At 42.1% G+C, this 72089-nt stretch overlaps 2 protein-coding genes across 2 annotated transcripts; one reads left to right on the top strand and one right to left on the bottom strand.

Annotated features, from left to right (window-relative positions):
- Positions 1-24416: 24416 nt before the first annotated feature.
- Positions 24417-26958, bottom strand: LOC311282773 (PWWP domain-containing DNA repair factor 3A-like; the record flags this gene model as incomplete). The annotated part of the gene is made up of 9 exons (XM_084396781.1): positions 26781-26958; positions 26572-26622; positions 26434-26478; positions 26236-26300; positions 25908-26112; positions 25276-25464; positions 25064-25152; positions 24883-24948; positions 24417-24426 (listed from the first exon to the last, which is right to left on the bottom strand). The coding sequence occupies exons 2-9, from the start codon at positions 26572-26574 to the stop codon at positions 24417-24419; spliced, it is 672 nt and encodes a 223-aa protein (XP_084252907.1). The 5' UTR covers positions 26575-26622; positions 26781-26958.
- A 38346-nt stretch (positions 26959-65304) lies between these two features.
- Positions 65305-67140, top strand: LOC311282772 (general transcription factor II-I repeat domain-containing protein 2-like; the record flags this gene model as incomplete). The annotated part of the gene is made up of 1 exon (XM_084396780.1): positions 65305-67140. The coding sequence occupies one exon, from the start codon at positions 65305-65307 to the stop codon at positions 67138-67140; it is 1836 nt and encodes a 611-aa protein (XP_084252906.1).
- Positions 67141-72089: the final 4949 nt, after the last annotated feature.

The following is a 72089-nucleotide window of genomic DNA, read 5'->3' as shown; positions in this document are numbered from 1 at the left end:
ATAGCGCAGCTATTGAGAAAGGGTGTTATCCGGGAGAGTTCAAGCGCCTATGCATCTCCAGTGGTGCTGGTGAGAAAAACCGACGGTAGTATTAGGTTGTGCGTGGACTACCGCAAGCTAAATCTGAAAACCAAACGGGACGCTTTTCCACTGCCACGAGTGGATGAGAGTTTCGATGTGTTACGAGGTGCCCAGTTTTTCACAAGCATCGACCTAGCCAGTGGTTATCACCAGGTGGCTGTTGCAGAAAAGGATCGGCCTAAGACAGCCTTTACCACACCATTTGGGCTGTACGAACATCTGAGAATGCCGATGGGGGTGTGCAATGGTCCCGCCACTTTCCAAAGGTTAATGCAAACCACCATGAGTGATCTCATTTTTCAGATTATGCTCGTATATTTGGATGACATCTTGGTGTTCTCAAAAACGTTTCCCGAGCATTTGGAGAGGTTGCGGACTGTGTTGTTAAGGCTGCAGGAGACCGGACTTAAAGTCAAAGTAGGGAAATGTCACTTCCTACAGTCTACAGTGACGTTTTTGGGACATCAGATATCTGCTGAGGGTATAGCCACCGACCCTAACAAGATCTCTGCTGTGAAGCAGTGGGCGGTACCCACTACTCTGAAAGCTCTGAGGTCATTCCTCTGTGTTTGTGGGTACTATAGGAGATTTGTCTCTGGCTTCTCAAAAATCGCAGGGCCGCTGCATGATTTAGTCAACCAGTGTCTGCACGAGGGACCTCCTGCTAAAGTTAACCAAAAGGTCGTCAATGGTTGGAGTCCTGAGTGTCAGGCATCCTTTGATGCTTTGAAGGAGAAATTAACTACTGCGCCCGTGCTCGGATTTGCTGATTTCTCTGCCCCATTTATCCTTGAGACTGACGCAAGCAATCAGGGGTTAGGAGCCGTTCTTCTACAGCAGCAAGAAGGAAAGAAGAGAGTGATCTCTTATGCGAGCCGAAGATTGCGGAATGCTGAAAGGAATGACAAAAATTATAGCAGCATGAAGTTGGAGCTGCTGAGCCTCAAGTGGGCAGTAACTGATAATTTCAGGGGCTACTTGCTGGGTTCCAAATTTACCGTAATCACGGATAATAATCCACTGTGTCACCTAAACACTGCCAAATTAGGAGCCCTGGAACAGAGATGGGTAGCACATTTAGCGGCATTTGATTTTGATGTCCAGTACCGACCTGGTCGATGTAATCAAGCCGCGGATGCATTGTCTAGGCAGCCCTTGGCAGGGGAGCCCGTGATAGACAAGGAAGATGCAGAGTATGATGACTGTGTGACTATTTGTAGCCTGGCACAACGTGGGACTGCTCTTGATGTTGAATTGATTCAAGCTGGAATAGAGAGGTGCGAGGTCCGTCAAATGCGCGCCATGGAAACTCGTGGGCTGGCGAGCACTGAGGCTCAAGGAAGTACTGCTATTTGGCCTGGTTATTCTAAGGAGCAGTTGGCCACGTTTCAGACTCAAGATCCAGTGCTGAAGGAGTTCAAGATCTTTTGGGACCAGAAACGTAAACCTGCAGGCTTGGAAGTAAAAGCCCTGTCGAAATCCGTACGAGCGTTGCTGAAGCAGTGGAGCCGTCTAAGGGAAAATGAGGGATTGTTGTACCGTGTTGTGGAGGATGTGCGTCATGGAGAGTGCTTCCAACTGTTAGTCCCCACCTGCTTGAAAACCCAGGTGCTTGAGGCCGTGCATGCTGGTATGGGGCATCAGGGAATTGAAAGGACACTGCAACTGCTGAAGCCAAGATGTTACTGGGTGGGAATGTATGGGGATGTTGAGCAGTGGATAAAGAACTGTCAGCGCTGTGTTCTCACTAAAATGCCTCAGCCTAAAGTACATCCGCCCATGAAGTCATTCCTTGCTACCCGGCCTTTAGAGGTGGTGGCTGTAGATTTCACTTTACTGGAGCCAGCCACTGATGGAAGGGAGAACGTTTTAGTTGTCACTGATGTGTTCACCAAGTTCACGCAAGCTTTTGCAACGCGGGACCAGAAAGCTGACACCACTGCTAAAGTTCTCCTGAGGGAGTGGTTCATGAAATTCGGAGTCCCAGAACGGCTACATGCAGACCAGGGGCGCAATTTTGAAAGTGAGGTAATCGCAGAATTGTGCAAGCTGTATGGGGTTAAGAAAAGCCGTACCACGCCTTATCATCCGATTGGAAACGCCCAGTGCGAGCGTTTCAATCGCACTCTACATGAGCTGCTACGAACACTTCCTCCCGAGACCAAAAGACGGTGGCCTGAACATCTTGCCGAGCTGGTCTATGCGTACAACGTTACCCCGCATTCCACAACAGGGTATTCTCCTTTCTATCTGTTGTTCGGCGTGGACCCTCATTTGCCTGTGGATGCACTGTTGGGACGAGAATCGGGAGCTAAGCCGACTCATGACTGGTTAGTGGTGCATCAGAGACGGCTGAAGGAGGCTCATGAACGTGCCAAGGTCTACGCTGAGAAAAAAGCAGCAGAGCGAATTGCATATTCTCAGGATAAAGTGTATTGTCCATCCATTGAGGTTGGCCAGATCGTATACTTGAGGAATCGACCACTGGGAAGGAATAAAATCCAGGACGCTTGGTATTCGACCCAATACCGGGTGATAGAGATTCAAGGGACCACTCATACGGTGGAGCCTGTGGAAGGAGGGCCCATCAAAAGAGTGAATCGGGTGGATCTCAGACCCTGTGTGCATGTACCTACTCCAGTGGCCCGCAAGGGGAATGTTGAGTCTAATGTGGAAGTGGATGAGGCTTCAACAGTGGATGTGGATGATGAGAGTTTGGAGGAGGGCGTAGTGCTCGTGGAATGTACTGGCCCAAGTGTGGTTGAAAGTCTTGTACGGACTGAAACTGAAGCTGAAAACAAGATGGAAGCTCCCGAGGTGTCTCCTTGTGATCCCGAGGTTCCGGCTGGAATAGAACTTGGGGGAGGGTTTCAGGAGGAAGGGGGGGTTTCTAGTTTGCCCACACTTCGAAGGAGTACCAGATCTAATGTGGGTCAACATTCAAATCCACACCATGAGCCTAGATCAGCCCTAAATCATAATGCTGTTTCTCAAATGATAGCTAATTTGGGTACCGTATTCTTCCGAGAAGCAGTTAAAGAGCTGAGAAATTCTTACGCTGTCACCGAGGGCGTTGACATGTCAGCAGGGGAGAATGTAGCCGGGTGGTATCTGAATTTATAAGCTAGAGAGTACTTCCCCTTTAAGGAAAGCGAGCCCTTATGATGACGTCATCATAGCGCGATACAGAGAAAGACGGCTAAAGCAGTGCATGAGAGACGCATTCAGTCGTGTGCAAAGATGATTATCATCCTTGGTTTAATCGAGGTTCTATGTAAGTAAATGTAATAATCATCATTTAATCTGGTGTAATAGGCTATGCTCGTTTCATTCTGTGTATGTATACTGTGTATTTTGGTGGTTAGAGTTCGAGATGGCTGGAGATGTTTGATTGATGCACGTGACCAGCATTACGAAGTCTTTATAAAAGAGTTTGGTAAGTTCTTAATGTAATGTGTATGTGCTAAACAAATGTGAATGAAGTGCATAATGTCTTGTGTATGTTATATTTGATTTTTTTTGTGAAATAGTGCTTTAATGCACATGATGAAAATGCTGACAGTGGTTTTGTGTTTTTGTAGGGTGCCACTACCGTGTTTGTTTGCTTTCAAAGTGTATTGTTTCACCCCGAAAGTGTGCCCTAACATTTGTAATAATTTGTACTTCAAGAAATTGACACTTTATAAGGCTTTACTGGTATTTCTGTAAAGATATTGTTTTGATAACTATACATTTTGAGTTTCTACACTTGAATAGTGTAATCTAGTATTTGAGGTTGAGTGATTCCAAACAATCACCTGTTATTTGTTGAACCATTCAGTTCAGAGCATTGAAAAGCTTAAAGGAAATTTAAACAAGTGATTCAATAAATAGAGAATAATAAAGCCAATCTAAAACGTGATTCAGTGTCAATTAATTTATTTTGTTAACTGGCAACATGTGTATATATATACACTCACCTAAAGGATTATTAGGAACACCATACTAATACTGTGTTTGACCCCCTTTCGCCTTCAGAACTGCCTTAATTCTACGTGGCATTGATTCAACAAGGTGCTGAAAGCATTCTTTAGAAATGTTGGCCCATATTGATAGGATAGCATCTTGCAGTTGATGGAGATTTGTGGGATGCACATCCAGGGCACGAAGCTCCCATTCCACCACATCCCAAAGATGCTCTTTTGGGTTGAGATCTGGTGACGGTGGGGGCCATTTTAGTACAGTGAACTCATTGTCATGTTCAAGAAACCAATTTGAAATGATTCGGGCTTTGTGACATGGTGCATTATCCTGCTGGAAGTAGCCATCAGAGGATGGGTACACGGTGGTCATAAAGGGATGGACATGGTCAGAAACAATGCTCAGGTAGGCCGTGGCATTTAAACAATGCCCAATTGGCACTAAGGGGCCTAAAGTGTGCCAAGAAAACATCCCCCACACCATTACACCACCACCACCAGCCTGCACAGTGGTAACAAGGCATGATGGATCCATGTTCTCATTCTGTTTACGCCAAATTCTGACTCTACCATCTGAATGTCTCAACAGAAATCGAGACTCATCAGACCAGGCAACATTTTTCCAGTCTTCAACTGTCCAATTTTGGTGAGCTCGTGCAAATTGTAGCCTCTTTTTCCTATTTGTAGTGGAGATGAGTGGTACCCGGTGGGGTCTTCTGCTGTTGTAGCCCATCCGCCTCAAGGTTGTGTGTGTTGTGGCTTCACAAATGCTTTGCTGCATACCTCGGTTGTAACGAGTGGTTATTTCAGTCAAAGTTGCTCTTCTATCAGCTTGAATCAGTCGGCCCATTCTCCTCTGACCTCTAGCATCAACAAGGCATTTTCGCCCACAGGACTGCCGCATACTGGATGTTTTTCCCTTTTCACACCATTCTTTGTAAACCCTAGAAATGGTTGTGCGTGAAAATCCCAGTAACTGAGCAGATTGTGAAATACTCAGACCGGCCCGTCTGGCACCAACAACCATGCCACGCTCAAAATTGCTTAAATCACCTTTCTTTCCCATTCTGACATTCAGTTTGGAGTTCAGGAGATTGTCTTGACCAGGACCACACCCCTAAATGTATTGAAGCAACTGCCATGTGATTGGTTGATTAGATAATTGCATTAATGAGAAATTGAACAGGTGTTCCTAATAATCCTTTAGGTGAGTGTATATATATATATGAGAAAAATATAATGGTTCCTTCAGCAAATTCACAAAGTATTGAAAAAAAAAAGTATAAACAGATTTTAATTTAAATTTTTTTTATTTAAAAATAGCGTTGGGGTCCGGGTGGTGCGGGGGGCCGGGAGCAGCTGCTGCTGCTGCTGGGGGTCCGGGAGCAGCTGCTGCTGCTGCTGCTGCTGCTGGGGGTCCGGGAGCCGCTGCTGCTGGGGGTCCGGGAGCCGCCGCTGCTGCTGCTGCTGCTGCTGCTGCTTCTGCTGCTGCTGCTGCTGCTGGGGGTCCGGGAGCCGCCGCTGCTGCTGCTGGGGGTCCGGGAGCCGCCGCTGCTGCTGCTGGGGGTCCGGGAGCCGCCGCTGCTGCTGCTGGGGGTCCGGGAGCCGCCGCTGCTGCTGCTGCTGCTGCTGCTGCTGCTGCTGCTGCTGCTGCTGCTGCTGCTGCTGCTGGGGGTCCGGGAGCCGCCGCTGCTGCTGCTGCTGCTGCGGGTCCGGGAGCCGCTGCTGCTGGGGAGCCGCTGCTGGGGGGCCGGGAGCCGCTGCTGGGGGGCCGGGAGCCGCTGCTGGGGGGCCGGGAGCCGCTGCTGGGGGGCCGGGAGCCGCTGCTGGGGGGCCGGGAGCTGCGGACATCATAGATTTCAGATTATAACCTAGATGTGCTGTGTTTGACAGAAACCTGGCTAAAACCAAACGATTACATTACTGTAAATGAGTCCACCCCACAAGATTACTGTAAATGAGTCCACCCCACAAGATTACTGTAAATGAGTCCACCCCACAAGATTACTGTAAATGAGTCCACCCCACAAGATTACTGTTTGACTACTTGTAAACATGAACCTCATCTGAAACGCAAAGGAGGTGTTGCTGTAATTTATAGTAATATTTTCAAAACCACTAAGAAATCTAGTTTTAAATACAATTCTTTTGAATTTTTCTGCGGCTGCGGAAAAATCGTGCTCCCCTCCCGAGTATTCTACTGGCGAACGTCCAGTCATTAGACAACAAGCTGGACGAGTTAAGGTCCAGGTTAACTTTCCAGAGGGACATCAAGAACTGTAACGTCCTGGTTTTCATTGAGACCTGGCTGGAACCCTCAATTCCGGATGCGGCTATTGCCCCGGGCGGGTTATCTGTCCATCGGCAGGATCGAACAGCAGAGTCCGGTAAGAGCAGGGGGGGTGGTGTTTGCTTTATGGTAAACAACCTCTGGTGTTCGGATGTGGACTGTATTTCTAAAGGATGTTCTCCTAATCTGGAGTATATTACGATCAAATGTCGTCCTTACTATTTACCCCGCGAGTTTACATCCGTGATCTTGACAGCTGTGTACATTCCCCCGCGAGCTGATGACAGGTCTGCGCTTGATGAACTTTTTCATGTTATCGATAGGCTTGAATGTTTACATACGGATGCTGCCTTTATTATTGCGGGTGACTTTAACGGTGTGAATCCGAAGAAAGTACTACCTAAGTTCAAAAAGCATGTTAACTTTCCGACGCGAGGTGATAATATACTGGACAATGTTTACTCTCCTTTTACGCATGGATACAAGGCCCTCCCCCGTCCCGCTTTCGGCAAATCAGATCATGTGTCGATACTGTTGCTTCCTGCATATATACAGAAGCTTAAACAACAACAGCCTGTGACGAGGTCCACTCAGCGCTGGACGGCTGAATCAGAAGCTGAACTTCGTCATTGTTTCCTCACCACGGACTGGAATATGTTCAGGGAATCATCTAGGGGAAACATTGACGAATACACAGAAACTGTGACCAGTTTTATTGGCAAATGCATTGAAGATATTGTACCACGTACAACCTCAAGATCATTTCCCAATCAAAAACCTTGGGTCAATAGGGAAATACGTACTATGCTAAAGGAACGGTCTACAGCATTTAATTCAGGCAACATGGATAAGTACAGGGAATCACAACGCAATTTAAGGAAGGCCATTAAGAGTGCAAAAAAACAATACAGAACAAAAATAGAATCTTTCTATCAGGGCTCAAACACCAGAAATATGTGGAGTGGTCTGAGAGCCATTACGGACTATAAAGGGAACTCAGATAGTGCGGTGGAGGTGTCATCCTCTCTCCCAGAGGAACTTAACACCTTTTTCTCACGGTTTGAAACCAACATTGATGGCACGGTCACTGAATGGGAACAGGGTGGGTGCCCCCTCCAAGTAAACAGGGCAGATGTATGTAAACAACTTAAAAGGATTAACATTCGTAAAGCTGCTGGACCGGACAATATTCCTGGCCGCGCTCTCAAAGTATGTGCTGACCAACTGGCTGATGTATTTACTGACATATTCAATCTTTCACTACTCCAGTCAGTGGTCCCCATCTGCTTTAAAAAAATCTATCATTGTCCCTGTTCCTAAAAAGTCCAAGGTACTTGGCTTGAATGATTACCGCCCTGTAGCACTAACGTCGACCATCGTGAAGTGCTTCGAGCAGTTAATCAAAGCTTACATTATTGACTCTATGCCTGCGACTCTGGACCCGTACCAGTTTGCTTATAGACCTAATAGATCTACAGAGGATGCCATCTCTCTGTCACTTCACTCTGCTCTCTCTCATCTAGATAAAAAGAACACGTATGTGAGAATGCTGTTTATTGATTACAGTGCAGCATTTAATACCATTGTGCCTCTTAAGCTTGCGGTGAAGCTCCGGGAACTGGGTCTTGACACCGCCCTGTGTGGATGGATCTTAGACTTTATGACGGGCAGACCTCAGGTGGTACGGATGGGCAACATAACCTCTACCTCACTTACCCTCAGCACTGGCTCCCCCCAGGGCTGCGTGCTGAGTCCCCTCCTGTACTCTCTTTTTACCCATGACTGTGTAGCTACACACTCCTCCAACACCATCGTTAAGTATGCAGATGACACCACTGTGATAGGCCTGATCTCTGATGACGACGAGTCGGCCTACAGAGATGAGATACATTCACTGTCTCTTTGGTGTCAAGAGAATAATCTACAACTCAACGTCAGTAAGACAAAGGAGATAATTGTGGACTTCAGGAGGAAGCGGCGAGGAGAACATGCTCCCATTTTCATCAATGAGTCTGTAGTGGAGAGAGTCAACAACATAAAGTTCCTTGGGGTTAACATTAGCGATGACCTGACCTGGTCCATCCACTCTAATAAGGTGGTTAAGGAGGCCAGGAAACGGCTCTTTTTCCTCCGACGGTTGAGGAGATTCGGCATGGACGCAAGAATACTGACCAATTTTTACAGATGTACTATTGAGAGTATCCTCACCGGATGTGTCACAGCATGGCACGGCAGCTGTACCTCTCATGACCGTAAGGCACTACAGAGGGTTATTAAAACAGCAGAGCGCATAACAGGGACTGACCTGCCATCCATGCAGGATCTTCATAACAAGAGGTGCAGGAGGAGAACAAAAAGGATAATTTCTGATCCTAGTCACCCGGGCCATCGATTGTTCAGCAAGCTGCCATCGGGCAGGAGGCTCAGAAGCATCCAGACCAAGACCAACAGGTTCAGGGATAGCTTCTTCCCCCTGGCCGTTAGGCTATATAACTCGTAATACACTGCAACTGATATAGACTGTCTTTTATATAATTTATTATTATTGTATTTACTGTTAGTATATTTATTTATTTATTCATGTGGATGTGATAGGATGTTTTTATTCTAGATAGGTTTTTCAAATTTTATTATTGTATGACAATGTTGGGTGGGGGTGGGATCTAAGCATTTCGTTACATAACTTGTTATTGTAATGACAAATAAACTACCTTGTACCTTGTACGAACCGATTGCCCTAAACTCAGTGTTTCCTCATAGCACGTTGATTATGCGGTGATGCGCTATAAAATTATCGCGTCACAAATTAATTATAATAGCCTATTAATTTAATAATAAAAGTAGCCTAGGCCTTCCCTAATAATAATAATAATAATAATAATAATAAATAATAATTAAAGCTGCAAGCAGCATTTATCGGGGTTCAAGCAGTTAAGACCTTTAAAGCACAAAAGCATCAAAAGACATCAAGTTTTATTTAGCAAGCATGTAACCACTGACATCAGATGGAAAATACCATGTTTTAGCATGATTTATCATGATATACCACATTCTAGCATGATTTACTATGGTTTACCATGATTTACCCTGTTCTAGCATAGTTGACCATGAATTTATCTTAGTTTACCTTGATATACCATGTTCTAGCATGATTTACCATGGTTTATCATGATTTACCATGGTTTACCATGATTTACCCTGTTCTAGCATAGTTGACCATGAATTTATCTTAGTTTACCTTGATATACCATGTTCTAGCATGATTTACCATGGTTTATCATGATTTACCATGGTTTACCATGATTTACCCTGTTCTAGCATAGTTTACCACTATTTACCATGTTCAACCATGATGTACCATGATATACCACGTTCTAGAATGATGTACCAGGATTCTAGCATGATTTACCTTGATACACCACATTCTAGTATTATTTACTATGATTTACCATGTTTTTAGCGTGATTTACCATGATTTACGACATTGCTAGCAATTATGTGAAGTATCAGTACAAATGAAGTGACAAACTCTGACAAAATATGATTGTGCTACAATAGTAATTGTTATATAAGTGATTTTTTAGTGTCTAATGAATGCAAAAACACATGTGAGAAGACTTTATTATTAAGTAGAATGGCCAGCAGAGGGCAGTAGAAGACCACTTATTGCCTCACTTTCACTTTAAACCTCTTGATTTTCACCAGTTTTCTGCACTAAAGAAAACCAGTTTTTCCATGTTAACTCAATAATGCATGCTTACACACACACACACAGACAAATGTTGTTTTTTCAATGCTATTGGGATATGTCATTATGAAAATATATTTGAATGGTCTATAAATATTTCACAAAGTCTTTGTAAACTATTAATCAGATTATTCAGAATTTATTCAGAAACCTAAAACTACATACACACACATTCTGTTGTAGATGCAGACATTTGAACTATATGATGTGATCAAACTGTTTACTGCAAGTCTCCTTCAGGATTCACATTTCTAAATGTGACAATTGTCAGTAGTAATACTTCAATAGATGAATTCTGACTACATGTGATTGTAAATGTTAAAAGAGTGATCTTATAAAGTCTAAATATGAATTATAGAACAATATGACAAATTACTATTTTTAAACAGCAGGGGGCAGTAAAATACCACTTATTGGCTTAATATGCCATTACATTCATATCATTTTCACCTTTTTAACTGTTATAGAGGCAAATTTTGTCCGATCTGTCTGAAATTGTTCTTGCTTGTTCAGAGTGATATTTCACATGTTCTGACTTGTTTTTAAGAATATCTGAGTATCGTAAAAGATATAAGCTTTCGGGGACACTTGGTCAAGGCCACATTTTGAAGTGACCCTATTATAGCCATCCAAATGAAGTAGTTAAACTTTTTCTGATAATTACTGATCTAGAGAGTCCAGAGAATTGTAGCCTACTGCACTAATTTTGAACATTATTATATTAAAATTATTATGATAGATGGAAAAGACAATTTACAGCCAATTTACCATAGGAAACATGGTTTTAAAGCTTTTTACAGTTATAGCGCCACCTATCATCTGATCTCCATAAAATTTGTCATGCTTGTTAATGATGTTATTTCACATATGTTCACCAATTGTTGTGAAGTTCTGAGTTTTTATTTATGATTTATAGGCTTTTTAATGTGTTTTGCCCCGCCCATTTTATAAATGACCCTATAACAGTCATCCAAATGCCAAAGTTCAACTTTTGTTTGATAATTTTTGATCTAGAGTCCAGAGAATTGTCCTAGACTGGTTTGGTTCCGATCGGGCGGAAAACCAGGGACTAGTTCGCAAAAGTAGGTTTTGGACAAAATTCGACATAGCAGAAAATTTTCCCTGCCTACATCCAAATCGGAGATAGCCATTTTGTCCGCCTTGAGCCAAGGATTCCAACGATATAAGACACTTGATCCTGGGACAAACTGTCTGAGAGTTATGAGCTATCTTTTGGTTGCTGTAGCGCCACCTATGGGCCAATCGGGGTCATACTCTGATAGGTTGTCCCCAAATTGAGGCCTACCATCTGGCCAGGTTTCACGTCTCTAGGCCTTACGGTTTGTCCTGCACGATGCCCTTTACGAATCCTTACAATTACAATAGGGTTTCAGCATTTCATGCTTGAACCCCTAATAAGAATGAAGGCTTTTTGCCAGTTATAGCGCCACCTATGGTCCGATCTCCATGAAACTCTGCATGCTTCCTCACCATGTTCTGACACATATGCTCATCAATTTTGGTGAAGTTCTGAGTTTTCCTTTGGGATTTATTTTGAGTGACTCACTCCCTCACTGACTCACTCATTTTTTATTTCCCGCTTTTGAGTGTATTTTGCCACGCCCCTTTTCTAAATGACCCTGTTACAGCCACCCAAATGCAAAAGTTCAACTTGTTTTTGATAATTATTGATCCAGAGAATTGTCCTAGTCTGGTTTGGTTCCGATCGGGCGAAAAACCAGGGACTAGTTCGCAAAAGTAGGTTTTGGACAAAATTTGACATAGCAGAAAATTTAGCCAGGAGATAGCCATTTTGTCCAGCTTGAGCCAAGGATTCCAACGATATAAGACACTTGATCCTGGGACAAAGGGTCTAAGAGTTATGAGCAATTTAGAATTTTTGGTTGCTGTAGCGCCACCTATGGGCCAATCGGGGTCATTTGGTTGTCCCCAAATTGAGGCCTACCATCTGGCCAGGTTTCAAGTCTCTAGGCCTTACGGTTTGTCCTGCACGATGCGATTTACGAATCCTTACAATTAAAATAGGGTTTCAGCACTTCATGCTTGAACCCCTAATAATAAAAATCAGTACAATTACAATAGGGTTTCAGCATTTCATGCTTGAACCCCTAATAAATAAAATACATGAATTGGAAATGCTAAATCATCTTGATATTGATAGCTGATGCTGGTGTTGACAATATATCTTTTCTTTCTCAATTGTTTACAGCACATATCGGCTGTGTTTACGAGGATTCTCTCTGGGACGGGCATTTTGCATACACGTGTCTGTTAAAGCTCAAGAGAAAGAGAACTGAATATGGCGTTCACATGCTCTCAGCACACAGAAAACAGCGCACGAGTCTTCTTGCTCTTTATGCCTGACTCAACTTAAAAACTTGTGCAAATTTTAAACCACATGTGTTCTGAACGGGAGCAGCTGGCCTGAACGGATCAACTACGATCCCTATTCTGGACATCGCACACGGCGATATCAATGCTAAAACGATACTGTGTGTCTGTCTGTCTGTCTCTGTCTGTCTGTCTCTGTCTGTCTGTGTGTGTGTGTGTGTACCTGAGCGCCTATCCTCTCCCGCTCAGCCTCGAACAGGAGGACGGCCACGGCTGCCTGGGCCGCCGCCTCTCTGGCCTGTCTCCTCGTGGAGCCGCTCACAGGGGGGAAGGAGCGGCCCTCCAATATGACCCAGGAGAGGAATCTGAGAGACCGTGAGAAGACTGGATGACATGACGGTGAGGACACAATGAGATGAATTCCAGATGTGAGAGAGTTAAGTTCTCCTTTCTTTATATAGCACTTTTTACAATACAGAGTGTTTCAAAGCAGCTTTACAGAGATAACAGGAAAATAATGCAACAAAGTTTGTTTCCAGAGGAAAAAAGCGTCACAGACCAGCTTAAGTAAGCTCAGTGATGGTAAAAAAAATATTCATTCATATATATATATATATATATATATATATATATATATATATATATATATATATATATATATATAAAACAGTGATGTCATCGTCCAGCTCAGTTCAGTTCTTGTATGATACTTGAATATTAAATTAAATGTTCCCAACTAACCAAGACAAAATTGCGTGTGAGTGAGTATGAGTGAGGGAGAGAGTGAGTCAGTGAGGGAGGGAGTGAGAGAGTCAGTGAGGGAGAGAGTGAGAGAGTCAGCAGTGAGGGAGAGAGGGAGAGAGTCAGTGAGGGAGAGAGTCAGTGAGGGAGAGAGTCAGTGAGGGAGAGAGTCAGTGAGGGAGAGAGTCAGTGAGGGAGAGAGTCAGTGAGGGAGAGAGTCAGTGAGGGAGAGAGTCAGTGAGGGAGAGAGTCAGTGAGGGAGAGAGTCAGTGAGGGAGAGAGTCAGTGAGGGAGAGAGTCAGTGAGGGAGAGAGTCAGGCAGGGAGAGAGTCAGGCAGGGAGAGAGTCAGGCAGGGAGAGAGTCAGGCAGGGAGAGAGTCAGGCAGGGAGAGAGTCAGGCAGGGAGACAGTGAGTCAGGCAGGGAGAGAGTGAGTCAGGCAGGGAGAGAGTCAGGCAGGGAGAGAGTGAGTCAGGCAGGCAGGGAGTGAGAGAGTGAGTCAGTGAGGGAGAGAGTGAGTCAGGCAGGCAGGGAGTGAGAGTGAGTCAGGCAGGCAGGGAGTGAGAGTGAGTCAGGCAGGCAGGGAGTGAGAGAGTGAGTCAGTGAGTCAGGGAGTGAGAGAGTGAGTCAGGGAGTGAGAGAGTGAGTGAGTGAGTGAGTCAGGCAGGCAGGGAGTGAGAGTGAGTCAGGCAGGCAGGGAGTGAGAGAGTGAGTCAGTGAGTCAGGGAGTGAGAGAGTGAGTCAGGGAGGGAGAGAGTGAGTCAGTGAGGGAGAGAGTGAGTCAGTGAGGGAGAGAGTGAGTCAGTGAGGGAGAGAGTGAGTCAGTGAGGGAGAGAGTGAGTCAGTGAGTGAGGGAGAGAGTCAGTGAGGGAGAGAGTCAGTGAGGGAGAGAGTCAGTGAGGGAGAGAGTCAGGCAGGGAGAGAGTCAGGCAGGGAGAGAGTCAGGCAGGGAGAGAGTCAGGCAGGGAGAGAGTGAGTCAGGCAGGGAGAGAGTGAGTCAGGCAGGGAGAGAGTCAGGCAGGGAGAGAGTGAGTCAGGCAGGCAGGGAGTGAGAGAGTGAGTCAGTGAGGGAGAGAGTGAGTCAGTGAGGGAGAGAGTGAGTCAGTGAGGGAGAGAGTGAGTCAGGCAGGCAGGGAGTGAGAGTGAGTCAGGCAGGGAGAGAGTGAGTCAGGCAGGCAGGGAGTGAGTCAGTGAGGGAGAGAGTGAGTCAGGCAGGCAGGGAGTGAGAGTGAGTCAGGCAGGCAGGGAGTGAGAGAGTGAGTCAGTGAGGGAGAGAGTGAGTCAGTGAGGGAGAGAGTGAGTCAGTGAGGGAGAGAGTGAGTCAGTGAGGGAGAGAGTGAGTCAGTGAGGGAGAGAGTGAGTCAGTGAGGGAGAGAGTGAGAGAGTGAGTCAGTGAGGGAGAGAGTGAGTCAGGCAGGCAGGGAGTGAGAGAGTGAGCCAGGCAGGCAGGGAGTGAGAGAGTGAGTCAGGCAGGCAGGGAGTGAGAGAGTGAGTCAGACAGGCAGGGAGTGAGAGAGTGAGTCAGGCAGGCAGGGAGTGAGAGAGTGAGTCAGACAGGCAGGGAGTGAGAGAGTGAGTCAGGCAGGCAGGGAGTGAGTCAGGCAGGCAGGGAGTGAGAGAGTGAGTCAGGCAGGCAGGGAGTGAGAGAGTGAGTCAGGCAGGCAGGGAGTGAGAGAGTGAGCCAGGCAGGCAGGGAGTGAGAGAGTGAGTCAGGCAGGCAGGGAGTGAGAGAGTGAGTCAGACAGGCAGGGAGTGAGAGAGTGAGTCAGACAGGCAGGGAGTGAGAGAGTGAGTCAGGCAGGCAGAGAGTGAGTCAGGCAGGCAGGGAGTGAGAGAGAGAGTCAGGCAGGCAGGGAGTGAGAGAGTGAGCCAGGCAGGCAGGGAGTGAGAGAGTGAGCCAGGCAGGCAGGGAGTGAGAGAGTGAGTCAGGCAGGCAGGGAGGGAGTGAGAGAGTGAGTCAGGGAGTCAGGGAGTGAGATAGTGAGTCAGGGAGTCAGGGAGTGAGTCAGGCAGTCAGGGAGTGAGAGAGTGAGTCAGGCAGGCAGGGAGTGAGAGAGTGAGCCAGGCAGGCAGGGAGTGAGAGAGTGAGCCAGGCAGGCAGGGAGTGAGAGAGTGAGCCAGGCAGGCAGGGAGTGAGAGAGTGAGCCAGGCAGTTAGGTTAGATTAGATCTAATCTAATCTAATCTAATCTAATCTAATCTAGGGAGTGAGAGAGTGAGTGAGTCAGGCAGGCAGGGAGGGAGTGAGAGAGTGAGTCAGGGAGTCAGGGAGTGAGATAGTGAGTCAGGGAGTCAGGGAGTGAGATAGTGAGTCAGGGAGTCAGGGAGTGAGTCAGGCAGTCAGGGAGTGAGAGAGTGAGTCAGGCAGTCAGGGAGTGAGAGAGTGAGTCAGGCAGTCAGAGAGTGAGTCAGGCAGTCAGGGAGTGAGAGAGTGAGTCAGGGAGTGTGAGAGAGAGAGAGAGAGAGAGAGAGAGAGAGAGAGAGAGAGAGTCAGGGAGTGAGAGAGAGAGAGAGTCAGGGAGTGAGAGAGAGAGAGAGAGAGAGTCAGGGAGTGAGAGAGAGAGAGAGAGAGAGAGAGTCAGGGAGTGAGAGAGAGAGTCAGAGAGAGAGAGAGAGAGAGATTTACAAAACCTTTATTTTAAAACAGCACTAAATTTTCAACAATTCACATTATATGAAAACAGATTAAAATAAATAAAAAATTGAAAATTACATTTTCAAAACCAGATGTCCATCAGAAACAACACACAAAACATCATTAACACACCACAGATCATTGAAACCCATCTCATTTTTTACAAGATTATAGTATGCAAATTCTATCCTTAATCTGCCAGCTACTAACTTCATAAACATCATTTCAACATTTATACTATTAAGCTGTAAACCCTGATTTTTCCTGGTTTTCCATATTGCCAATTTCGCAGTTCCAATTAGATAATTTAACAGACACATCTTCCTTCTTTTTGAAAAGTTATATTTCACACCCCCTATAAAAACTTGATCTGAGAAATCTTCACCAAAACTTTGAAACAACCTACTAAGAGCAACAAAAAGACCTTCCAATCTATGACATTTTAAAAACAGATGCTCTAAATTCTCTTCTTCCCCACAGAACCTACATCCCACCCCTACTGCTGGGTTCAGGTGCGCCACATGTTTGTCTGTAGCTATTGCACCATGAATTATTCTCCATTGAAGATCCGCTGTTCTTTTCTTGACTGGAGGTTTATACAGAGTTCTCCATCTATCTCTTACAAGAAAATCTGGCTTTAGCAAAACTGGCCACCTCGAGATCTTTTGTCCTCTGAGTAAAACTTGATGCAAAACTTTTACTACAGTGTTGTATATGGCTTTCTTTGATGTCATTTCAAACAAGTTCAGCTGTGGAGTTTTAAAAGACAAAATTGAGACTACAGATTCATCCTCCTGTCCTTCACCGACGACAGCAACAACTCTGATTTTTGGAAAGTCGGGTTCATTGCTTGAGTCTGACGGAAATCCTTGTCCGATGTTTTTCCTATAGCCACTTGGTAATGCATTGACTATTTCTTCTACCAGCTTCTCCGCCAAGCGCAAAGACTTTAGTCCTGTCACTTCTCTCAGGGTTTCTATGGATTCCCATCGATCATTATTTAAAAGTTGCCCCAACTTTACAATACCATGTCTTTGTAAACATTCTCGCACGCTTACAACTGACAAAAGTCTTGTCTGAATCAATGGGTTAAAAAACAAGCATTCCTCTCGTATCCAACTCCCGGATTCCTCAACATCTCTTTCTACTTTAAAAACAGTTCTCCAAGAGTGCAACATTGACCGATAAAAGGGTGTAATCTCAGACAGATTCACTTGATGCAGTTCCATCAGAAACAGATGTCTGTCTAATTTAAGACCACCAGCTTTTTGTAGAATCATTTTTGCAGTCTCAGTCCAGGTTAAGTCCTTACAATACAGGAACCTCTGCGCCGCTTGTATTCTGAAAGCACAGATCCTGCTCCGCACATCTACCAGACCCTGACCTCCCTCGCACACGGGAAGGTAGAGTGCTGCCGCTCGAATCCAATGCTCCCCACTCCAGAAAAACTCCACAAATGTCCTCTGTATCTTGCAAATCAAATCCTCAGGTGGTTCCATTACAATGAGTCTATGCCACAAAATTGAGGCAGCCAGATTGTTCACAACCAGAACTCTTCCTCTGTATGACATCAATGGTGATAGCGATTTCCATTTAAACAATCGGGCAGACACCTTTTCCAGCATTCCCTCCCAATTCCTATTCTGAAACTGCTTATTTCCCAAAAAGCAACCCAACATTTTCAGCCCATCTCTTTCCCACAACAATCCACCAGGTAGCTTTGGAGGTCCTTGCCCACCCTTCCACTGACCAATAATAAGTCCCTCACTCTTTCCCCAATTTACCCTTGCTGAAGATGCCTTTCCATAATTTCTCATTGTTTCAATTAAAATATTAACATCATTTTGATTTGAAATAAAAACAGTAACATCATCAGCATAAGCTGATATGGAGATTCCATGCATTACATTGATTCCACTGAGGTCCCTTCTTAGCCTGCACAGCAATGGTTCAATAACAAGGCTATATATCTGTCCAGACAGTGGACAGCCTTGCCTAATCCCTTTTAGCACAGGTATTGGCGCACTCAATCCTCCACCAGCTTTTACAATCACAAAAACATCAGAATATAGCAGTTGAATATATGATATAAAATTCTTCCCAAACCCAAAACTTTTCAAAACCTCAAAAAGATATACATGATTGACTCTGTCGAAAGCCTTCTCTTGGTCTAACGACAACACACCCAGGTCAACATTATTGAATTGATTAAGATCAATGACATCTCTTAACAAAAAAAGGTTGTCCATAATTGACCTATTAGGAATACAGTATGTTTGATCCCTGTGAACTAATACCTCCAAAACATGTTTCAATCTATTTGCTAAGCATTTTGAAAGAATTTTATAGTCCATACACAGTAAAGAAACAGGTCTCCAGTTCTTTAAAAGGCACAAATCCCCCTTTTTAGGGAGCAAGGAAAGGACTGCTCTTCGACAGCTTATAGGAAGTAGCTTGTTCCTTATACTTTCCAATAAAACTTCATATAAGTCACTTCCAAGTACACTCCAAAATGCCTGAAAAAACTCTGCCGGCAAACCATCAATTCCTGGCGAACGGCCATTTGACAACTGACTCATTGCCTCAGTGATCTCCTGGAAAGTAATCTGTCCATCCAAGGATTCCTTCTGTTCATTAGTCAATTTCGGTAGATCACTCAGCAAATCAGACACACATTCAAGATCACACGTCTCAACATCATATAAATCTGTATAGAACTTAACTGCCAGTTTCCTTATTTCCAATGGATCAGAGGTTATGACCCCGTCAGGCCGCCGAAGATGATACATTAGCTTTTGCTTAACAGTTCTCTTTTCAAGATTAAAAAAATATGAGGAAGGAGCATCCATGTCCTTAATAGCACAAATTCTTGCTCTTATTAATGCTCCCTTCACTTGTTCTTGTAATACTGAACCAAGTTCTTTCTTTTTGTTTAAATGTTCATTTTTTATTTGTCCATCATCATTATTTATCATAAGAATATTCTCCAAAGCCTGTATATCCCTTTGAAGTCTCTGTATCACTGCGTTCACCATGGAAGTAGAATGTGAACTATAATTTTGACAAAAAGTTCTTATGTTTGCTTTGCCAACCTCCCACCACATAAGCACATTTTCAAAAGAAACCTTTTTCAACTTCCAGTCATTCCAAAAGAAAATAAAATTCTCACAAAATAAAGCATCTTGCAAAAGTTTAGTATTGAAATGCCAAAAGTAGTTTGGTTTTGCAGTTCTTTTCATATTCAAAGCAAACAATATCAAGTGGTGATCTGAGAAACCAACTGGTAAGATAGAAACATCCGTTATTTTATTGTTCCATTCTTTACCTATATAAAATCTATCTAATCTAGCTCCGCTAACCCTATTATTAGATACTTTGAGCCAAGTATACTGTTTAATTGCTATATTCCTTCTTCTCCAAATATCTATTAATTCAAACTCTTTTAAAAATTTTAATAATACAACACTTGATTCATGATGGGGTTCCTCTCCATTTCTATCAAGAATAAAATCAATGGTGCAATTCCAATCACCTCCAATGATAGTACAAACATTGTCATAAATTTTTTGAAAAGCACTCCTTAACTGTAAAAAATACCTCACACGCTCAGGTCCATTATTAGGTGCATAAACATTTATCAGTATAAACACAGATCCTTCATATTCTATTTTTAACAGCAATATTCTTCCTTTTACAATTTCTTCAACAGACAAAATATTAACTTTCATTCCTTTAGAAAACAAAATAGCGATACCAGCACATGTATTTGTCCCATGACTTAAAACACTTTCTCCTTCCCACCATCTACTCCATTCAGATTCATTATCTAGACTAGTGTGTGTTTCTTGTAAGAAAGCTACATTTATTTTTTTCATACTAAATAACTCTGATACCATCGCTAATTTGTTCCCATCTCTACCCCCATTTATATTTAAAGAGGCAACTCTCAACAGCTCCATAGAAGAAAGAAGATATAAAGAGGATAGAAAAAGAAAAAAACAAAAGGAAATGTTCACCCCATGTAAATTAAACATTTGATTTGTTTTGAGAAGCATTCATTTTGTCCTTTCTTAGCTTTGTTAACATCTTCTTCAACCTGAACCTTTTTTGTTTGCTTAGTGCATCAAAGCTTACATTTCTCTGCAACAATTTAACTGTATGAATGAATTTATTCTCATCAGAAAAAAACTCCTTAACTTCAACAGTTCTGCCAAAGGTCCCATCCAGGAAGTTATTTATATCTTGCAATGTGTACACATCGTCCACACTTCCACACTGTGATCCAATATCAGACATATCAGAGAGAGCATCATCATCTCTCATCCCCGTATCAGCGACACCCATTTCGCCAGAATTAGACATTTCAGAAATTTCATTAGAAACACTTTCAGTTTCAACACTAACCGTAGCTACATCATTTAATGCACTAGCGTCCTCCAGTTCAGAAATACCATGACTTCTTCTACCAGAATCAACCATTTCATGAACGTTTTCATTCTGACTTTCACCTATTCCATTACTGTCGATGTTCACCTGTAATCCAGTTTGAGGCTGCACATCCTCAGGAGCTGACTTACTGCTCTCACCACCAGCAGCAGAAGTACTAGGCCTAACTTCCACTTCACTAACCTGGGCTTTGTGCGGACATGTGTGCCTTTTATGCCCGATGTCCCCACACTCAAAACATTTCATATTACCAGTGCTTGCATAAATAAAATACGCTTTCCCTTCATGCATAACTCTGAACGAAATATCCAACTCTGGCTCATTTAAGAACATAAATACCTGCCGCCTGAAGGACATAACGTGCTTTAGAGCAGCGTTTTTACACCCCAACGGGATCATCCTAATCTCACTAGCTTTTTTCCCATATCGCGTCAAAGCTTTCTCGATTTCCTCATTTCGAATAAAAGGCGGCACATTGGATATCGTAACTCTAGTTGTCGGAGCAACAAGCGGTGAGATAATAAGAAAATCGCCACTTACCACGATTCCGTCACTTATCAACTGATTTATTATGTCTTGCTTCTCGAAAAAAACCACCACTGCTTTATTCATCCTGGATGCTGTAGTAATGTTTTCATACCCAACTTTTTCTCCGATTGCCAGCAACACGTCTTCGACAGTGACGCCCTGAGCCGGTACGCACCTGATTCCATGGCGGAGCGACACCTGTGACACTGTCCCCGCAGGGATAGACGCCATCCCGGTGCCGCCTCAAAAAACTCACAAACACTCACAAAACAAACCAAATGTTATTCTTAGAAAGAAAATAAACAAACATTCATAAACTTAGAAACATAAAAAAACAAAAACAAAAATAGCAAAAAAAAAGGCGGAAAAAAACCGAAATCAATCGTTCTCTCCTCATGAACACCCTCACACCACACGCACCCCAACACTCCCAGCATGCACCGAGAGAGAGAGAGAGAGAGACTATTTCACTAGATTCCAACAACTAGAACCAAATTTTATGGCACTATCAAATTCAGAAAAATTAAAGCATATTCTGGGAGAGAACTCCAGCTCAATCACAACAGCAGCAAAATATGTGACAGCCTGCCACAAACTACGAGAGTCAGCCAGTGGACAAAACTAAAGTCAGAATCATCCTCATCTTGTCTGAATGTTGGTACAAATGTACATAGGTGTTTTTTTTTTTTTTTTTTTTTTTTATATAAATGTATTCATGCATTTGTTTACTGATTGATTGATTTATTGAATTTGATTATTTGTGTATGTAATGTCCATTTATGTAATGGCCAATGCTTTGGCAATACTTTACAAGTCATGCCAATAAAGCTCATTTGAATTTGAATTTGAATTTGAGAGAGAGAGAGAGAGAGAGAGAGAGAGAGAGAGAGAGAGAGAGTCAGTGAGGGAGAGAGAGAGAGAGAGAGTCAGAGAGAGAGAGAGAGAGAGAGAGAGAGAGAGAGAGAGAGAGAGAGAGAGAGAGAGTCAGTGAGGGAGAGAGAGACCTTCAAAAACTTTTATTCTAAAAACATTATATTAAAAAACACATTTTCCTTTTCTTTCCTTCAATTTGTTTTTAAAGAAACAAACAACAATTTCAAAACAAACAAAATAAAAAGTAAATAAATACCTTACCAATGAAAAAACAAACTACCAGATTCATGAACAGTAACAATTGCTTCTTTAACACCCCATATCATTTCAAATAAAATGACATTTTTTGTTTGCTGATAATATGTGTACTCAGTTACTACTCGAGATTTCACCAACGATTTAAACAACATCACCAAGTCAACATTTTGGTTTTCATTCTTGCACTGATGGGATTTCAAAATAGCAAGTTTAGCTTGTCCCAACAAAAAATTGGCAAGCTTACACTCCCTTTGCCAAGAACGTCTATACCTACTCCCAAAAATAAACAATGTCTTGTTGAATAAAAACCCAAGTTTAGACATCATTCCATCAAGCAAAATGAGCAAAGGCACTAAACGAAAACAATCACAAAATAAATGAAAAACATCATCAATATTATTACAAAAGGGACATGTTGATGAAACCAACGCATTAAACCTGGAAACAAACTTATTAGTGGCCACTATACCATGGATGATCCTCCACTGAAGATCCCCACTTCTCTTTGGTATTGGAGGCTTATATAAAAGCCTCCAAGAAGGAGTAACTTCCTCAGGGACAGAAAGATAAATCCTCCATTTGCTATCTACTCTTTCCCTTAATTGTTTACAATTAGCATCTTTTACACACATCTGATACAAAGTCTTTTTTCCAAGGGATTGAAAATCCAAACCTTCATAACCCTTCAACAAGAGAACCTGACCACTTACATTCATTTCCAATTTTTTAGGTTTAATTTTTAAAACCGGAAACGTCTGAGGCACTGCATCATTAGAAATAGACTCATTTAAAAAGGACAGGAATCCAGAAGGAAAAGAGGCTTTAAGACTGTTTACAAAGCCATCCATAGTCCTTACTGATCTCAGACCAACTTGGTCAGCAAGAGTCTGTACACTTTTCCATTGACCATTGTGCAAATCAAGCAAATCAATAATTCTTACTAAAACATTGCAAATAATGAATTCAAAACACTTGATTGCATTTTAAACAATGGATTAAAAAACAAAGGTTCAAGAATACCATAATGTTCATTGTTATCTCTTGCCATCTCAAACAGTCCCCATACTCTCAGCACTGATGCATAAAAATCAACATAAGACAACCGAATTTCTGGATCATAGGACTTTTCAATTAAAAACAACTGTCTCTCCAGCTTTACATTGGTCATATTTTGAAGCAAAATGAGACTTAATGGTATCCAAGACCCTCTATCTGTCGAATAAAGTATCTTTCTCAGATACTAAAGTATCTTTATCAGACACTGATGGCTACTAGTCGGAGTAGTTTTAGCACTATTAGTGCATTTCTCTGTTTCTGAACGAGTCTCTGCTGTGAACTAAACCCTCATGCTCTTCACTAGCTGTCAGTGTCAATCATCTTTCACAGAGACTAGATTACAATCACTGGTGACGGTTCACAGATTAATAGAATATCATCTGAAGGGGACCGTTGGCGTAATTATCAGCCCTAATAGACCCTGTTTCATCCCTAATATTAGAGACTACTTTCTCCTCTTGTTCCTGTTCCTCTCTCGGTCATCACACTCTTTCTGTGTTTCAGTGGTTCTCTCACCCTCTCCAGCAGCGGCCCTCTCCTCTCCAGGTGGCGGTGGTGGTGATGATGATGATGATGATGATGATGATGATGATGGTGGTGGTGGTGGTGATGATGATGATGATGATGATGATGTGGCGGCGGTCTTCCTCCATGATACATTTTGAAGTTCGTCCGCGTTTCTTCTTCTTTTATGCGATTACTGATGATTAGCAAACAAACAAAGGTTGTAGGTTCATAGCGCCACCTACTGTGCTGGGGTTGAATTTTTTTATTAATCCCAATATTATCTGACTGCAGAGCCGGAGGCTGCATTTTCAGGACCCCACTTCTAGGACCGCATTTCTAGGACCCTAGGTTTTTAGTGACAGCGCCACCTACCGACTCGGTGAACCATAGTTTTTTTGTAACAGCGCCACCTACCGACTCGGAGAACCCTAGTTTTTTTTTTGTGACAGCGCCACCTACCGACTCGGAGAACCGCAGTCTCAGGAACGCATTTCCAGGACCCTAGTTGTGCCAGGCAGTATTTCCACCCACCCAGTTTTAAGTACATTAGAGTTTTACAGCTTTATTACACCCAAATACTACTTTATTTATTGCAATTAAACCTGGTTCCTAGGAATGTTGAGAAATTATTGGGTCTAAGTAGCATAATATAATAACTCAAGTAAAATAAACAAGGAATCAAGTTATAGTCTTTTCAGTCACTAGATCGACCACATTTTCAAGTATAGAGGGAAGACAAGGATGACTCTGGGGGTAGATTGTGTATATTTTACAAAATAATATATCACACCTCAACTTGAACACACAAAATATTTTACAAAATAATATATATCAACTGAACTTGCACACACAAAATATTTTACAAAATAATAACTGAACTTGAACACACAAAAACAAATTTGTTCATGATGTGGACCACAAACAGCACTTAATGGACAACATCATCACTGACTCCTAAGAGAGAGAGAGAAAGAGAAGTAAATTAAATAAGGAACATTTAGTTGAACATGTTCTACTCTCTAATTTTTTTATTTTTTCTTAGTTACCAAACAGTGCACACATATCAATTAATGTTCATAATACTATTATTGCATACTGTTCAAAGATTTGAAAAAAAAAAGAAAAGTTTTTGATGTTGTGGGAACAAAGGTTCTAGAAACACTCATGTCAATAAAGCCCATCTCAACTGAGAAAAAAAAATAATAGAGAGATGCAAGAAATCTGAATAGAAATATCATTGACACAACTTTTTTTCTGACCACACACACACACACACACACACACACACACACACACACATATATTATATATATATATATATATATATATATATATGCACACACACACACATTTACATATGTATATAATATTTAAAGCACACATTGTGATGTATGCAGCAGCACTACCTACCACCTGGATCCTTTCCCCTCTTTTCGCAATTGTTTTTCTATCAGCCTATTAAATTCTTCAACTTCACTGAAATAGTAAATGGAGAACATAATCACTGTTAGGTTAACAGAAATACTGTTAATGCTTAAAAAAGAATACATTGGACATTGTATAAAAAAACAATTCCATTTTCTACTCTTACCTGTGATGATAATCAGGACCAGAGAGGAAGGCCTGCTCAGCATCCTGCAGAGACACATTCTGAAGCCCAGCCAGGCCATATATGATGGCCTATCAAAAGAAAATTGTTAATTGAAATATACAAAGGTCTGTACATAAGTAGCATAAGGTGTTATACACAGTAGGGTTTGAAAGGGCAGAAAAATGCACAATATATTATATTGTTATGCATACCTCTGGAAAAAGAACACCACAGATTAACTGCACTTCATCCGTGAAGCTCAGTTGCGTTGGTGTTTTATACAGTACAGACTTCAGAAAAGCAAAAAGGTTGTCCTGTTGCTCTTCACTCTCAAGGTAGACAGGCACCTGGCGAAAGGACTTCGGAGGGTACCACTTTGATGTCTTCCCGTTGAGTACGTCCTACAGGCAAATTATTTTTCCACAATTATTTTGTGGTAATAGGATTTTGAAGTGTTTTGTGTGATAGTGATGGCACAACTGACTTTAAAGCTAGAATATCCAGAATTGGATAAACGAACAAGACAAAGGTAGATTTTAATAGCAATCAACTGAAAATATTTAGGGCATTTAGGGCTTGTTTTAAAGCCAAACTTCCAAAACAAATCGACATACACTGCCTAATTACTGCTGGAGTGCTCCGCTGACAATCAGTGAGTGCATGGGCAGATTGTGTGCAGGTAGACAGGTATGTATTTAGAGAGGCAGGTAGGCGACCAGTCACAGACAGGATTTTTATTGGCCTGTCATTGCCAATAAATGGGCCGCATAGTTGACAATATTTTTAACAAAGCCCTGGTTGATTTATTTACTGTGAGTCTGTAATGATGAATATGTCTAAGTACCACCAAATGCTGTTCAGCTCCCGATGACTGTACGATGAAGTCTACCAGTCTCTTTTCCTCTGCGGTGCGGTCAAAGACAGCCTGCATGTGGGCTGGAATTTCCTCAGTGATGGCACGCTTCCTTGGCACTCTGAATACTGGTTGAAGGGTTCCCTGTAACAAGCTTCTGGCCTCATCAGTCCAAAAGGCAAACCTCTGACCATACCTTTCAAAAATTAACAACAAAATGAATCTAAAGTATTGCATAAAAATGATTGGGGTCTACTTATAACATTAAGTTAATGTAGTCAACAGGTGAATATACACATATTGTTTAGGGCTGTCATACCCATCAATTTTAAAACGCTCCATTAGAAGAAGACACCACCACTTCCGAATCAAAGGCATGTCCATCTGAAAGAAATGTAACAATGATAAGGAGAGTCTTTAGTTTTTAATGTGTCTCTTTACTTCAAGATAAACAAGTATATAAGAAACATTTAAAGAATCAATTTCATCCTTATAATAATTATTTGAATCAACTCACCTCTTGGAATGGAAACCCTGTGCTTGTCACAATGGAAAGTGTATACTGAAACAGAGAAGGAGGAAAACATTTTATTTACTATGTTGACAGAAACATGCAAATGGTTTTTCACACACGCACACACAAATTACACTTTACCATAAGAATAAAAATCCCACAGTCATTTCCACAGATCTGACGTGGCAAGCCCTATAATCAACAAAAAAATGAGGTATGATTAGTGATATATGAAACATGACTGATAAACCCAAGCTGCTGTCTTCTCTGTCACATGTCTTGTATATGAAATACAGATTACGGGCAATCATATTTCATTGGAATATCTAATTATGCAATATATTATTCACCACAATATCGTGCCCAGTCTTCTCGGTCCAGTTCCCAGGATCAATTTTCTGAGCCAGATCTCTATACAATAAAAAAATACAAAAATTTTAAACAGATAGATGTGACAACCACTGAGACATTAGGCTATAGGAACATAGCCGAAACATATCAGTACAGGCTATAGGAACGTAGCCGAAACATATCAGTACAGGCTATAGGAACGTAGCCGAAACATATCAGTGCAGGCTATAGGAACGTAGCCGAAACATATCAGTGCAGGCTATAGGAACGTAGCCGAAACATATCAGTACAGGCTATAGGAACGTAGCCGAAACATATCAGTACAGGCTATAGGAACGTAGCCGAAACATATCAGTACAGGCTATAGGAACGTAGCCGAAACATATCAGTACAGGCTATAGGAACGTAGCCGAAACACATCAGTACAGGCTATAGGAACGTAGCCGAAACATATCAGTACAGGCTATAGGAACGTAGCCGAAACACATCAGTACAGGCTATAAGAACGTAGCCGAAACACATCAGTACAGGCTATAGGAACGTAGCTGAAACATATCAGTACAGGCTATAGGAACGTAGCCGAAACACATCAGTACAGGCTATAGGAACGTAGCCGAAACACATCAGTACAGGCTATAGGAACGTAGCCGAAACACATCAGTACAGGCTATAAGAACGTAGCCGAAACACATCAGTACAGGCTATAGGAACGTAGCTGAAACATATCAGTACAGGCTATAGGAACGTAGCCGAAACATATCAGTACAGGCTATAGGAACGTAGCCGAAACATATCAGTACAGGCTATAGGAACGTAGCCGAAACATATCAGTACAGGCTATAGGAACGTAGCCGAAACATATCAGTACAGGCTATAGGAACGTAGCTGAAACATATCAGTACAGGCTATAGGAACGTAGCCGAAACATATCAGTACAGGCTATAGGAACGTAGCCGAAACATATCAGTACAGGCTATAGGAACGTAGCCGAAACATATCAGTACAGGCTATAGGAACGTAGCCGAAACATATCAGTACAGGCTATAGGAACGTAGCCGAAACATATCAGTACAGGCTATAGGAACGTAGCCGAAACATATCAGTACAGGCTATAGGAACGTAGCCGAAACATATCAGTACAGGCTATAGGAACGTAGCTGAAACATATCAGTACAGGCTATAGGAACGTAGCTGAAACATATCAGTACAGGCTATAGGAACGTAGCCGAAACATATCAGTACAGGCTATTGGAACGTAGCCCGAAACATATCAGTACAGGCTATAGGAACGTAGCTGAAACATATCAGTACAGGCTATAGGAACGTAGCTGAAACATATCAGTACAGGCTATTGGAACGTAGCCGAAACATATCAGTACAGGCTATAGGAACGTAGCCGAAACACATCAGTACAGGCTATAGGAACGTAGCTGAAACATATCAGTACAGGCTATAGGAACGTAGCTGAAACATATCAGTACAGGCTATAGGAACGTAGCCGAAACATATCAGTACAGGCTATTGGAACGTAGCCCGAAACATATCAGTACAGGCTATAGGAACGTAGCTGAAACATATCAGTACAGGCTATAGGAACGTAGCTGAAACATATCAGTACAGGCTATAGGAACGTAGCCGAAACATATCAGTACAGGCTATTGGAACGTAGCCCGAAACATATCAGTACAGGCTATTGGAACGTAGCCCGAAACATATCAGTACAGGCTATAGGAACGTAGCCGAAACATATCAGTACAGGCTATTGGAACGTAGCCCGAAACATATCAGTACAGGCTATTGGAACGTAGCCCGAAACACATCAGTACAGGCTATAGGAACGTAGCTGAAACACATCAGTACAGGCTATTGGAACGTAGCCCGAAACATATCAGTACAGGCTATAGGAACGTAGCTGAAACATATCAGTACAGGCTATAGGAACGTAGCTGAAACATATCAGTACAGGCTATAGGAACGTAGCCGAAACATATCAGTACAGGCTATTGGAACGTAGCCCGAAACATATCAGTACAGGCTATAGGAACGTAGCCGAAACACATCAGTACAGGCTATAGGAACGTAGCCGAAACATATCAGTACAGGCTATAGGAACGTAGCCGAAACACATCAGTACAGGCTATAGGAACGTAGCCGAAACACATCAGTACAGGCTATAGGAACGTAGCCGAAACACATCAGTACAGGCTATAGGAACGTAGCCGAAACATATCAGTACAGGCTATAGGAACGTAGCCCGAAACATATCAGTACAGGCTATAGGAACGTAGCCGAAACACATCAGTACAGGCTATAGGAACGTAGCCGAAACACATCAGTACAGGCTATAGGAACGTAGCCGAAACATATCAGTACAGCCGAAACATATCAGTACAGGCTATAGGAACGTAGCCGAAACATATCAGTACAGGCTATAGGAACGTAGCCGAAACATATCAGTACAGGCTATAGGAACGTAGCCGAAACATATCAGTACAGGCTATAGGAACGTAGCCGAAACATATCAGTACAGGCTATAGGAACGTAGCCGAAACACATCAGTACAGGCTATAGGAACGTAGCCCGAAACATATCAGTACAGGCTATTGGAACGTAGCCCGAAACACATCAGTACAGGCTATAGGAACGTAGCTGAAACACATCAGTACAGGCTATTGGAACGTAGCCCGAAACATATCAGTACAGGCTATAGGAACGTAGCTGAAACATATCAGTACAGGCTATAGGAACGTAGCTGAAACATATCAGTACAGGCTATAGGAACGTAGCCGAAACACATCAGTACAGGCTATAGGAACGTAGCCGAAACACATCAGTACAGGCTATAGGAACGTAGCCGAAACATATCAGTACAGGCTATAGGAACGTAGCCCGAAACATATCAGTACAGGCTATAGGAACGTAGCCGAAACACATCAGTACAGGCTATAGGAACGTAGCCGAAACACATCAGTACAGGCTATAGGAACGTAGCCGAAACATATCAGTACAGCCGAAACATATCAGTACAGGCTATAGGAACGTAGCCGAAACATATCAGTACAGGCTATAGGAACGTAGCCGAAACATATCAGTACAGGCTATAGGAACGTAGCCGAAACATATCAGTACAGGCTATAGGAACGTAGCCGAAACATATCAGTACAGGCTATAGGAACGTAGCCGAAACACATCAGTACAGGCTATAAGAACGTAGATGAAATGTAAATTGCTATATGAACATGGCAAACAGTATGCCTCAAATGTGGACCTAAAAATGGCTCTGTACTCAGCATCACCAAACCCAGACTCATGCAGTGTGTACTGTGAGTCTAAAAAGAGGATCTCTCTCAGGAGTGGCTTCATGATCTATAATGTGATAATGGTTAAAGATATGCACATGAGTTTAAAAGTCATTAGGACAAAGAATAGAGCTGCAGTTCACTTTTTTGGAATACACATGAGCAAACCAAATTAATTACCACTACATGTACTATATAGTATCTAGTAACAGTAACATTCCCTTACACAGAGAACGAAGTGTCCTGGCCCGTTTGCCTCGGTCCAACCTGGAAAGACTAAGAAGTCTTTCATGTCGACATCCTCCTAACATTAATGAAAAAAATTGTCATTATGCAGTACTACATTTTTGTGACACCATACATATTTTATATTCTCTCACTGGAAAGTTGGCAGTGATGTTGCTTTGTGTATCCTTCCATGTAGGAACAACGAACATGTCCTCTATATAAATGTCTTTGCCCTATGAGGGAACAGCAACCCAAAACAGCAACTTACAATACAACAGAATACATTAACAGCACAGATTTAAGCTTTAGTCTCAAATAAAAGTTACATACATGTTGCTGAGCTGCTTCATGAATTAATTTAAAGCAGGCATTCCCAATCTGCAAGAAACAATCAAAACTCATCAGTGAACAAGCGAATAAAAATGCTGTTCCTTCCTTGTGTTTATTAACTTCCCGGTACTCACATGAGAATCCAGGTCTCTTAGCAACCCCAGGCTCCAGAATTCTTCACGTATAATACATAAGGGCCCTTCTTTCACAATAATTTCCGCTGCAGGCCGTCCTGTGTCCAGCACATAATTGAGCTGCAAATAATAGATATTATTATTATAAGTGTGTGACATGAAAAACAATAACTATTTTAACTAATTAACTTACCAATTTGTCCTGTATAGGATTCCATTCTTTTACAAAGGGCATAAATGTCAAAGAGTAGTCAATAGCCGCTGCCGGGGTCGTGCCGAGGGCCGCTGTCTGGGGCGTGCCGAGGGCCGCTGTCGGGGGCGTGCCGAGGGCCGCTGTCGGGGGCGTGCCGAGGGCCGCTGTCGGGGGCGTGCCGAGGGCCGCTGTCGGGGGCGTGCCGAGGGCCGCTGTCTGGGGCGTGCCGAGGGCCGCTGTCTGGGGCGTGCCGAGGGCCGCTGTCTGGGGCGTGCCGAGGGCCGCTGTCGGGGACGTGCCGAGGGCCGCTGTCTGGGGCGTGCCGAGGGCCGCTGTCTGGGGCGTGCCGAGGGCCGCTGTCTGGGGCGTGCCGAGGGCCGCTGTCGGGGGCGTGCCGAGGGCCGCTGTCGGGGTCGTGTCGAGGGACGCTGTCGGGGTCGTGCCGAGGGCCGCTGTCTGGGGCGTGCCGAGGGCCGCTGTCGGGGTCGTGCCGAGGGCCGCTGTCGGGGTCGTGCCGAGGGCCGCTGTCGGGGTCGTGCCGAGGGCCGCTGTCTGGGGCGTGCCGAGGGCCGCTGTCTGGGGCGTGCCGAGGGCCGCTGTCGGGGTCGTGCCGAGGGACGCTGTCGGGGTCGTGCCGAGGGCCGCTGTCTGGGGCGTGCCGAGGGCCGCTGTCTGGGGCGTGCCGAGGGCCGCTGTCGGGGTCGTGCCGAGGGCCGCTGTCGGGGTCGTGCCGAGGGCCGCTGTCTGGGGCGTGCCGAGGGCCGCTGTCTGGGGCGTGCCGAGGGCCGCTGTCTGGGGCGTGCCGAGGGCCGCTGTCTGGGGCGTGCCGAGGGCCGCTGTCTGGGGCGTGCCGAGGGCCGCTGTCTGGGGCGTGCCGAGGGCCGCTGTCGGGGTCGTGCCGAGGGCCGCTGTCTGGGGCGTGCCGAGGGCCGCTGTCTGGGGCGTGCCGAGGGCCGCTGTCTGGGGCGTGCCGAGGGCCGCTGTTGGGGGCACGGCTTCTGCTGAATCAAAAGTAGAAAATCGCAATATATTAATTCATTAATAGTCATGTGATAGTGCAAGTCTAAGAATGTCCAATGTACCAGGTTAAGCAGTGGAAGGAGTCTTAATAAATACTGGAATATTAAAAAATATAAATATACATGTTTCAACTATACAAAATAACCCCATAATGGTCAGATATGCTGTATTTGTGATAGATTTTTTGCATATCAAATTTGAAAAGTTACCCAACACTGCCTGGCTGTGGATATTCATAGCTATCTTCGTATCCAAAGCCTTTTTTATGTCGCCCAATCGTTGTTTGTTTTTGTGACAATTGTAGTGGTGAATGATATTCCTCATGAGAAACAGATGAGTTGACGGTAAAGCCATGTTTAAGAAGTAATTGTTTTTTTTCATTTTTGCAAACAGCTGTTCTGCTACTTGGCTGTTGACTATTCCAGCAAGTTGTGGGACCAGGCCAAGCTTCCGCAAAGCATCACGGGCATCCTTTGTGTTATCTTCATGGAAGCGATCATACAGAGCATAATGCTCTGCTGAACCAGTTATGGGATGGCCATCACAGTCTGGGACCACTTTCTTGCAATTCAACCAAGGAAGTGGCACCTTTAGTTTCCCATCTTTGGCAAGTGCTATGTTTTCTGCAGTTGGAGCCTTTAATCGTCCTTCAAATGGTTTGAAGGGCAACCTTTGTGGTTCTCTCAGATTCATGTGTGTTGCTAGTCCACGTGCGAAGTCATATATTACAATATTTGGCATGTATTTCCAAGAAAGGAGCATGTCTGTGAAGTCACGTGGGCTTTCAGCTCTAATGTTGCACTTTATACTGTATACAATGCCACACGGGCACATAATCACAGCCCAACCGCCTAAAAATGAAAATAGGCACAAATTAACATACTGTAAAAAGACAACCTTTGTTTATCCAACTAAAACGTTTTTCTTCCTCACTGATAGGTGTATGTAAAATCACTTTTCAGATATTCAAAGAGTAACACAATTTGAAGTTATTCCACCCAGTGAAAAACCTTAACAAAAATAGTATCTTACACATACAGTACACTGTGACATTTTGCTTACCTGATGCAGCCCAAATCTTTTGAAAGACTTTGTCATATGTGTGCCTTGACTTCAATTCATTGGACAGTCTCAGGAGGAGGTCAGTTCGCGATCCAGAGGAATCCAACCCACACTCTCTGCATAATTTCCTAACCACTTGAACCTGTCAAATAAAATAAAATATGTGAGGATCTGCATATTTTCAGGTATAAAAGGACATATAATTAACTGTATTTTTACCTTCTGCTTGTACAGCTCCTCTGTCAGGCGGTCTTCAGAGACTGTAATTTCACAGACCTCAGCTGGTTTTGCTGGACGGACTTTTTCAAATTCCGTATTGAGAACACTGTTTGACCGGCGTGTATTTCTGCCTATCCACGGCGCCCAAAAGTGGAAAGTTGGAGGAACTTTAAATGGATTGTGCTGGTCACCTTTCGGAATATCAAAACACAAAAAATATAGTAAAACATCTTGATCTTGACACCTTGATAAATATAAACAAAATGTTTTAGTTTGTGAATTAGTTTGTCACACAATTCTTCAGTCATTGAAAAAAGGTTTTACATGTTGACAAATTAATATTGGCTTGCATTACTTGTTACAAATCCTCGACTGATCCTTTCCATTGAAAGTGCTTCCCAAAAATGCTCCATGTCAACCTCTCCATTAAAGTCCTCTGGAGGTTGTGCAAGGTCACTTACTAAAGAAATTATGTGAAAAAACAATACACAAATAAATTCAGAGAGTAACCTGTTGTGTGTGTTTCCTGAAAGCATTGTTAGAGAACTATGGTCGTAAGTCCCATTGAGCTCAATTGGTAATGACAGAACTTGTGACCGTAGGTCTGTAATTGACATCTAAATCAGTCCATTCCATGAAAAAATGTACCTGACAAATTGAAGGCTCCCTTTTTATGGAGGTCCATGATGACCACTGGTGGATGATCACCACAATTTACACAGGAATACTGATAGTCATGATCAGTGAGTGCTTCAAAATGAAGATACCCATGTAGAACTGTATTAGCTGAGGGAAACTTTACCCCTGAAGTCAATTCTAAATATTCTACCACTCTGCTCACTGCAGTATGCACCTAAGGGAGAAACATTATAGTTAAAATACAGAAAATGTTCTGTTTAAATTTCATATATTTACCCTTTAAAAAAAAGATTAATTCACAGGTTATACTTAAATTAAATATAAAATAAAAAATACCTGCAGCATGTTCCTTATGGTTAAGCATAAAGAGAGATCAAGCATTATCCGGTCATTAAAATTGTGTAGGCCATCTTGCCACTCTTGGTAACGGTAGAAGTTTCCGCATTGATGGCAAGATTTACAGTATGTAGAGATGTCTAGAAATCAGAAGATTCAACAATATTTTCAGTACGGTTTACAACACATTCAATGATTAATGAAAGCACAGCAAATCTACCATAGTGGATTGTCATAAGATATAGTTTCATTGACCTACCTTCAACAATACGCGAGTTGGTGAGTATTTTGGCCTTATTTGTAATGAGGAATGGGTCACTCAGAGGTACATTGCCAGGGCACTGCTGGCACATCATCTCCAGTGGAATGAGGTGCCTTGGATATTCTTTTTCCAATAATGGATGCCGTAAATGTTCTGGCAGAGCAGCAGGTAATTTTTTGAACTTCAAAATATACTCAACCATGGCTTTGAACTTTTGGTCATCTTTTGGAGGATATGGAATGTTACCCAGCTCAACCTCATCATGACGGCCTCCATCCTCTGTTGGTGTTTGAAATTCCACCTCCTCAGTGCACCAGACTTTCCTGAACAGCTCACGGTGCGTCTGAAATAAGTGCCATTTTGCAATGTACTTGTGTTGGCATGATCTCTTCGTCCTTGCACAAGGACAGTGCCACGAATTCTTTTTTGTGTCATATGACACCATGACTCTTCCTAAACGACTGTAATATGAAACAGTCGGCTCATAAACGGATATGTATTTTTTGGACTGAGGGATTCCAATTTGGGAGTATACAGACAGAGGTATATGGTTTGCATTTGCAAGGTTTTGCAGATCAAGGCAGACCTTCTTTTTATCTTCGCCAAACCACCGGCAGTTCACCATCTCATTAAGTGTTTCCTCACTAAGTACAGGAGAGGAGACATAGGATGTGCAGTAAGTTAAGGATTTAAAGTGTACACATTGATGTGCTTTTAACCCACTTCTCCATGCCAACTCCATGTTCACCTGGCACTCAGCAGATTCACAGAAAACACGTTGATTTTCCCCCCAGACTTTATTTTGAACGTGCAGAGGTGTAGTGGCCCCGTGAAAAGATTTGTGAACAGTATAAACTCCATTCTCTGGATCTATGCATTCACTTGGAAGGTGTGAACATGCTGTAATGTCCTTATGTTTTCCTGTGTGTTTCCTTTCAATGTGCCTTTTTAAATTGTTTCTGTTTATGCTAAGTTGGCATATGGGACAATTTTTACGCAGTACTTGCTTCACACGGACCCTTTGTATTTGCGTACTCTGGGTGGCTGGCACATTGAAGGTTGTTGGAGCTGAGATGGTAGAAGTGCTTGGAGCTGAGGAGATGGTTGGAGCTGAGATGGTTGGAGCTGAGATGGTTGGAGCTGAGATGGTTGGAGCTGAGATGGTTGGAGCTGAGATGGTAGAAGTGCTTGGAGCTGAGATGCTTGGAGCTGAGATGGTTGGAGCTGAGATGGTTGGAGCTGAGATGGTAGAAGTGCTTGGAGCTGAGATGCTTGGAGCTGAGATGGTTGGAGCTGAGATGGTTGGAGCTGAGATGGTAGAAGTGCTTGGAGCTGAGATGGTTGGAGCTGAGATGGTAGAAGTGCTTGGAGCTGAGATGGTTGGAGCTGAGATGCTTGGAGCTGAGATGGTAGAAGTGCTTGGAGCTGAGATGGTTGGAGCTGAGATGGTAGAAGTGCTTGGAGCTGAGATGCTTGGAGCTGAGATGGTGGTGGTGGTGGCAGGGTGCTTACCCTTGCAAAAAGACAGATGCTTAATGAAGTCCGGTTTGCGTAGAAGCATGGAATTACAGTGGATGCAGTGATAATGCAACTTTGGGCGGCAATCTAATCCACATCTGTGAATGGTATACCCTACAATATAAGAACAATAAACTGTAGTATTATTATGATGGTCATCAGTGTAAATTATGAAACAAAAAATCTGAATCAGGTTAACAAAAACAAAACATAAATGCAGTTGTTTGGATTCATTGCTCAAATTAAATTAATCTTAATATTGCATTTCCCAGAAGAATGTTTGCAAATGTTACCTTCATGGAGAACTGCACGTTTAAAATGGGTTTCCAAATGGTATTTCACTTTGCTCAACTTTGTTGGTTGAAACAAAGCAGAACTGCAGAACGGACAGTGAAACTCCTTGCAGCATGTAGTACATCTCTTTAGTTCAGGAAAGGATCTCCCTTCTTGGATTGTTATGTGTTTCTTGAAAAACATTTTAAATAAATAGACATAAATTAGGCCTAAGCCTAGTACTTAACCAATTTATTTATTTTTCTTTTGTCATACTTGCCTACCCTGAGCTGTGTCCTTGAAAGCACTTCATATAGCATACAGTACACAGTAAATTACACAATCTAACACGTGGTATTTTAACAGTCAATTATTATAATGGCCTCTCTGGTATGTCTGACTATTAAAATGTCATATGTCTCAACCAACATTATAAAACCATGTCAAAATGAAGAGACGGCTACACATAACATGTATTGTGTGGGTAACGTTAAACAGGCTGACTGTGAGCACGTGACAGTGAAAACATTAAGATTATTTTAACTGAATTAAAATGGAAAAACAATGAGTAATTAACAAGCTTTCAGAACGAACATGCTACAGTTTTATTGTGCTGTCAATAAGTCAACACAGGCTTAGCATGCAACAGTTCCGTTAAATGAACGTGCTAACAATTCATTTTACAGCATTAGAGGCTAAATACTTTGGCTATGCATTCAAGACTATTTATTTAGCAAATCACCATCACGTTTGCTACGTTAACTTTCCAATTAAATGCATCGCAATTGTAAAAATTGATTCGCATTTGATACTCACACTCTGGTTGTCGTCCATCGTCGCTGCTTCACTGGTCCTCTAATTCGGTAGGTGGCGCTGTCACTAAAAACCTAGGGTCCTAGAAATGCGGTCCTAGAAGTGGGGTCCTGAAAATGCAGCCTCCGGCTCTGCAGGCAGACCCTACTCATTAATCCTCGAATAACAATAACATTAGAACATTGGGAAAGGATTGGCAATACATACAAATACACACACAAAATAAAACCATAAATGATTTCTACCTAATTGACACATCTTACCAAATTAAGAATAGTTATAAATTACACTGTAACAAAGTTCTGTAGTTTTCACAGCATTATTACTGTAAAATGAGCAAATCCTTACTGTAGAACCTGTATACAGCATGTTACTGTAGATCTGCAAAGCATCATGGTCAATTTTCAATGGCGGGTAAATTCTACAGTAAAAATATTTTTTCTGTGAATCACAATACAGCAATTTCTTTGCCATGTAAGCTGAAAAGCTACGAGATTCCACACTTTTATCAGAATTTTAACTTCAGAAAGGTAACTTTGCTGATTTATTTCCACAGTTTACTCTTGTAAAGTTACCTATTTGTTCAACTTTAAGAGTGCACCAAGTAAACGAGCGGCACACTTCCTAGTAAACTCATGGCTTGTGTGCATTTTATAAAAAATAAATATATCTATATATTTGCACATAATTTCGATAGATTTTCTAATCTGGCAACATTCGATAACGTCATAATGAATAAAAATTTAATTGGAATTGTGTATATGTGTATGGAATGTATTTGTTGGTGCGCTCATGCGCTAGCCTGAAATTTGATCCCCAAACTTGGATTTTTCTCTTGCCTGCTAACGTCAACTGTCTGTCACTCGACAGAAAACGCAGCTAGAGGTAAGACTTAACACATTTTTCATAGGATCATGATTTTTCTGAACTTATTTGCAGGTCAAACTGCAGAAACGAGATTGTTGATAGCCTAATTTGATGTGCCATTCCTTCAAATGTCCTTCACATGTGGGAGCATAGGCCTATGCTATACTGTATTAAGATTTGTCTTATCTGGCAACATTAACTTACATTTTTATAACATCTTCGATTTGATTAAAGGGTAACGTGTAGCATTGTTGAATAAACTGAATTTGTAATTGTGTATTTGATGTATGTGTTGGCGCGGTAGCCGTTTGAATAATCTCACTCGGTTTTTTTTTCAGGCTTGCTAATGCTAACGTTGCCGCCTGAAGAGACATTTAAGCGGGCCGATTCGAAAGTTTTATTCATGACTCGTGGAAGCATAATAATATACTCGCATTGTATTAAGATTTTTCGAGATCTTACTAAATAATTTATTTACCATTTATTGTACTTGTGATTTTTAAAAGTTTTTTTTTCTGTTTATTTTGTGTTACAGGAAACTTCCACCTAAGCAGACGCTGAGGCCCAGATTTCCCTGCCAAGCACTCCTAGGCTCATCATGCTCGGTAAGATCCCAGCACTAGACATACACAGATCCCAATTTTAAGTGTATAAGTATATGAAGTGTTAAGTATATTTGTATCGATTCACTGTGTGTGAACAAAGTTTTATGTCATCTTGCACTTAGATTCCAAAGTGTTAAAGTGGTGTAATATCCAGAATGGACGCGTATAAGAGACATGAGACTGAACGCACTGAAAAGCCTTTGCACTGAGATATGCTGAGAGAGAGATTAGACAATAGAGCTGCACGATTCATTTTCAAAGACTGTGATCTCGGTCATCGAGACCTTTCAATTCGTCTGTCTCTTAAACTTTGACAAAATCATATCACAACATTCAAATTTGTGTTGGCGCTACCGTTGACCCAGAGAGAGAAACGTTAGTCACGAAACAGCTTCACAAACAGTCTTAAATAAATATTTAAAATTGAATATATTTTTAAATAATTGTTAAACATCAAACTTTTATTTAACTCACCATGCAAATGGTAGAAAAGTTAATAATAAAAAATAAAAGTTTGATGTTTAACAATTACACAACAATCCATATAAACCCAAATAAACACTTTGAGAATTATTTTACTAGTCGGGTAGGTGGTTAAAGAATATCTACTCAAATATTTGTTCCTATTCCTAGTCAAAAATATATAGCGGGGTAAAGTTAGTTTTGTTTTCGATATTCCCTGGACATTCGCTGAAAAATGGCAATAACTCCTAAACGACTTGGCCAAAAATTATTTAAACCCTATTGCCTCTAAACAGGCAAGGCTAACAATGTTTCACAAGTTTAATTTTCCGTATTTTCTCTCTCACTGTCTCTCTCTCTTTCTAACTAATCCATCTATCTTTCTTTCTAACTAACAAATCCATCTATCTTTCTTTCTAACTAATCCATCTATCTTTCTTTCTAACTAACAAATCCATCTTTCTTTCATTCTTTTTAACTAATCCATCTTTCTTTCTTTCTAACTAATCCATCTTTATTTCTAACCAATCCATCTTTCTTTCTTTCTAACTAATATATCTTTCTTTCTTTCATTCTAACTAATCTATCTTTCTTTTTTTAACTAATCTATCTTTCTTTCTAACTAATCTATCTTTCTTTTTAACTAATCCATCTTTCTTTCTTTCTAATTAATCCATCTATCTTTCTTTCTAACTAACAAATCCATTCCTTCAAATGTCCTTCACATGTGGGAGCATAGGCCTATGCTATACTGTATTAAGATTTGTCTTATCTGGCAACATTAACTTACATTTTTATAACGTCTTCGATTTGATTAAAGAGTAACGTGTAGCATTGTTGAATAAACTGAATTTGTAATTGTGTATTTGTATGTATGTGTTGTCTTCCGTTTGTCTATTAAACTTTGACAAAATCATATCGCAACATTCAAATTTGTGTTGGCGCTACCGTTGACCCAGAGAGAGAAACGTTAGTCACGAAACAGCCTTTTAAATAAATATCATACATTAAAATTTATCCAGAGGTAAGCACTTATTTGTTGTTGATATATTTTTGACTAGGAATAGGAACAAACAGTGGCGTAGCGTCAGGGCATGCAGGGTATGCACGTGCAAATGGGCCCGGGCCAATAGGGGGCCCGCCCATGAGGAGCTTTTAATTAAAACGAGGAAATTAATTTTAAATTTGTGGCCACAATAAATATATTTCATTATTTTTTGTATGCTTGTCATCTGTAGTAATTTCTTGTTTCTCCCTAATGTCTACTTTCTCCGACATTTAAGGTGTGCATTTTTTTTTTGCACCCCGCAGCTGACGTAGAAGAACTACGCTGTCATTTTTTATATGACGCACACTACATCGCCGCGCCAAATTAAAAAAAGAAAACACAGAGTGAGAGGTTACTATCGGCTAGCTAATTGAACATTAAAGGATGGACAAATACAAACATAAAAGTGGGGCATTAAAGAGAAAAAGGAGGGTGGAGAAGTTATAGTCGCGACACAAAAAGTACCCAAAATAGACCGTTTTTTTGTGCAAACCTAGTGTAAATGACAACGATGTCGAAGGTCCCTGTTACTGTTGACATCGTGGATGAATTTGCCGAAAGAAAGGCCCGGTGAATGCAACTAAAATGAGTGAGTAGTTTTATGTTTTTACATTTTGGGCCGCCGTGCCAAGATCAGTAGGCCTAGTTTATTATTGACATTGGCAGTGCCTTGGTTGTTTTAGATTTGTTTTTGTTCCGTTCTGGTCGTGAAAAATTGTTGGGTAGAGTGTGTTTTTTTATGGTATTGTTTAGTATGGTATTTTCTTGGTACACTACAGTGAACGTCTATATATGAATGTCTAGCCTATATCTATATCTTCGATGTACTTGTGGGCGGGGGGGCCGTAAAATTTATTTTGCATATATGGCCCGGGACTGACTTGCTACGCCACTGGGAACAAATATTTAAGTAGTAATTCTTTAACCACCTACCCAACTAGTAAAATAATTCTCAAAGTGATTATTTGGGTTTATATGGACTGTTGTGTAATATGGACTGTTGACGTAAGGACAGGCAAACAGAGGCGGGGGCGCTGCTGCCCTGGACCTGGTTCTCAGTGTGGGTTTACGTAGTCTGAGAGGTGGTAACAGAAAAGAGAGCTTGTCGTTATCGTTATTATATAGTACGTTTGAGTTGTCACAATGGTGAATTCTTGTGTTTGTTTTGGATGCAACAACTCCAACTTGTCTGGCCATCGGGTCCACCGATTTCCAAACAAGAAACACAAAGATTTCCGTGCTTGGATACGTTTCGTCCAGGCAAAGAGAAGCCATTTCGCTGCCTCCTCGGTGACAAGACACACGGTGGTATGTGAAAAACACTTCACACCGGACAACTACAACCAGGGAGATCTTATGGAATTTCGCATGGGATTTCGACGAAGAGAGTGGGTTAGGCTGGCAAATGGAGCTGTCCCATCGGTGCATGCAAGTCCACCAGCAAAATCTGGCGGGAGTGAAGAGTCTGTTAGCACTAGCAGAGAATCTGCGCGCCGAAAACAGGAGCTGTGCACAGTAAGTCTTATAATACTTTATACAAATTGTTGCATCGAAATGTAGCTCTGCATGTAATTTCTGCAAATGTATTTTTCTTGATGTTATAATGGATTAGTCTTGGCATGACTTAGTTTGAGAAGTTAACGTTAGCACCATGAAGGCACGAAAGCCCGCCTAGCTGCTAACGTTAGCTTCCGTCAGCTTACTCATGTTACACCCCGTGAGGCTGCACATGAGCCTCCTGACACTTATTTTATTGAACTAATAAGACAGGGTTCCAGACTGTGACCATTTTCTGAGAATGTGGGAGTTACAATTTTATGTGGTCGCATTTGTGCGAGTGCATGCAGGTTCATGTAACGTTAGCCTACTACTCGGTTAAATTCACGCATAAATTTTCCTGCATTGAACTTGGTTTAGCGCCCGCGCCAAAGCTTTATTTGATCGGTGAGTAATAGATGAACTGCTGCGCTTGGCTTGTGACAGTGTGCATGTTTCGAGCAGAGAGAGAGAGAGCCCCTGTCGCGCGCGCGCACTCTGTAAACAAGACTTCACCGTCTCCAAAACGCATCCAAGTAATGCTTTACACTTTCGCCTGGCATCCGGAGAGAGAGAGAGTGCGTGCGCGCGACCGGGGCTCTCTCTCTGTGAAGCTGGTATCAGCAGGGCACATGCGAGGGACTACTTTGAAAAGATTTTGAAAAGATTAGCAGTCTTTTAAATAATGCATGAATGGGGGATTTTCATGAAAGGACTACATTTTTTAAAGTTTAAAGTTATGATTTTGTTTTCAGATTTCGGGAGAGAGTGCTGCCAGCAAAGATGGGGCGGGTGCAACTGCCACTTCAGATCCTGAAGATGATGTAGATGGAGACATCTCTACAACGGACCCTGAGCCAGTAGTGGTCCATCGTGGATCACAGTGCAACATAAGATGTTTACATCGTTCATTAGGTAGTTAGCTTATATCTAGCATTCACCATACATGCCATATACAATCACAAATAAGGATTACATGTCAAAATTTTTCATGATCTCCATGGTTAGCATTTTGTAATTTACACTTTTCAGACAGTAAACATTAAAAATGATGAACTTCATAATGTTAGAAAAATATATTTTGTACTGGGATGCATTAGATAGTGCATGTGTTGTTGCCAATGAATGTACAATGGTGAACAATTATTAAGATGAATCTCTTTCATCTAAGCTGTTCAGGTAAAGCCTCAGATGGTGGATGTGGGGACTCAAACCGAAAGGTTTGAGCATCGCAGATCAACTCCACTGGCCAGTCCTGAACAAAGTGATGATGAATGGTCATTTTCTGATATCATCAACCATTCTGGTGATATGTCATGGAGTCCCGGGGAGGAGATGTTGAGCGAGTCCTCTGAGGAGGAACCAGAAGAGCTGGAATCTCTCAGTGACCCAAAGTAAAAACCTTTTTATTAATGGAAACTCTTTCTGATTGTGTATCAAAAAATGTCATAGTCAGAATTAATGTGTTTTTTCCTTTTCTTGTTTTCAGTGCTGTTGACAAGTTCATTGTTTGCCAGAGGCAGTTGCTGTCTTTGTTCACGGTTTGTCCTGCATGCTGTGGGGAAACCCAGGGACACATAATGCACCCGGAAGGAACCTTCATAAAAGTCAAGCAGGTAATGTCTTATTTGTCAACTGTCTGTGAGGAGCTGAATTATAGTCTGTGAATGTACAGCATGTATATTCATTATTTGTGTCTTAACTATACATGTACAGTATTTCACTGCCTCATCTTAAAGCTGCTTGAGTCTTCAATCTTCTCTCATCTTTCAGGCCTGCGGAACTTGTGGTTATGAGCGTTACTGGCAAAACCAAGAGAAGGTGCATCGAAACATGCCTGCCTGCAACCTTTTACTCAGCGGTGCCATCCACTTCTCAGGTTGCATGGCTACTCAGACCATCAGGATGCTGAAGCTGTTTGGACTGCAGTGCATAAGTCCCGGCACTTTTTTCCGCCATCAGCGCTATTACACTATCCCTACCATCGTGCAGGCCTGGAGGAATGAGCAGAAGGGGATCATCAGGGAGTTGAAGGAGACTGGGGGTGGATTGATCCTGTCTGGTGACTGCAGGTAGAATGGTCCAGCTCACGTCACTGATGTAGAACAGGTCAGTGTGTTTTTGCATTAACCTCTAAATGTAAATGTTTTTGACGTTCTTAGATCAGATTCTCCTGGACACTGTGCCAAATATGGTAGCTACTCCTTGATTGAGGATCGAATTAACAAAGTTTTGGATGTTCAACTTGTCCAAGTAAGAGGAAGGAACGAGGCATTTCTTTGATGTCTGGCATATTGGGAAAAGTATGTATTGTGATGTTGGTAGTTCTATATAATAGACTTGTTTTTTGTAGTTAAATTCCATTTCCTAATAATTAGTTTGCTCTGCTCTGGAACAGGCGTACAGAAAGCACTGGATGCTGCTGCAAAAGAGAGGGACTGTGAGGATCTGAAGCTGTGGAGGCCAGCCATTATCAACCATCTGTACTGGACCGCAGCTTCCACTCCTACAGGAGATCCAGATGAGATGCAGGCAAAATGGCAGAGTATGATAAATCATGTAGAGGACATACATGAACACAGCACTCCTGCATTTACCAGCTGCGCACATCCACCGTTGGAAGGAGAGGCAAGAAACAAGGAGTGGCTGGAACCAGGTACAACATAGTAGCCTATGTTAAAAGAGGTCAAATGTTTAGTTTGTCAAGTTTAGTTTGGTTTTATCAATACGTAACCCATGTGTACTAATAATTACTTGTGTTATGAAATGTGATTATTACTGTAAAAAGTTTACAGCATTTTTAAAGTTACTGCAATTAAGTTTACAGTAAGCATACTGTGAAATGAACTACAGCAACTTACTAGCTAATTGCTGCCAGCAAGTTGCTGTAAATTTCACAAGTCCGGTTTGTGCAGCCAAACAGTTTGTTCACAAGAAGTCCCCAGTCCCACACCTGTGGATGTGTGTTGGACATTCCTAATAATTACACTTCATACCTTGAGCTAGCAGAGGAGTTTGAAAATGTACTCGATGCAAACATGTGGGTGATGGATATTGCATAGAGGTAAGGATACCAAAAAGGATAAATGTCTGTTATATTCATGGATTATCTTTTTCTAATATTATTCTCAATGTTGTGTTTGTGCAAGGTGGTCAGGCGATATGTGCAGCAGCACCAGCAGCAGTTTTCTTGAGAGTATTTGTTATTTGTTGTTGTCTTATACTTGCACATCAATATAATGAGTCATAAAATGCACCAAAGTTGTTACAGCAGTGTTTCAATGTAAAATTATTACATTGTTCTAAAAAAAGGAAAAATTGTTCTTACAAACTTTTCAAAAGCAACAATGTTAGAAGTTTATTAATTAGGAGTTTATTAATGAAAGATGTTCTACTGAATACACTACAGTGTTTAAAAAAATAAAAAAGGATACAAAAGAAATTCTGTCATCTTTTAATTAAATATGTAGTATACAAGATCACAGCAATAATATTAAAGAGACGAAACCGATGAATTACATAGAAAGAAAAAAACAGATAAAAGCCATTGGCTGGTGTTTCCTAAAATTACTGTAACTCTAATAATTAATTAATTTAAGAACAGTCCATAATAACTTTCTTATTACGGATTGATTTCTCAGCATGTATTTATCTCCCAACATTTAACACTGTAGTAAGCTCTTGTCTTAGAGCAAGGTAGAGATCAGACGCTGTGTACCTATCCTTGGGAAGCCTGAGGTCATGTTGGGCCATGATGTGTGCACACAGGGTAAAGACATCCTCATCACAAGCAACATCAGAGCGATGGATACATTGATCTTCACAGGTGGCACAGTCTGCCACCGGTACATGGCATATGTAGTCTTCTGTGTCATATAATTCAGGTAGAGTGTACATGACATCTGGTCGACCGTGGGGTACAAGGCGGCTCCTTGAAGGACGAATCAGGTGGCTGTTCCAAGTGTCTTTGGTGGAATCCAGATCTTCCTGTCTGAAAGAAAGTCACAAACAGTGGGAAGCCTTGTTTTAAAGTATTGTTTATTAAATCACTTTTGTGTGTGTGTGTGTGTGTGTGTGTGTGTGTGACACACAAATTCACTATTTACCTGGATCAAGCCCAGGAAACAGAATAAAACAAGGTTCTTGTCCAACCAGCTGCCATTAAATTTGCCTTCATCTTTAATTTGGTGAAAATATTCAAGCCAAAGTTCCACACACTCTTTTCTGAGAATACCCCACCAGCTCTCAATTCTCTGGTTGGCCGTACTTTTTCCATAGATAAAGCTTCTTTCTCCAGCCAGTGGATCATCATCGCTACGTCGCAAGTACCGCTGCATATCCCTAATGGTGCTGTTTTCTGTTCCCATATCTGCTCTCAGGATTCGAGGACAGCCACCAAGACTTCTAACTGTCTCAAGGAAGTAACCCCCTATGACTTTAGGGTCACTGCTTGTGCAGTATGCATTCAACCATAGTTTTCTCCTTGCAAATCCATCAATTGCCCCATTGATACAAATGCCAAATGGCTTCAATTTGTCATAAGAGTCAACATGCCATAGAAAGTTGGGGCCTTTTGAAAAGTACGCTCTTCTGTGCAGTCTTCTTTTTCTTCGCATTTCGGTGCCCAATGGGTCAAGAGTGGACAGAATGAGGCGGATGTCTTCTTTGCGCACATGAAGTCCTCTTTCCTTGCATTTACCATCCATCTATATCCATGCAATGCTCCTGAGCCTTGGAGCTCTTCTCTAACAAACTGAATAACATCAAACAAGTTGTCATAATTGTTTTCTGCGAAATAGTCCGTTTCTACTTTAAGATTTTTTTAAGTGTCTTCATGCTGATAATAATCCTGTGCTTAACACTTAAAATATGAAGGATTTCTTCATACTTTAGACCCAGGTCAAAATAATGTTGAATTAGTCCAAATCTGTCCATCCTATAGAAATAAATGATGAGCTAAAGGTGGATGGAAGCCTAAGGGTAGAGAGAGAGAGAGAGAGAAAGTCATTGAGCAGTAGTCATACAATTTATATAAACCCTACACTGAATGGTCTAATTTACTTTTATCTTTTAATGTCCATTTTTTGGGGGGAATAACCTCAGTATAATAGGATACTCAAAAAAGACTTTGCATATAAAAAAGAAATATAACACAAACAAATTTCAAAAACTGTAAAACTGTTATATAAAAATTTTAAATAAACTCAAATAATAATAATAATTAGTATTATTACATTTAGGCTACATATTTAGAAGATGCTTTTATCCAAAACGATGCGCAAAAAAGGAACACAGCAATTGTCAGCCATAATACAGGTTAGACAATAATTTATATTGTGTATTAAGTGTAATACATCAAATTGTCTTAACTGCGTCTGCATGCTTCAAGTGATTCTCAATTGTAGCGGGTATGGGGTGGAACATACGATTTAATATGAATGACGTGCATCAAAATCTTTTGTTTATTTGTGATAGAACTTCATATATCTTAGCACTTCATTATTATTGTTTAACCTGTAATATGACTGATATTTGACAAATTGTTTTGTTTCTTTCTGTAATTTTTGGACAAAAGCGTCTTCTATATGTAGCCTGAAATGTATTAATAGTAGTAATAATAATAATAATTATTATTATTATTATTTAAGTTAATAACTATAAATGAGTTCACTTAGTTAATACAATAATATGTTTGTCATAAAATAATTTATCAATGCTTTATATTTATAGGCTATAACCTTGCAGGTTTGGATAAAATAGGCCTAATTTTTTTGCATAATTTTTTCTTAAAAATAAAGCATTCATAAATTATTTTATGATAAACATATTACTGTCTTAAGTGAACTAATGTATATTATAAACTCAAATTATTAAATTATTATTAATATTACATTTTAGGCTACATATTTAGAAGACGCTTTTGTCCAAAACTTACAAAAAAGGAACAAAGACATTCATCAAATATCAATTATAATACAGGTTAGACAATAATAATAATAAAGTGCTAAGATTATCACAAATAAACAAACGATTTTGATGCATGTCATTCATATTAAATCGTAGCCTATATCCCACCCCATACCCGCTACAATTAAGAATCTCTTTAAACAGTTAAGACAAAATGTATTCCACTTAATACACAATAAAACAATATAAGATGATTCGTTAACAACGTACCTCTTGGTGTTCTTCTAAAAGGAGGACGAGCCTCAAATCCGTGAGTACAGTTTACAGTCTCACTCCCTACACGTCAAATGTCTGACGCATGGTCCAGGAACCCTGGCGTCATTTTTCAACGAGCAGGGTAGTCCTATAGATTGAACCGGGGACGTTCAACGTTGAAATTTGACGTCTTGGGTAAGCACACCACAACATGTTGTCTGCCATTACAACAAGACTATACTACAAAAATAAAAGTGAATAGGCTACAAAAAAACGATCTATGCCAGGGCGAGTCAAATGGCGGCCCTCCGATCATTTTTATCTGGCTCTCCAACTGGTTTTTGATGTTTTAAAACCCTCGCAATCTGATGTCAAAGGTTTAGCGCGTTCATCAGCGGTGAGTTTAACAACGCACATGGTGTGCAACCGCATTCAGCGGTGAGTTTAACAACACTCAATTTAATGATCGATCTAAATTATGCCAGGACGAGTCAAATGGCGGACCCCCGATCATTTTTATCTGGCTCTCCAACTGGTTTTTGATGTTTAAAAACCCTCGCAATCTGATGTCAAAGGTTTAGCGCCAAGTCCTTTAAAACAATTACGCTGACGTCACCGGGTTATCCCAAAGTTCATTGCGATTTTCCTCTCGGTAAGTAGTACGGTACATTAATATATGGGTCTATCATTCTTACATTGATTTACACATCTAAAACTGTTGAATCAGGACAATAAGTTGTGTTTAGAAACTTTAGTTTTGTAAGGTGGCCATTTCTTAGGACGATTATGATAGAATAAGACATTATAAACATACAGTTTTCTGCACCAAATGTGCAGGCTAGCCAAGTTAACGTTAGCTAATTAAATTCAAGTTAATTTTTGTCGCATACAATCATGTAACTTAAGGTACGATCATAGGGGAATATAAGATTTTCAGTATTAAATTAGCCCACAAAAATGGTCCAACATTGTAAATGTTCAGAATGAAGAACGGTTGGCAGATTGGTCTGTTTTACAGTCTGACGTTAATGATAAATTACGCAAAATTATATAATAAAACACCGAAATAAATCATTCATTTTTAACAATACTACAAATTCATAACTACTACATTGTGGCTCATCACAACTTTTCAACATGAAATAAAACAATATGCAAGTAATGTAATAATGCTGTCATAAATTATTGACTGATTCACACACACACACACACACACATATGCTATATATATATATATATATATATATATATATATATATATATGTGTGTGTGTGTGTGTGTGTGTGTGTGTAGATTTCAAAATGCCTCGAAAGAAGTTCAAGCCTTGCCCCTCCTGCCAAGCACCTAATCAGGTGAGGGAAAGTGGAATAGAGCATTATGTGCAATATTCAAATATGTGGTTTTAATGTCCTACATTTAGTAGGTCAATTGGATACTAAAGTATGCTCCTACTAAATGACCCTGTATGATATCTGTACTGTGTTACAAAACAGTAATAATGTAAGGCGTCTGGGTTAATAACAATATTACTTATTTTGCACCAAACGCCATAGGCAACATTTATTAGAGTAGCCTGGGTGTCTCCTACATCTGCCACTTTTACTGTATGATTATAATAATAATAATAATCCTGTGTAAATTTAGAGACCTATTCTGAATTGCATTGTGCTTTGTGTGTTCCTATCTTTCCTGTATACAGCCAAATTAAACTGTATCTTGATTGTTCTTCTTCTCTGTGACTGTGGATCTGATGTCTCACTTTGGTATACTTTTACCAACACAGGTGAGCCGCAAAACCTGCAGCTCTTGTTTCACAGCCATCTCCCAAAAAGCCAAAGTGACGGCCAAAAAATTGTCCCTGGACAAGAATTGGGGGGAAAGGGTCCGAAAAAATAAAAATGCATCAAGAGTGGTGGACTCTGCCAATATTGCAGTAAGTATAAATGCTCATATGTCATTAAGCAATATGATTTGTTTCACTTTTTATTAATATTGTGTGATAGGGCAAGGGCGTCATTTTACAAAAATAAGTTTAATCTGTCAGTGAATGAATTTGAGGTAGTCATAGATGGCATTGGTGTAATATTATTTTTATTTATTTGTCATTTGCTTGACATGCATGGAATAGACTTTCTTTTTGACCAGGTGCTCATGTACATTTGGTTACATATACAACCGGCTACATTGTAAACATAACCTTGCTTTAGTACCACACAGACAATGCATGTTACTGAAGTTTCTGTCTCTGCTAAAGGCAGATCACAGAATTCAGACCCAGAGTCACTATTAAAGACAGTCTTGCATGATTATGTAGGCTAAGTACTGTAGATAACATGCTCCCTTACACTACCACTACAAGCATGTGAATATTGCATTTCACGCTTGCATTGTCAGTTGTGTTCCCTCAGGCAATATAATCGTTTTTAAATCAATAAACTCCTTTTTAATCATATTGATTCTTTGACTGTCAAGTGTGTTTAAACAGTGCGGGTCAATTTGACCCATAACATAATGGATGTAAATATTTTTAAATGAATGATAAGAGCATTAACGTTATACTTACCATCCCACGTCTTTGACGGCAGAGGTGGCGACAAATTAAAATTCTCCTCCTTAGACGCCGATGTTGCCTCACCATCTCCATTTCCATCTCCATTTCCATATCAAAAAAAAATTTGTACAGCAACCAAAGCAATAATGTTTGCGCTTCCATTTTTTCAACGCCGAAAGCTGACCTTTTCACTGACGTAATGACGCAATAACGTGCACTTGCTAGCCTGTTCCATTTACGTGTTCTCCGAATGCTTATAAGGAGCCTCGCCACAACCCTAGGTATTTATTTGAACTAACGAGAAATGAAGCTTCAACACCAGACGTTTTCAAACAGCACAGCAGTAATGACTTTATTTTATACCCATGGATCTGAAGCGCTGCTCTTTCAAACACACTTCAACAGTTGAAAACATTAGATTTCATGTGTTTTTCACTTTTAAAAACACATCTGGATAAAGTCATGTTTCGTAGCAGTCTGAACATAGCTTACGAAACTTCCCCATTTCACCAGAGAGAGAGAGAGAGAGAGAGAGAAGCTGATTACTCTAGGCTCCTCCCACTCATCCTCCTCCTCCAATCAGAATGCTGGAAGACTCATTGGTCACAGCTGTAATGGAGGACAGAAGCTTTAAAAGCTCTTGTGGTGAATCAGTGTGTGTCTGACACTCAGACCGCTCTCTATCTCTGTCATGTTCCTCTCTGCGGTATGGTAATATAATGTTTCCTCCTGTCAGCTCCAGGCTCTTTTGGGCTGTGTGTGTGTGTTTTATTTAAACCAGTTTGAGTCTCTATGTTGGGCTCATTATGGGGGAAACCTTTGACAAAAAACATTTCCAGTCTCTTACCCATTTGCTCATGAGTTTTTGTCCAGCTAACAATCTACATGAAGAAAAGTTTGTCCTCAGACTATTTAAAACAAACTGAAGAGAAGTGGATGTTTTTCAGCATTTCTAATGTTTCTAAAGATAGTAGTTAATCAGTGAATCCTGAAAGCTGAAGCTGTATGGCAGTCTCCACACTTCATTAAGCAGCACAGCCTTTCTCAGCTGATCATAAGAGAGGTTTCTTCAGCATCTCGCCAGTGTTTCTGAACCATCAGGGCTTATTTGAAATCAATTCAAGAAAATGACACAATATATTATAATGCATGAATAAAACAGTTTAATATTTAATCTGTAATCCAAAATAAAGCATTAATTAGTGTGCTAAACACAGATGAAGACAGAAATGAGGCTGAATATAAATCTTCATTCTTCATGCTGGTCTGGAACGACAGTAAATGGCCTAAATTATAGGCAAATAAAGAAGTGTCCCTTTTTCCAGATTCTGTATTTAAATGAATGATATAAAATCCAAATACGCTTTACAGATCCTTATTGGAAAGGGTTTGTTGTTGATGAAATGTTTGCACATGCACCTGAGGAACAGTCCTTAAGAGACTAACAGATTACAGACAGAAGAAATGGTAAATGGACTGCATTTATATAGCGCTTTCACAGACCCATGGCCACCAAAGCGCTTTACATATTGCCTCACATTCACCCACTCATTCACTCATTACACCGACGGCGGTGGAAATCCATCAGTTTCTAGACCGACTAAAGAATAAACCAACACTTTAAAACTAGATAAATCTGGTGTAAATTACACAGGAAAAAAAGAGTTCATAAAGGAATGAAAACATGACGTGAGAAACGAGCAGATCAACGATATGACCATGAACAATAACAAACTAAAAGACATTACTGATAAATCTGAACTAATCTAGACCGGTGATGCTCTTATGAACGCACCAATTAAATGGGAACTCCTCCAGTCCAATCCGGACCCGTACTGTGAATCTAACAGAGAGAAAGATGAGGAAGGAGAATATAGTATAGAATCTAATGTAAAGCATCTCCTCAAACACAGCTCCGTGAACCCGGAAGTGTCTATCCCTACACTCGCTGACCGGAAATCCAACATGACGGCCGTGAGCAACTCGACCATTACGTTTATTGTGAAAAACAAACAAACAAACATGTGTTGAGGTTTCTGAGACGGCACAGTCTGCCACCCACCAGTGGAGAAATACTGCTCTACATCTCATATATTTACATATCATGTCTTCTACATTTAAAATATACACAATGAGGCTAAACATGTCATGCCAACACAAGCAAACCCGAGTCAATGCAGTCGAGAGCCTCAACACTAGTGTTACCGGTTCAAGATTCCCAGCACTGATGATCAACAGGTTACAGGAGTAAACTCACAGAAACAGCAGCGGCTGAGAGAGTTCACTAGATGTGTTACCTGGGCGCGTGTAGAGGTCCAGTTTGGCCTTCCTTAATGAAGGCCACCGCCAACCCCTTCCTCTGGCCGACGGTGAAAATTTGAGACACTGGATGCTCCATTATTATTTTTATTTTTTAACATTTTTTCTATCTATATATATATATATATATATATATATATATATATATATATATATATATATATATATATATATATATATATTTTTTTATTATTATTATTATTTTTTTTTTTTGTTAATTGTATTTTGATGTTCGTCCATGCGCCGGTCCAGTGTGGCCTTGAGCGTGTGTGTGTTAACCCTAACCTCGGTGAATTGGGGAGCCCAGTCCGCTCCACCGATGTTAATGTGAGCTCCTCCCCATGAGCGGCTGCATATCTCCGCAGGCCAGAGAGGGAGTGTTGGTTCAGGCAGTCCTGCAGCCGTGGCGGTCCTCTGAGTCTCTGCCAGGACAGAGAGAGACTCGAGATTAGATCATGTGACACACAGAAAATGAAGCAGACGGGAATGAAAGCGTGTGTTAGTGAACGTCTGACTCTAGTTCTGTATTAAACGGCTGAAGCGTCTCCTCTAGAAGCCATACGGGTCGCTACAGGTTTACTGCGGTGCGTCTCGTCTGTTTTACCTGGAATAACAATGGAAAACAGTCCCAGACACTGATGGCTACTAGTCGGAGTAGTTTTAGCACTATTAGTGCATTTCTCTGTTTCTGAACGAGTCTCTGCTGTGAACTAAACCCTCATGCTCTTCACTAGCTGTCAGTGTCAATCATCTTTCACAGAGACTCGATTACAATCACTGGTGACGGTTCACAGATTAATAGAGTATCATCTGAAGGGGACCGTTGGCGTAATTATCAGCCGATCAGTGTAGAAATAATATATTTCCAGAGTGGAATATGAAGAATCTACTGTAAAGCATAAAGCTCAACTCCAGTGTGAGCAAACGAAAGCGTTTCATCCCTGATATTAAAGGAGACTTCAGTGAAGAGTCTCTGTGACACAGTTGGACTGTAGGCTTGACCTTTGACCTCAGAGCAGGAGCCGCTCACGGGTTCATATCAGTGGCTTTCATTACGGTGTCGCTTTCAGCTCGAGCCGCACCTAAACGCCACAGGAGGTCAGAAACACATTTGGTTGTTTCACGGCCGGATCTTGGACTTCTACGGACTAGTTCTCATCTCTCCTGCAGTTTCCATCTTTCTAGAGCTTCCATTTCTCCTGTTCCTCTCTCGGTCATCACACTCTTTCTGTGGTGTCAGTCGTTCTCTCACCCTCTCCGGCAGAGACACTCTTCTCCTGAGCTCCTCCAGAGCCGATCGGGCCGCTGACTCCCTCTTGTTGCTCCCGGACCCCTCAGGGAACTCCTCGTCCCCCACCCGGACCCGGACCGTGAACCTAACAGAGGGAAAGATGAGGAAGAAGAATATAGTATAGAATATAATCTTTATTCTTCTAGAGTTCGGGCCAAATACTCTTTTACTCTGACTAACTCTAGTCTTTTTAATTAACTCTAGTCTTTTACTCTAATTATTTGTAAGTGTGAACTCATGAACTGTCTGTTGGCATTTGTGGGCCTCTGTCTGGGCCGTGTGGATTGGCCTTTGCTGAAGGAACCATTATATTTTTTTCTATGACCATCATTTGGTGCTTCAAAGCACAAATTATTTAAAAAAAAAAAAAAAGAAACAAATGTAGTTTTGTAAAAAAAAAAAAAAAGTTTTATTTATTTCTGTCCTGCTCCATCAGAAAATTAAATTGAAACAAACACAAGTGAATAATTTGCACAGCAGAAGTTGAATCATATCACAGGATGAACTGAAACACACACTGTTTCTGAGCATACAAGAGTCTGCTGAATGAAAGACCTCATAGAAAAGCTTGATGAAATTAATATTCTTAATGATAATAATAACCTTAATCTTTAACGTGGGGCCCAGAAGCTGCCCAGGGTCCGGGTCCAGAAGCCTGTTTGTGTCCGGGTCCAAAAGCCCGTTGGATTCCGTCTCCGGGAGCTACCGAGGGTCCGGGTCCGGGTCCAGAAGCCTGTTTGTGTCCGGGTCCAAAAGCCTGTTGGATTCCGTCTCCGGGAGCTACTGTAGGGTCAGGGTCCGGGTCCAAAAGCCCGTTGGATTCCGTCTCCGGGAGCTACCGTAGGGTCCGGGTCCAGAAGCCTGTTTGTGTCCGGGTCCAAAAGCCCGTTGGATTCCGTCTCCGGGAGCTGCTGTAGGGTCAGGGTCCGGGTCCAGAAGCCTGTTTGTGTCCGGGTCCAAAAGCCCGTTGGATTCCGTCTCCGGGAGCTACCGTAGGGTCCGGGTCCAGAAGCCTGTTTGTGTCCGGGTCCAAAAGCCCGTTGGATTCCGTCTCCGGGAGCTACCGAGGGTCCGGGTCCAGGTCCAGAAGCCTGTTTGTGTCCGGGTCCAAAAGCCCGTTGGGTTCCGTCTCCGGGAGCTACCGTAGGGTCCGGGTCCGGGTCCAGAAGCCTGTTTGTGTCCGGGTCCAAAAGCCCGTTGGATTCCGTCTCCGGGAGCTACTGAGGGTCCGGGTCCAGAAGCCTGTTTGTGTCCGGGTCCAAAAGCCCGTTGGGTTCCGTCTCCGGGAGCTACCGTAGGGTCCGGGTCCAGAAGCCTGTTTGTGTCCGGGTCCAAAAGCCCGTTGGATTCCGTCTCCGGGAGCTACTGAGGGTCCGGGTCCGGGTCCAGAAGCCTGTTTGTGTCCGGGTCCAAAAGGCCGTTGGATTCCGTCTCCGGGAGCTACCGAGGGTCCGGGTCCGGGTCCAGAAGCCTGTTTGTGTCCGGGTCCAAAAGCCCGTTGGATTCCGTCTCCGGGAGCTACTGAGGGTCCGGGTCCGGGTCCAGGTCCAGAAGCCTGTTTGTGTCCGGGTCCAAAAGGCCGTTGGATTCCGTCTCCGGGAGCTACCGAGGGTCCGGGTCCGGGTCCGGGTCCAGAAGCCTGTTTGTGTCCGGGTCCAAAAGGCCGTTGGATTCCGTCTCCGGGAGCTACCGAGGGTCCGGGTCCAGGTCCAGAAGCCTGTTTGTGTCCGGGTCCAAAAGCCCGTTGGGTTCCGTCTCCGGGAGCTACCGTAGGGTCCGGGTCCGGGTCCGGGTCCAGAAGCCTGTTTGTGTCCGGGTCCAAAAGCCCGTTGGATTCCGTCTCCGGGAGCTACTGAGGGTCCGGGTCCGGGTCCAGAAGCCTGTTTGTGTCCGGGTCCAAAAGCCCGTTGGGTTCCGTCTCCGGGAGCTACCGTAGGGTCCGGGTCCGGGTCCAGAAGCCTGTTTGTGTCCGGGTCCAAAAGCCCGTTGGATTCCGTCTCCGGGAGCTACTGAGGGTCCGGGTCCGGGTCCAGAAGCCTGTTTGTGTCCGGGTCCAAAAGGCCGTTGGATTCCGTCTCCGGGAGCTACCGAGGGTCCGGGTCCGGGTCCAGAAGCCTGTTTGTGTCCGGGTCCAAAAGCCCGTTGGATTCCGTCTCCGGGAGCTGCTGAGGGTCCGGGTCCGGGTCCAGAAGCCTGTTTGTGTCCGGGTCCAAAAGGCCGTTGGATTCCGTCTCCGGGAGCTACCGAGGGTCCGGGTCCGGGTCCAGAAGCCTGTTTGTGTCCGGGTCCAAAAGGCCGTTGGATTCAGTCTCCGGGAGCTACCGTAGGGTCAGGGTCCGGGAGCTGTTGGAATGCTGGAGTACGGCTGTGGACATCATAGATCAGGTGTTAATGGTGAAAGGAATCACGCTTCAGTGTGAAAAGCTACTGACAGTCAAAGCTTTAGGGTTGTGAGAGAGAGAGAGAGAGAGAGAGAGAGAGAGAGAGAGAGAGAGGGAGAGAATGGCCACGGCTGCTTGGGCCGCCTTCTCTCTGGCCTGCTTCTTTGAGGAGCCGCTCATGGGGAGGAAGGAGCGAACCCCCAATTTCACCTGGTAGGAGACCGAGAGAAGAGTGGATGACAGGTGTGTGAAACATGATCATGACAGTGAAGACACAATGAGATGAGGTCCAGATGCGTGTGAGAGAGTTAAGTCACCTTTATTTATATATAGTGAGGTACAAAAAAAAGATGATAATTTTTGTATCTGAGTCTGACTCAGTATTTCAGCGGGAAATTTACAGACACACATTATCCTCTGATGCCGATTCAAGATCATCATGGAGGAGGCTTTGCACTTGTACAAGACAAACAATGACCTGAGTAACTCTCTGGATAATATGAGTGAACCGCTCAAGGAGCAGCAGTCAGATCAGATCAGACAGTGAATATCTGTAATGAGCTTTATTCATCCTCTGAATCCCTGGGACCACTGCAAAAAATGCTTTCTTAGTTAGTATTTTTGTTTTGTTTCCAGTCCAAATATCTAAAAATTCTTAAATCAAGAAGCATTTACTAGAGAAGTAAAATGACATAAGAAATTCTATTTTGTTTTAAGGTAAAAAGTAAGTACTTTAAGTAATTTTTGTTTAAAACAAGCAAAATTATCTGCCAATGGGGTAAGCAAAAAAATCTTGTTTTTTTTTCGAATTCAGATTTTTTTTCTTGTTTTCCATTCTTATTCAGATTTTTTTGCTTACCCCATTGGCAGATAATTTTGCTTGTTTTAAGCCAAAATTACTTAAAGTACTTTCTTTTTACCTTAAAACAAAATAGAATTTCTTATGTCATTTTACTTCTCTAGTAAATGCTTCTTGATTTAAGAATTTTTAGATATTTGGACTGGAAACAAAACAAAAATACTAAGTAAGAAAAGCATTTTTTGCAGTGTATTGCCGGCAAGGATGAAGCAATGGTGTGAGCAGTGCCCTGGAAATTCTATGGTGCTGTAAAATCCATCAAGGACTCCTTTCTTTCCATCCCCGAAATAACCTACTGGTATTTCTTTAAAAAAGTACCCACAAAACAAGCAATTCTTCATCTCATATGCCACTCTGTACTTCTCCTTGTGCTCACTCGAGTGTTTGCTCCAGTTCACTACGCCTGTTCTGAGAAAGAGATAAGAGTTTTAAAACCTTGAAGCTTTAAATCTTTAGATAGATGGATAGATTAACTAATAGTTAGAAAGATGTATAGCTTACAGCTTAATTGAGTATCAATGGCTTCTAGCAGTTTAAGTTAAACAGTTAAAACAGTCATGGACCTTTGTCAAATGCTTTTGCAATTTACAACTGTCTACTGTTAAGAATATAAAAATAATAAAATGAGAGCTAAGAGAAATGAGCCTCATTTCGAAAAGATTCGTTTGAAACCACATCTCAGACAAAGACAGTCTGTTAAAAGCAACATCTCCGTCTTCTTTTACGACCTCAAGCAGGATACGTCTCAGGATGTCATCTGGAATCTTAAAAAAAGAAGAGTTTAATAATATTCGATATAAAATAATAGTCAGATAATAACATGTAACATGTTAAAAATGAAAAACATTTGGAATCTGTCACTTCAGTAATGTTCACGTCTTGCTGAACCTGACAAACATCACGTCCACTCCTCATCCATCACAAACATCACGTCCACTCCTCATCCATCACAAACATCACGTCCACTCCTCATCCATCACAAACATCACGTCCACTCCTCATCCATCACAAACATCACGTCATCGTCGTCTGAAACCACCACCTCGTGACCCTCCATTTCCAATGATCCTATTCAAAGAAATTATATTCACACAAAAACATTAATCGTGAAATATTTATTGAAAATGGAAAGAGAACATTTTACAATGCTAATGTATTTATTCAAATGTATATTTGTTACTAATGCCTTTTCATCTGTTTAAGATGCTGTGGAAGTCAACTGCAGAAAGGTCTCAGTCTTATAGGGACAGACTAAAAGAGGACCCTGTTAAATATGAGACTAATGATTTGTTAAATGGAATTGTCTGCTTCAGAAGGTTTCAAATAAATGTCTTCTGTTTTCCTACATGGACGTCCATTCATTGTCATTTCCACCACGCCATAACTTTTTTTAAAATATGTACAAAATTCTAATCACTCATTAAAAACTTCTGCATAGTTTATGGGATAATGTTCCACTTAATGTAATAACACAAGTAGTTATTTTCCTGAAATGTATCTAACCAATGCAATATTATATTTCAGGTTGTGGTGGATGTAAGCTTTGTGTTTGGGCCTCTTGACAATTAATTTACTTAATCCACAAATCTATGGTAATTGCAATATAGCTATAAACTGGTAAAACTATGTGTGAAAGTGGTCTTACACTGTTAAGAAATTATGTATATCATAAAAATTGTAAATAATAATCAAATATTTACATGTGATGGAAATGACATTTGTTCAGTGCGGATCGTAAAATATGTCAAAAAACACCAATTTGTCTTATAATGTAAGTGCGTTCTCTTATTGATCATTAAACTAGACTAGTTATATTTAACTGTTATATATATATATATATATATATATATATATATATATATATATATATATATATAAAAAACAAAAAGTTTTACAAAAAGTTGTTTAAATCCGTCCGTCCATCCGTTCTGGTGCTGATATGCACGGCAAATGCAACCATTTTGCATTGACAGGTGAACAGCTGGGGAAAACTCAAGTTCACTTTGCTTTAGGCCGTCTGCATGCATGCAGGGTCAAAGGCCATGGGCCCGGCACACTACCTCACCTAAGCCTAACCAGGTAAACCTACCCACCACCTGCGCAAAAAACACACAAAAAAACACTGACCACTGGGGGGACCCACACAGACTCTGCACAAAATAGCACAAGATAGAACAGCCCTTCATAAAATTGCCCTAGATACAACAGCACTTTATAAAATAGACCCCTGTTAAACAGCCAGATCTAAAAAATAAAGTGCAGTACCGTGTCTACACACCTGGTGGCGCTATAAGAATGATGCGTCTGTTAAAACAAACACTCTTGACAATGGATCACCTTGCAATTCAGTTTTGATGTGGGGATGTAGTTTTTTAGTCTGTTTTAAAAACATTTAGTAGTTTCTAATATTTAATAACAATACTAGCTTTATAATAATAATAATAATAATAATAGTAATAATAATTTAATACATTAAAAGGAAAACGAGCCAATATTGCAGTATTGATATCTCTGACTATTGTCGATACGCGATACTATCGTCAATCGGCACAACCCTAGCGGTTAGTGAACGCCTGACTCTAGTTCTGTATTAAACGGCTGAAGCGTCTCCTCTAGAAGCCATACGTGCTTTTTCACCCAATTTTTTTTGGGTGGGACTTGTTTTTTTTGGGGTGGGACTTGTTTTTGTTTTTTTGGGGGGGGGGGGGGAACTTGTGTTTTTTTGGGGGTGGGACTTGTGTTTTTTTTTTGGGTGGGACATGGGTGGGACTTGTGTTTTTTGGAGGTTGGACTTGTTTTTTTTTGGGTGGGACATGGGTGGGACTTGTGTTTTTTGGAGGTTGGACTTGTGTTTTTTTGGGGGTGGGACTTGTGTTTTTTTTTGGGTGGGACTTGTGTTTTTTGGAGGTTGGACTTGTGTTTTTTGGAGGTTGGACTTGTGTTTTTTTTTTGGGTGGGACTTGTGTTTTTTGGAGGTGGGATTTGTGTCTTTTGGTTGTTTGGGACTTGTATTGTTTTGGGTGGGACTTGTGTTTTTTGTGGGTGTATTGAAAATAATTTGACATCACACAAGAGGTACGATTAAGTAACATTATTTATTGAACATAATTATAATTGTACCAAAATAAAATAATCTTAAGTGCTGGTGCTTGATTGGATAAATGTTGAACCAAAAAGTCGTTGAACGTCGAACAGGAACAAAAAAAGAACTTTTGGACTTCCTCTGGAGATGTGGTCATCCAGTTACCAGGGGGTCCATGATTCTGAATAACAAGGGAAGTTGTGGATAAGTAAAAAAATATATTGCTTTTTGCTTGAATTAAATGATATGAAAAAGTTTTTCTTACCTATTGTTGTCTTTGTCTCTTCTTTTTGAATGCTTGAAAGGTTCTCACTGGGTGGTTCATTTCTTTACATGTGTTGAGGTATGTTCTGTAAGCCTCAGTATGTGTCAATTCGGGGTGAGCCATCACCAATTCCACCTCTTCAGGCGTCCACCTCCCAAGGATGTTTGCAGGAATAGTTGTGGTCTCCACCCTTTCAACCAGTTGTTCTTCCTCTTCTTCTGCTTCACTTTCTTTTTCTTCTGGTTCTTCTTGTGTTTTGGGGGGGTTTTGAACCGTTGGGGGACGCTTTTTTGTATCGGCTTGAATTTTGGGGACCTTGTATGGGACCGATTCATGGAGCCGGTTCACATGTGGAGAGTGTAGGAGAATTAGTGGAGATAGCAGGTGTGCCTGCTGCATCTGCTGCTGGCTCATTGGGAGCTTGCTCATGAGGGACCCAAGTGATGAAAATAAAACAAAATCCCCATTCTGAATGAGTGCGATTGAACTCAAAAAAGTTAGGATTGAGATTTTTTGATCCTTTGTCAGGTTTTTTGGAAGTTTTTGCAGGCATGGGTGTAGCCATGGCATGCCCCTCTCCTTGTACGCTTGCAGGTTTTTGCCATAGGTGAGATTGTCTCTTTCCATACCTGCACAGATGTCCCCCAGTAGGGTTGCTGCCTGAGCTTCGGACGATGGCATCCCAGTTTCAGCATACAGCTCGATGTAATCCTTCTTATTCCATTTGGCCTTTGGGTGTCTGTTCTCATCCCAGAACAAAATTGCCGGAAAGAACTTAAATGTTGAAAGGGCCAGCTGCAGGCACATCTTGACGTCCTGACCCGCCGCCTCAACGAGTTGGAGAGCCCTTTTAAAGGTGTGCGGGTACTTAAAAGCATCCCGCTCCACCAGCTCTTTGCTGAAGTCGGTTACTGTCCTGCACCCAATCAACTTCCCAGACAAAGGGGGGGTCTTGTCTTTAAGCGAATGGGTTGGTATTTGGTCATTTCGTTCGTGCAAGTCACTCAGAAGGACTTGCACGAGCGATTCTCCAACGACGACTGGTGGGGCCTTCAGGGAATCTGTAAGTGGGAAGATCCTCATCACTCTCATTTGTTGTAGATGGTCTTTGAACCATGTGCTGAGTGGTGGTGGATATTCTCCCACACTTGCACTCCCCGCTGGAGACAGTCCCAGAAAGCCTCTTCTTTTGGTGAGAGAGTTAGGGTTAGTGCCATTTGTTCCCAAACTAACAGAGAACTGCACTGAAGTTCTGCTGTTAGGTTTCCCAAAGAAAAGCTCTTCTAGAGCTAACTCGAGCTGGAAGGCAGTCCAACTGTTGGTGTAACCTCCCTGTCCTTTGCATTCTGCCAAGAGATTGTACAGGCTTTGAGTGAGGCATTCCGTCACTGGGTTAATGACATGCCGCAGTCCCAATTTCTTTGAATTGTCTTTGAAGACGAGGACCATAGGATAGTCTTCGAGAAGGTTGTAGAGGTCTGCTTCGTCATAGAAATGGCGTGGTTCCAAAATTTCAGGAAGGTGCTCCTTTAGCAGAAAGACGGCCTCCATTCTTGCGTATACACGGCAATTTGTTTTGCCAGAAAGGTCACGCATGCAGTCAACATAATCCTTAGCCTGCTTCAGCAGGGATTGGTTGTGTTGCGGATTGTGAAGACCGCAAGTCGTAACTACCCTACTGACAGGATGTTTGGCTACTTTTCCAACATGGCAGTGTGGTGTTGAGTATAGTTGGACAAAGTTCAATTCTGCGTTAGGTTCCATGCCACTGAATACCATTTTCAGATTGTTGTCAAGGGTTAGGGGATGCTGGTCAAGGTTGGATTGGTAGTTGCTTGCCTCGGGTATCCCATAAGCAGTAAATAAGGACCCCCTGTGTCCAACCACCTGCTGCACTCCATGGCGTGACCACATCAATTCCATTCTGTAGTCTGCTGGACGGATGGTGCAGGCTGCGTGGACAGATATAGCTTCAATTGCTCTTAGGTCGATCATTTCAGCCAGCTTGATGGGCTCTTGGTCCTATTGGCCAAATTTAGTCAGAGTGACAACAAGCGATTGTTCAGGATTTGTGTCTACTTCACTTATTGCCTCCATCAAGAGTTTCAGCACAAAGGGTTGGTCCTCTTTCAATATGTTCACCTCGACCATTACGTTAGTTGCAAACAAACAAATAAAATAAACGTTTGTTGCGGTTTCTGAGACGGCACACTCTGCCACCCACCAGTGGAGAAATACTGCTCTACATTTCATATTTATATATCATGTCTTCTACATTTAAAACATACACTCAATGAGGGTAAATATGCCAACACAAGCAAACCCGAGTCAATGCAGTTGAGAGCCTCAACACTAGTGTTACCGGTTCAAGATTCCCAGCACTGATGATCAACAGGTTACAGGAGTAAACTCACAGAAACAGCAGCGGCTGAGAGAGTTCACTAGATGTGTTACCTGGGCGCGTGTAGAGGTCCAGTTTGGCCTTCCTTAATGAAGGCCACCGCCAACCCCTTCCTCTGGCCGACGGTGAAAATTTGAGACACTGGATGCTCCATTATTATTTGTATTTTTTAACACTTTTTTTCTATATATATATATATATATATATATATATATATATATATATATATATATATATATTATTATTTTTTTATTGTATTTTGATGTTCGTCCATGCGCCGGTCCAGTGTGGCCTTGAGCGTGTGTGTGTGTGTTAACCCTAACCTCGGTGAATTGGGGAGCCCAGTCCGCTCCACCGATGTTAATGTGAGCTCCTCCCCATGAGCGGCTGCATATCTCCGCAGGCCAGAGAGGGAGTGTTGGTTCAGGCAGTCCTGCAGCCGTGGCGGTCCTCTGAGTCTCTGCCAGGACAGAGAGAGACTCGAGATTAGATCATGTGACACACAGAAAATGAAGCAGATGGGAATGAAAGCGTGTGTTAGTGAACGTCTGACTCTAGTTCTGTATTAAACGGCTGAAGCGTCTCCTCTAGAAGCCATACGGGTCGCTACAGGTTTACTGCGGTGCGTCTCGTCTGTTTTACCTGGAATAACAATGGAAAACAGTCCCAGACACTGATGGCTACTAGTCGGAGTAGTTTTAGCACTATTAGTGCATTTCTCTGTTTCTGAACGAGTCTCTGCTGTGAACTAAACCCTCATGCTCTTCACTAGCTGTCAGTGTCAATCATCTTTCACAGAGACTCGATTACAATCACTGGTGACGGTTCACAGATTAATAGAGTATCATCTGAAGGGGACCGTTGGCGTAATTATCAGCCCTAATAGACCCTGTTTCATCCCTAATATTAGAGACTACTTTCTCCTCTTGTTCCTGTTCCTCTCTCGGTCATCACACTGTTTCTGTGGTGTCAGTCGTTCTCTCACCCTCTCCGGCAGAGACCCTCTCCTCTCCAGCTCCTCCAGAGCCAGCCGAGCATTTTATTTATTTTTAACCTCCCTTTTTAAAAAATCTATTGCGGTTCGTGTCGTGGCTTCATGCAGTAAGAGTTGTCTGTCTGCAAATATGGAGTGTGAGTCTGATCTGCTCCATAGGGCTTCGATTATGAGGCGCGTCTTAACCGAACCAGGAGAAAGAAAAACCTCTGCACTCAATTGGATAGACTTAGGCCCTGTCCCATTTCTCCCCCTTAAAACTTCCACTTGGTTTTGAGTGCCCTAGAAAGTAAAGTCCCCTCAACGAGGGGAAGTGGAGTTGAAGATCTTTCCCTATGAAATGGGACACCACTATATGCAAATTATATACACGTACATAACTATCCCAGTTATAATCAGGATATAAGTATTCATAATAATATGCTAGAAATCTAATAAAGTAATCAAATGTAAAATAACACAGCATAGTTTATTATAGATAGATTAATGCTCATTAAAGCTAAAGTTATTCATTCAAGAGCTGGGAGAAATTTTCTCTTTGCCTTTAGTTGTTTTATTCACATTAAAGGTGTAATCATTAGCAGGTTTATTAGACGCTGCCACTTTAAGACCGAATGCAGATCTAATAATACACATTTTCTCCCAACTATTCCACAACTAACTCCCATTTAAGACATAAACTGTGTTAAAGTGAATCTCCAAACCGGTCATTTAGCCATATTTTTGTCTGTATTTGATCGTTTAGACGCGCACATGAAACCCAAAGTATAGTTTGCATGTCTAGTTGCGGTCCGTTTCCGAACGCGCACCGTCATGGGAACAGGGTCAACGTCTCTTGCGCGGATCATTGTGCTTATAACAGCTCTTTTTACAATCAAACACCTCCCGCAATTTATAATCAGCAGACACTGCATTTTACAACCATCACTGATTGTGCTCAGTGCTGTTTGGGTTTAACGTTAGGGAGAAGTCACAGCGCGCTGTGAAGAAAAAGATGAAGCATTAGACGAACGCGGCTAGTTTTTAAGTTTTACCTCACATCTTTTTTTAATAATAATTGGAAGCCAACATCGAAAATAAAATTAGATTAACTACCCAGATAAGAGGTATATTTGATATGCAGACTCTCTCGAAGCACTCAGCACGGCAGATATCATAAACATCGTATAGATAGCTTCGTGAAATATTTTCTAACATTAGTGTTGTTCTGAAATGCGCTTTTTTTTTTGCTGAGTCGTTGCGTGCGGCGCGTTTTTTTTAATCACTTATGGGCTACCATAGATGGTCTCGTGACAGCTTCCCGGGGCGTTTGTTGTCAATAGTTGTCATAGCCAACCGCGAACGGAAAATATATGCCATCACCCAGTTCCAGTCATGTCTCTCTCAAAACGTGCCGTGAAGAGAAAGGTTTCCGACGAGCACAGGCAATTTCAGGAAAAGTGGGAGACGGAATATTTTTTTGTCGAGCACAGGGGCACCCCTACGTGTCTCATATGCACAGAGAAAGTTGCGGTGTACAAGGAATACAACATCAGACGTCATTACTCAACTAGACATGCTGAGGAGTATATCAAGTACCAGGGAGATGAGAGAAAGAACCGGGTCGCCAATCTTAAAAAATGTCTATTGAGGCAACAAGATTTATTCAAGAAAGCAAAGAAAGAAAATGAAGCAGCAGTCGAAGCTAGCTACGTGGTGAGTGAAATGATTGCGAAGGCCGGTAAGCCGTTCAAGGATGGCGAGTTCATCAAAAAGTGCATTTTACTAGCTGCAAGTAAAGTCTGTCCAGAAAAGAAGGGTCAGTTTAGCAATATCAGCCTTTCAGCTAACACAGTGGCAGAGCGCATTTCTGACCTGTCAGAAAACATATATGATCAACTGCGTGAGAAAGCCAAACGTTTTTGTGCATACTCAGTCGCTCTTGATGAGAGCACAGATAACACTGACACCGCGGAGCTCGCAGTATATGTCCGTGGTGTTGACGACAATTTTGAAGTGATCGAGGAGTTACTCGCTGTGATTCCAATGCATGGTCAGACCACCGCTCAGGAGATATTCCGTCAGCTGTGTGGTGCTATTGAGGATGCAGGTTTACCATGGAAGAGTTTTGCTGGAATAACGACCGACGGAGCGCCATCAATGACAGGAAGGAGAAATGGACTGGTGGCACTTGTTCAAAGAAAATTAGAAGAGGAGAATGTGGAGGAGGCCATTGCTCTGCACTGCATTATCCATCAGCAGGCCCTTTGCAGCAAATGCCTGAGGTTTGACAATGTGATGTCTGTTGTTGTGAAATGCATCAACCATATCAGATCCAGGGGCTTAAAGCACCGGCAGTTCCGTGCCTTTTTGGACGAAATAGAGTCAGAATATGAGGATGTGCTCTACTTCACAGAGGTACGTTGGCTCAGTAGGGGAAACGTCTTGAAGAGGTTTTTTGAGTTGAGAGCAGAAGTGAAAGCCTTCATGGAGAAGGATGGGATGGCTGTTCCTGTGTTAAGTGATCCCAAATGGCTCATGGACTTAGCTTTTCTTGTTGACATCACACAGGAGCTGAATGTACTGAACAAAAAGTTACAAGGCCAGGGGCAGCTTGTGAGTGCTGCCTATGACAATGTGAGGGCATTCTCCACAAAACTTGTGTTATGGAAAGCCCAGCTCTCTCAGACAAACCTCTGCCATTTTCCAGCATGCAAGGCACTCATGGATTTGGGCACACCATTCATTGGTGAGAAGTATGCTGATGCCATTATGAAGCTACAGGAGGAATTTGATCGCAGGTTTGCAGACTTCAAGACGCACAGAGCCACTTTTCAAATTTTTGCTGACCCCTTTTCCTTTGAAGTGCAAGATGCTACTCCTGTACTTCAAATGGAGCTCATTGACCTGCAGTGCAATTCTGAACTCAAAGCCAAGTTCAGGGAGGTGAATGGAAATGCTGACAAGCTTGGACATTTTTTGAGAGAATTGCCACCCACCTTCCCTGAGCTCTCCAGGATGTTCAAGCGGACCATGTGTCTTTTTGGGAGCACATATCTATGTGAAAAGCTCTTCTCCACCATGAACTTCAATAAGTCAAAGTACAGGTCCAGACTTACTGATGAGCATCTTCAAGCCACACTGAGGGTTTCAACTGTTTCCTCCCTCAAGCCAAATGTGTCTCAGCTGTGTGAGAGGAAGCGCTGCCAGGTCTCTGGCAGCAAGGAGTAGGCAAGAGAAGCCTATGTTCTGAAGAACCGTTCATGTTCAGAAGGACAGCTCATGAAGAACCATTCATGTTCAGAAGGAAAGCTCATGAAGAACCGTTCATGTTCAGAAGGACAGCTCATGAAGAACCGTTCATGTTCAGAAGGACAGCTCATGAAGAACCGTTCATGTTCAGAAGGACAGCTCATGAAGAACCGTTCATGTTCAGAAGGAAAGCTCATGAAGAACCGTTCATGTTCAGAAGGACAGCTCATGAAGAACCGTTCATGTTCAGAAGGACAGCTCATGAAGAACCGTTCATGTTCAGAAGGACAGCTCATGAAGAACTGTTCATGTTCAGAAGGAAAGCTCATGAAGAACCGTTCATGTTCAGAAGGACAGCTCATGAAGAACTGTTCATGTTTAGAAGGACAGCTCATGAAGAACCGTTCATGTTCAGAAGGAAAGCTCATGAAGAACCGTTCATGTTCAGAAAGGAATGTTCAAATTCAGAGGAACAGTTTATGTTCAAAAGAAACATTCATGTTGAAGAACAGTTAATAATAAAGATTGAGAAGATTGGATCAGCTGTGCTCCTTTTTTTTCTGTGTAACCCCCAATTTCCACCAGATGCGGAACGGCTCCGCTGCGTGACAGCTCCGTGTTCCGTCGTCCGTCAATACCCACCAGGTCCGTATTTGTTGCGGAACGGCTGCGTCCATGACTGACAGCTGAAGTCACAAGGACCCACGAGATCTCGCTAATTCACGTATGATCGCGCGATATATAGTTTCTATAAACAGAACGTTATGAGGAATGGCATATTATGACGTTTTCAAGGTGTAGTGTAGGGAAATATGATCCGCCATGATCACGGTGTATTTTATTTAGAAAATTAACCGGATCTTTTATTTTGTTTTGGTTTGTTCTGTTTTTTTGCTCGACTTCCTGTCCTGCGCATTCTGCCCTGTAGTGCTGCGTAGCTCTCCGGCATCCGGCAAAAATAGAAGCTCTGCGTATCTGCTCCGGAGGGCTGCGGATCGCCGGAGTCGGAACACAGCTGTACCGCATTCAGTGGAAATACACTCATTGACTTTAATGGAAACCTATTGACTCCGCTGCCGTGCCGGAGCCGTAACGCAGCCGTAACGCAGCCGGTGGAAATTGGGGGTGAGAGGAAGCGCTGCCAGGTCTCTGGCAGCAAGGAGTAGGCAAGAGAAGCCTATGTTCTGAAGAACCGTTCATGTTCAGAAGGACAGCTCATGAAGAACCGTTCATGTTCAGAAGGACAGCTCATGAAGAACCATTCATGTTCAGAAGGACAGCTCATGAAGAACCGTTCATGTTCAGAAGGACAGCTCATGAAGAACCATTCATGTTCAGAAGGACAGCTCATGAAGAACCGTTCATGTTCAGAAAGGAATGTTTATGTTCAAAAGAAACATTCATGTTGAAGAACAGTTAATAATAAAGATTGAGAAGATTGGATCAGCTGTGCTCCTTTTTTTTTTTTTGTGGAAAACTTGATGCGGCCCAGCCTGTCCCAGACTCTACCTCCAGCGGCCCCCGGGTAAGTTGAGTTTGAGACCCCTGCCCTACCCCTACACGAGAACGCGCAAAAACAAGGGTTAGGGCAGAAATCTAGGGTAAGGGGAGGTATTGGGACAAGCCCTTACGGTGCGTGTCCACTGGCACGGTGCGAGCGGAGCGAGCGTTTTCAATTCATTCCTATGGAAGTCGAGCTTCACGCTCGCGCAGTGCATTTTGGGATTGACAGCGGACCGGAGAAAGCGTTGAAAGCGACCGAGAGCGTCAAAAGGTTGGGCAGTTCTCGACTTTATGCAAATATCAAGCGAAAAACGCGGTCGGCAGCCAATTGCTGTGAGGTTCGGGATGTGACGTCTGTTTTGAGAGTTTAAAAATATGCAAATTGTGCCGGAGTTTATGCTGGATTTAGTGCGTAAATCATTTTGTTACAAATTACAACCCAAGGTATTTATTTGAACTAACGAGAAATGAAGCTTCAACACCAGACGTTTTCAAACAGCACAGCAGTAATGACTTTATTTTATACCCATGGATCTGAAGCGCTGCTCTTTCAAACACACTTCAACAGTTGAAAACATTAGATTTCATGTGTTTTTCACTTTTAAAAACACATCTGGATCAAATCTTATGTTTCGTAGCAGTCTGAACATAGCTTACGAAACTTCCCCATTTCGAGAGAGAGAGCGAGATTATTACTCTAGGCTCCTCCCACTCGTCCTCCTCCTCCAATCAGAATGCTGGAAGCCTCATTGGTCACAGCTGTAATGGAGGACAGAAGCTTTAAAAGCTCTTGTGGTGAATCAGTGTGTGTCTGACACTCAGACCGCTCTCTATCTCTGTCATGTTCCTCTCTGCGGTATGGTAATATAATGTTTCCTCCTGTCAGCTCCAGGCTCTTTTGGGCTGTGTGTGTGTGTGTGTGTGTGTGTGTGTGTGTGTGTGTGTGTGTGTGTGTGTGTGTGTGTGTGTGTGTTTATTTAAACCAGTTTGAGTCTCTATGTTGGGCTCATTATGGGGGAAACCTCTGACAAAAAACATTTCCAGTCTCTTACCAGTCTCTTGCTCATGAGTTTTTGTCCAGCTAACAATCTACATGAAGAAAAGTTTGTCCTCAGACTATTTAAAACAAACTGAAGAGAAATGGATGTTTTTCAGCATTTCTAATGTTTCTAAAGATAGTAGTTAATCAGTGAATCCTGAAAGCTGAAGCTGTATGGCAGTCTCCACACTTCATTAAGCAGCACAGCCTTTCTCAGCTGATCATAAGAGAGGTTTCTTCAGCATCTCGCCAGTGTTTCTGAACCATCAGGGCTTATTTGAAATCAATTCAAGGAAATTACACAATATATAATAATGCATGAATAAAACAAAGTATAATATTTAATCTGTAATCCAAAATAAAGCATTAATTAGTGTGCTAAACACAGATGAAGACAGAAATGAGGCTGAATATAAATCTTCATTCTTCATGCTGGTCTGGAACGACAGTAAATGGCCTAAATTATAGGCAAATAAAGAAGTGTCCCTTTTTCCAGATTCTGTATTTAAATGAATGATATAAAATCCAAATACGCTTTACAGATCCTTATTGGAAAGGGTTTGTTGTTGATGAAATGTTTGCACATGCACCTGAGGAACAGTCCTTAAGAGACTAACAGATTACAGACAGAAGAAGCTGAAGGTCACTGGTCTAACACCTCAGGCCATTAAAGAGACGTTCAGCTCGCTGTGAAGAACAGCAGGAGAAAGATCCCTGATCCCCGTGTGAATCAGCTTTATTCTTCTAGTGCTTTATACAGTACAGATCGCTTCACTGCCATAGACCTGCTGGATCAACTCCATTTGAGCTCTTTATTGAGCAAAGCAGATGTGCTGGAAATCATCATGTGCAGTTTCTAGACACACTAAAGAATAAACCAAACACTTTAAAACTAGATAAATCTGGTGTAAATTACACAGAAAAAAGAGTCCATGAAGGAATGAAAACATGAGAAACGAGCAGATCAACGATATGACCATGAACAATAACAAACTAAAAGACATTACTGATAAATCTGAAATCATGGACTAATCTAGACCGGTGATGCTCTTATGAACGCACCAATTAAATGTAAAGAAAAATGTGGCAACCCAGTGTCCTGCCAAACGTGGCAATCCCCATCTTCTGGTCAGATCTGTGGAACAAGAAGCCATTAATTAAATGACCAAAGCGGCTGATTGATGACATTGATGAGGGTCGAGTTACACTCAGAAAGAGAAGCAGTTTTTGAGCCAATCTTGCTACATGTCCTAACAATACTCTCTAGTCGTGTTTTGTTATTTTTGTGGACAAGGAACCAAACCAGCAGATAAACCAGACTCAATAAAACATTCTCATCAAAGTGGGGTCAATGTTAAAACTCCTCAGTCTACGGTAGAAATGCATTCGCTGCTGGGCTTTGGCACAAACAGCATCAGTGTGTGATTCACAACATAGCTTACCATCAATTATTGTGCCAAGGTACTTGTGTTCTTGTACTATCTCAATAATATTGTTCAATCTTAAATTAAATGTCCCCAACTAAGCAAGACAAAAGCAGGTTTACTGCGGTGCGTCTCGTCTGTTTTACCTGGAATAACAATGGAAAACAGTCCCAGACACTGATGGCTACTAGTCGGAGTAGTTTTAGCACTATTAGTGCATTTCTCTGTTTCTGAACGAGTCTCTGCTGTGAACTAAACCCTCATGCTCTTCACTAGCTGTCAGTGTCAATCATCTTTCACAGAGACTCGATTACAATCACTGGTGACGGTTCACAGATTAATAGAGTATCATCTGAAGGGGACCGTTGGCGTAATTATCAGCCGATCAGTGTAGAAATAATATATTTCCAGAGTGGAATATGAAGAATCTACTGTAAAGCATAAAGCTGAACTCCAGTGTGAGCAAACGAAAGCGTTTCATCCCTGATATTAAAGGAGACTTCAGTGAAGAGTCTCGATGTGACACAGTTGGACTGTAGGCTTGACCTTTGACCTCAGAGCAGGGGCCGCTCACGGGTTCATATCAGTGGCTTTCATTACGGTGTCGCTTTCAGCTCGAGCCGCACCTAAACGCCACAGGAGGTCAGAAACACATTTGGTTGTTTCACGGCCGGATCTTGGACTTCTACGGACTAGTTCTCATCTCTCCTGCAGTTTCCATCTTTCTAGAGCTTCCATTTCTCCTGTTCCTCTCTCGGTCATCACACTCTTTCTGTGGTGTCAGTCGTTCTCTCACCCTCTCCGGCAGAGACACTCTTCTCCTGAGCTCCTCCAGAGCCGATCGGGCCGCTGACTGCCTCTTGTTGCTCCCGGACCCCTCAGGGAACTCCTCGTCCCCCACCCGGACCCGGACCGTGAACCTAACAGAGGGAAAGATGAGGAAGAAGAATATAGTATAGAAT

This window comes from Rutilus rutilus, assembly GCF_951802725.1.
Source record: "Rutilus rutilus genome assembly, chromosome: 23".
NCBI lineage: Eukaryota > Metazoa > Chordata > Actinopteri > Cypriniformes > Leuciscidae > Rutilus > Rutilus rutilus.
This window is presented reverse-complemented; position numbering and strand designations above follow the sequence as displayed.